General features: G+C 36.1%; 4 protein-coding genes and 1 long non-coding RNA gene across 5 annotated transcripts; 4 read left to right on the plus strand and 1 right to left on the minus strand.

Moving 5' to 3' along the window:
• Positions 1 to 13321: 13321 nt before the first annotated feature.
• On the minus strand, positions 13322 to 14619 carry LOC149202454 (protein CfxQ homolog). Its single transcript, XM_089401593.1, has 4 exons — positions 14345 to 14619; positions 13840 to 14244; positions 13541 to 13632; positions 13322 to 13436 (listed from the first exon to the last, which is right to left on the minus strand). The coding sequence occupies exons 1-4, from the start codon at positions 14474 to 14476 to the stop codon at positions 13322 to 13324; spliced, it is 744 nt and encodes a 247-aa protein (XP_089257719.1). The 5' UTR covers positions 14477 to 14619.
• Positions 14620 to 14913: 294 nt separating this feature from the next.
• Positions 14914 to 17542, plus strand: LOC149202455 (uncharacterized). The gene is made up of 2 exons (XM_089403177.1): positions 14914 to 16785; positions 16875 to 17542. Exons 1-2 carry the CDS (start codon positions 16520 to 16522, stop codon positions 17521 to 17523), a joined length of 915 nt encoding a protein of 304 aa, XP_089259303.1. The 5' UTR covers positions 14914 to 16519; the 3' UTR covers positions 17524 to 17542.
• Positions 17543 to 17653: 111 nt separating this feature from the next.
• Positions 17654 to 18715, plus strand: LOC149202456 (uncharacterized). The gene is made up of 4 exons (XM_089401594.1): positions 17654 to 17800; positions 17881 to 18128; positions 18217 to 18598; positions 18709 to 18715. Exons 1-4 carry the CDS (start codon positions 17715 to 17717, stop codon positions 18713 to 18715), a joined length of 723 nt encoding a protein of 240 aa, XP_089257720.1. The 5' UTR covers positions 17654 to 17714.
• Positions 18715 to 20053, plus strand: LOC149202457 (uncharacterized). The gene is made up of 3 exons (XR_016253523.1): positions 18715 to 19348; positions 19436 to 19522; positions 19703 to 20053. It is a non-coding gene; the product is annotated as an uncharacterized LOC149202457 (long non-coding RNA).
• A 9127-nt stretch (positions 20054 to 29180) lies between these two features.
• LOC149202458 (ras-related protein RIC1-like) lies at positions 29181 to 30075 on the plus strand. Its single transcript, XM_089399992.1, has 3 exons — positions 29181 to 29360; positions 29670 to 29773; positions 29949 to 30075. The coding sequence occupies exons 1-3, from the start codon at positions 29226 to 29228 to the stop codon at positions 30040 to 30042; spliced, it is 333 nt and encodes a 110-aa protein (XP_089256118.1). The 5' UTR covers positions 29181 to 29225; the 3' UTR covers positions 30043 to 30075.
• Positions 30076 to 72089: the final 42014 nt, after the last annotated feature.

A 72089-nucleotide genomic window follows, 5' to 3' on the forward strand; every position in this document is an offset into this window, starting at 1 on the left:
CTGCAGCTCCTCTGCACTCCTGACAACACATTATTACAACCAAAAAAATTATAATATAACAATAGTAATAGTCTTTATATTTTGTGTGATTTTTTTTAATATAAACATTATACAATTAATTAAAAATAATATTTAATTATTAAAAATAAATAATTAATACCTTAAATAATATATTAATATTTATGTCCATGAAACATAATTATAAAATGACATAAATTTCAATCAAATAAAACTATAAAATACTAATATTAATACCCATGAAATATTGATATAAAATAATATAATATTATTTTTATTTTATAATATAAAATTTCAACCCATTTAAATTATATACAATTTTATTAAATTACACATTTATGTCCATGAATTACATAGTTTATATAATTTTATTGAGTTCTAGATTTATATCGAGCGATTACAAAATTAAATAATCTATATATAATAGAGATTTAGAAAATGAAAACTTTATCTATTTTTATTAATTTAAAAAATTAATTATATAATATTTTAAAAAATTATATTATTTTAAATATTAAATTTAACCATAAATAATAAAAATTAATTTAAATAACCAATTATCTTTCGGCCTGGAGTATGCCGTAAAACTGCTTCTGCTTGGCTAAGAGCTTGTCTTCCTCGGACGTAAGGAAACAGGTTAACGGCCCAAGACCCAGAGGCATCTGGCAGGAGTGAGAGCCTGCTCCCGATTACGGACCACCAGTAGGGTTATGCCAGGTGGCGTGGTTTTCCTATTTAACAGTGATGAGTCAAACCCAGCATTTGCGGATAGCAGCCAGAGTTGTCCTCACTGTTGGTTTGACCCCTGAGTTGATAGGTTTTACCACCTTCGGAAAAAAAAAAAAACCAATTATCTTAATTCTTAAAGTGAAGATGACATCCCGCCCCAAAAAAACAACTCTAGCATTGCATAGCCACTCTAAAACGGTTATAAATTGCCATCAATAGCTACATTTTTAATAAGAGGTTGGTATAGAGAGAACAGGTGGGCAAAGATACTTATAATTATATTAGAAGGGTTGATTTTATATATTTTTTCAAATTAATATTCTATATATTATTGTTATATTTCACGATTGTAAATTAAATCAATAAAATTTGTTTATTTAGTAATTTAGAATAAAATTTTAAAATTTACAGTAATTTTTTAAACTTTAATTTTTTTTGGGATATAAAACAATTGCAAATCATTTTTATTTAAAAAAAATGATAAAACAAAAAGAAATTGATTAATTCAAAATTTTATAAAGTTAAAAAGAAATTATTATATTTACAAAATTAAAAATAAATTATTATATTAAAATTATTTTTAGATTTTTTTAAATTTAAAAATTCTATTTTATTGATTAATACTTAGACTAATTTTATGGAATTTATTTCTAAATTATTTAAAATTAAAAATAAATATAATATATAAAAGTAAGACTTATACTTTAATCCTAATAATTTGTATAAATTGTTTTAAGATTGTAAGGCTTACTATTTCCCAATACTCATCTAGGCTGCAGGAGAAAGAAAATATAAAAGCAATTTACTGAATATAGAGCAGTTATGACAATTAATATAAATACAAATCTTAGAACTATATGTATAATATCCCTTCATCGACAGACTTTCACATGCAAATCTCATCACATGTTTTACACATAAAGTAATCCTTTTCGCTGCAAACAAAAATGCCTCTGATACTCCCAAAAACTATTTATCTGCTATTCAGGTAACTATTGTGTTTCCCCAGCAAAATCCCCCATCCATGCCACACAGGATAGAAATATTTCAATTAAGAACTACTGAATAATTCAGTAACGAACAAAGGTAGACAATTATGGATCTTATAGTCAGTTCCTGTTTGTCCCCAGTGTTGAGATTATGTTGCTAATCTTCTCAGCTTGAGGCCACATGCCAACCCACTGTTTGAGGTATTGAGGGCCTTAATGGGCCTAGTTTCTTGGATACCTACCCATTTGTTACACTTTATTGTATCTCGTCTATTTTTAGTAAGGCCAACCTGGATCTCCTTCATGAGGCTAGTGCATAAATCCTAGTGGAGGTGTGTAAAATACAATATTTGTAAATCATTGATTCAAGTTGTTTAATTGAAAATATCCTCAGGGCAGCTTACCTATAGCACTTTCTTCTTGAGTACTTGTATTTGGACAGTGATCTTTTCTCTCGTATTAGATTTCTTTTTCAAGCTCATTGCTATGGGTTCATCTGTAGTGTGATCATTATTAAAGTGCTATTTTTTTTGGCTGCATTAGGCTTTGTTGAAGTGTTCACTGTAAATCTAAGAAATCTTTGTGATCTTCTTAACTACTTGTGTTTGGACAGTGAACTTTTCTCTCTTATGTCGAATGTCGAATTTTTTTTTTCAAGCTCATGTGATCATTATTAAATCGTTGTTAAGTTTTTTGTTTGGCTGGATTAGGGTTTGTTGAAGCATTCACAATAGATCTAAAAACACTTTGAGATCACAACAGCCAGAGTCATTTATTAATCAGTTGAATGTTATTAAATTGGCACTATTTCCACACAGAAATGATAAATAAGCCCTAATGCCACAAGTAACCGCAGAAGTAGAACCAAAACATCCAAAAACTGGATTACCTGTGTCTAGTATGTAAATGTCGTTGTAATATATCTCTTCATATTCATCTTGAGCTTTTCCACAGCCTCCAAATATAAATAGGCGGTGATCAATGAGTGCAGCACTGTGCCCCTCACGAGCTGTTGGTCCTTAAGCACTTACTTTGGGTTGCACCCATGTATTTGTAACTGCAAATTCAACATATTTCTCAAAATCTTAACTAAAATGGTACAAAGTAACTGAGGAAATAAGACCAAAACAAACAAGAAGATTTGTCACTGATAGGAAGAAGTTAGAAAAAGAGGAACTTTCTTAAACAAAAAGGTACCCTTGATCTACACCAAAATGATGTTTCTAACATAGTGAATATATCTATTAACTCAATGAAGATTCAAAAGAAAACTAGCAACTGAAAAAAAGCAAGGTTAACTGAATATGAAACTGATGTGACGTATCAGAATGAGGGGAATTAAGTGCTGTTTAACAAAGAATTGTATTATTAAACTTTCACATCAATTTGATCTGTTCCAGACTAAAACAATAATCATCAATTGATATAATGAGAGAACATGGAGTTCTTCATCCCAATCCTTACCAAGATGGAGAAGTGGATCGCTGGAGCAAACTGAAAGATCACAACTCTGCACATTGACTAGCCTTCATCATATGGGTATAAGTTCAAACATTCAAAAACATAACATGTCACTGGAAAACAAGAATGGCTACATGGCCTTACCCGAATCCAAGACATGAACATCATTTGTCTGGCAATTGTCCTTGCCATATCCACCAAAAACATAGTCATTCTTGACCGAGTTGCAAGTGTGGCCCCATCACTTGCCCGTACCCATTATACCAGCTTTTTCTTCCAGGGGATTTTGTACCCTCTAGAATCTTTATCTTCAGCTTCACTCTTTCCATTTATCGCAAAATCACAGCAACCTGCTGTATGTAAGGACAAAAAGAAAATAACCCAAAGCCTTCTCCAACTGCAGCTCCTCTGCATTCCTGAAAACACATCATTACAACCGGACAAACCACACTCAAATCACCAGCTGCAGCTCCTCTGCACTCCTGAAAACACATTATTACAACCAAAAACATAGAGAAAGCGGTCATTCTTGATTGAGTTGCAAGTGTGACCCCATCTCTTGCCCGTACCCATTATACCACCTTTTTCTTCTATGGGATTTTTTACCCTCTATAGCCTTTATCTTCAACTTCACTCTTTCCATTAATCTTCAAGCCAAGCAAAATCACAGCAACCTGCTGTATGTACAGTATGTGAGGACAAAAAAAACCCAAAGGCTTCTCCAGCTGCAGCTCCTCTGCACTCCTGAAAACACACGGCCACCCTTATCCCGATTGCAGGTTCAATAAACCCGCTGACATGGAAGTGTGGACCCATCCTTTTATCTCGGTGTAGTCTAAAAAAATAATTTGTTTATCGAAAAAATGATATATAATATTTGAACTAACAAATTAAAAAAAATAAATAATAATAACCAAAAAAAATTGATATATAATATTTAAACTAAAAAATAAAAAAAATAATAATAACTAAAAAATTATATTACTTATAAATAATCGAAAAAATGATATATAATATTTAAACTAACAAATTAAAAAAAATAATAATAACTAAAAAACATATTATTTATAAATAATAATAAATTAAAAATATATTATTTATAAATAATAATAAATTAAAAATATATTATTTATAAATAATAAAATTGTAATGTGAACCATAAATAAAATTTCAATTTTTATGTTAGTGTGAGCCATCAATAAAATTTTAATTTTTATATTAAATAACATTAACATAATTTCAATTTTTATATTAAATAACATAATTGTTGTGTTATTCTCTAAAATAGAAATATGTAAATGTCTGTAAATATTAAATATTATAGATGTTTTAGTGGGAATATTTCTTTCCTACAATCACTTTAACTCAACCTAACAAAAATATATACTGTTCTAGTTTTGAAAAATTTTCATTTGTACTGTAATGTATTTACTAATATGAAAGTACTACAAAAATTTCATAGTAATTTAAAATTATTTCATAGTACGGTAATGTATTACTAATATGAAAGTACTATGAAAATTTCACAGTAATTTAAAATTATTTCAAGTAGCATCTTTTATCATGAACACATAGGAAATGATAATTATGGTAGTTTATTTAATTGTAATTATGTTGATAATTAGTTATAAACAGTTAAGTTATTTATTTTAATAATTAATTTTATGGGAAAATGGTTATAACGATATTTTCAATTTTCATTACACTTTTATAAAAATATATACTATTTTCTTATTTATTATTTAATTAGTTTTATTAATTAATATTAATATAATTTTTTATGATTTAAATATAAATATTAAAATAATTATTTTAAATATTTATTAATTATGATAATAGTTTTATAGGTAGATAAATTATTATAATATTTATATTTATAGTTTAATAATGACATAGGAATTCTTTTTCCTTGTGATGCTTTGCAGAAAATTTGTATAGTTAAATTCTAAAATATTTTTATATTTTGATTATTTATTTTTTATATGAGAAGAGATAGATAGAGTAATTGAAAATTTGAAAAAAAATTCTAAATAGATGGTAAGTGATAACAACATCATATGGCAAAGGAGGTACAATTTTTTCGATGCTTAACATATTATTCCATGTAAAAGAGGTGTAATTTTTCTCATATTCAACTTTAAGTTGATGCATGACAATAAAAATTAAAATATTTCTTATACTTAAAAAACATTTAGAAATGTGTAAATCTTTTCATATTTAATATAAAATATCTAAAAACAAATTAATAAAAAACAAGTATACATAGTGATAATACATATAATGCATATTAAAAAACTTCACTTAAAAAAATCAACAAACATTAAATCTATTATTTTATCACCCTTCCCAAATCTATTATCTTATGATACCCTCACCCCACTCAAATAATCTTTTCCCTCAACTTAAAGCAATAATTTTATCACCCTTCCCAAATCTATTATCTTATGATACCCTCACCCCACTCAAATAAGCTTTTCCCTCAACTTAAAGCAAGCTTTACCCTCAACTTAAAGCAATAATGGAATATATAAAGAAAACAATCAAAGCAATTATAAAACTAGTAAGCTTTTTAACCTCACCCCACTCAAATAAGCTTTTCCCTCAACTTAAAGCAATAATGGAATATATAAAGAAAACAATTAAAGCAATTATAAAACTAGGAAGCTTTTCCCTCAACTTAAAGCAATAATGAAATATATAAAGAAAACAATTAAAACAATTATAAAACTGGTAAACCCACGTCATTCATCCCATAAAACTTATAGGTAAAAATGACAAAATATGATAATACACAATGCATATTAAAAAATCCATTCAAAATAAATAAATCCCCATAAAACTTATAGGTAAAAATGACAAAATATGATAATACACAATGCATATTAAAAAATCCATTCAAAATAAATAAATCGAGAAACATTAAATCTATTACTTTATCACCTCCCAAAATTTATTATCAAATCTATTATCTTATGATACCCTGACCCCACTCAAATAAGCTTTTCCCTCATCATAAAGCAATAATGGAATATATATAAAAAATAATTATAAAAATTATAAAACTAGTAAACCCACATAATTCATCCCATCAAACTTCAATTAAGTAAAAATCAGAAAATATTATATCCATTATGCTTTTATAAATGGTAACCCTACTAAATAAACAATAAAGGAGACTAACAACAGACTGGATTACCTGTGTCTAGTATGTAAAGGTCGTTGTAATATATCTCTTCAGATTCATCTTGAGCTTTTCCACAACCTCCAAATATAAATAGATGGTGATAAATGAGTGCAGCACTGCGCCCCTCACGAGCTGCTGGTCCTTAATCACTTACGTTAGGTTGCACCCATGTATTTGTAGCTGCAAATTCAACATATTTCTCAAAATCTTAGCTAAAATAGTACAAAGTAACTGAGGAAATAAGACCAAAACAAACAACAAGATTTGTGACGGATAGGAAGAAGTTAGAAAAAGAGGAACTTTCTTAAACAAAAAAAGGTAACCTTGGGCATTGATCTACACCAAAATGATGTTTCTAACATAGTGAATATATATGTTAACTCAATGAAGATTCAAAAGAAAACTAGCAACTGAAAAAACGCAAGGTTAACTGAATATGAAACTGATGCGACGTATCATAATGAGGGGAATTAAGTGAGGTTAACAAAGAATTGTATTATTAAACTTTCCATAGTAAAACAATAATCATCAATTGATATAATGAGAGAACATGGAGTTCTTCATCCCAATCCCTACCAAGATGGAGAAGTGGATTGCTGGAGCAAACTGAAAGATCACAACTCTGCACATTGACCAGTGTTCATCAATGATGGGTATAAGTTCAAACATTCAAAAACATAACATGTCACTTCAAAACAAGAATGGCTACATGGCCTTACCCGAATCCAAGACATGAACATCGTTTGTCTGGCAATTGTCCTTGCCATATCCACCAAAAACATAGTCATTCTTGACCGAGTTGCAAGTGTGGCCCCATCACTTGCCCGTACCCATTATACCGCCTTTTTCTTCCAGGTGATTTTGTACCCTCTTGAATCTTTATCTTCAGCTTCACTCTTTCCATTTATCGCAAAATCACAGCAACCTGCTGTATGTAAGGACAAAAAGAAAATAACCCAAAGCCTTCTCCAGCTGCAGCTCCTCTGCATTCCTGAAAACACATCATTACAACCGAACAAACCACACTCAAATCACCAGCTGCAGCTCCTCTGCACTCCCGAAAACACATTATTACAACCAAAAACATAGAGAAAGCGGTCATTCTTGATTGAGTTGTAAGTGTGACCCCATCTCTTGCCCGTACCCATTATACCACCTTTTTCTTCTGTGGGATTTTTTACCCTCTATAGCCTTTATCTTCAACTTTACTCTTTCCATTAATCTTCAAGCCAAGCAAAATCACGGCAACCTGCTGTATGTACAGTATGTGAGGACAAAAAAAAAAAGCCCAGAGCCTTCTCCAGCTGCAGCTCATCTGCACTCCTGAAAACACACGGCCACCCTTATCCCGATTGCAGGTTCAATAAACCCGCTGACATGGAAGTGTGGACCCATCCTTTTATCTCGGTGTAGTCTACCCAGGCGGCAAAGTTGCCCGGATGCTGTCGCCGGCCGGAAAAAAATTATGTTTACGATGACGGAGAACGGCGAGGCAATGCTGGGTCGGAGAATGTGTTTCTGGCCGGCTGGGGATGAGCACTGACGCGCATAATGAATTACGTACCTTTCTCCGGAGTCCGTCGTCTGACTCGCTACTCCCAGCACAAATCATGAAGCCGCGCGATTCACCGATTTGAATTTGAATGGATTTATCGCGCCAGTTTCATTTTCATTTGCAGTCAATTTCCGGGGATTGAATTGTGGAGTTTGGGTTGTTTTGTTAGTGTCGTAGAATCAGTGGAATCAGGTCTGTTTGACGTTAAGGAATGCGCTGGCATGGACAAAACCTCTATGGGGGCGTCGGGCCTCTTCTTCCTCAATCACTTTGGACTGGTAAGAAGGGTAATTCACATGTTAGAAGTTGCTTGAGATGGTTGGATCGCCAAGCTCACTATTGCAGGTGCCTCAGGTTGTTGTGATGAAGGGTTTGCTCTTATATAATAATGGAAGAGTTTGCATCAACAAATGTGGGTAGGATATTGCAGAGGCGTACTCTTCTGGTGTATGACACTTGGCCAGACACTTCGCCTCCCGCAGAACAAGTCTTTGTGGGAGGAGAATTTTGTGGCCAGGACTTTGAAGATGCATGGGATGAGTTGGTGACACAGGCAAAAAAAAAAGTCTTAAATTCTTATCAAATCATTTATAGTTAACAGTGTGGATATGAGAATGCAGATATTAATGGTATTAATCTTTTGGTGTTGTGATATCGATTGCACGGATTATCGGAAGAGATTTGAGAGACTTTTAAAATCTTCCATGGCATTTTTCGAATGCAGATGAGATTAGAAAAGCAGTAAAAAAGTGTGGAGCTTTTGAGATTGGGAGGCTGCAAGTGTGCGAGAGGATGCCGATTATGGGTGGGGAAGATTTTGGAGTAAATTAAGAACCCAAAAATGTTGGGTTGTGTGAAATCCAATCTGTTGAAGAGCTTTGTGGGTGGTTTGGATGAAGCCTGCATTGGCAAGGAATCTACAGAGATTTTTTCAGGTTTTTGTTCGTGAGAAGGTCTTAGCGCTTCTCCTGTGCAATCCACTTTCTAGACTGTCACCTATACGGTCGCTTAACTTATAAGAAAGTAGTGGACAATGTCTACATAATCATTTCAATTTTTATATGAGAAGGAATAAATTTACGTGAGAGGTAATCCTTTTGATCAACATATGTATGTGGAGTTGTAATACTATTTAGTCTTGTTATTAATAAACAACAGGGCCAATCAGGACATGGTTACAGGGAGGAGGAAGCGCCTAGTCTTTTGAATTTTGATAATAAAATCAAAATTGGGATTTTTTTTTTAATTATAGTTTTTAAAATGCAAATCAGATAGTCCAATCCCAATTCCTTTCTTGTCGATTCAAATTTATGAAATATTTTGAAATTTATAATTGAGTGACCCTCAAGTCAAAGTTAGTAAAATCGGGCTTAAAGGGAAGCCAATAATTAAACCTGCCGATTGTGTAAACCTTGCTAATTTTGTAAGCCTGCCCATGAATTGTTTTTTATTTTAAAATTGGTGGTTTATTAGGTACATTTTTTTTTTAATTATTTGAGATATAAAAACTAACCATCAGTTGTTCTTTATTTTAAAATGGGTGGTTTATTGGGGATAATTTATTTAAAAAAAATATATTTCGGAGATATTTAATTTTTAATTATGTTCTGTGGAGATGATGAAATGGATTCATAGTAAATTATAAAATTATTTTAAGTGAACAATATTATTTTAATTATAAAAATAAAATTAATAAAAAATTTTATTATTATTATTATGATTTAATAGTTTTGTTTTTTAAGTGGTACATAAATATTTTTAGTTAATTTATTTATTTTTTCAATTTTTTTAAAATAGTAATTGACGAATGTTGTATTAATAAATAGTTTATAGCAAAAATGAACTATACTTTTATAAGTGATGTTATAAGGAATTTTATTTATAAGTAAGTTTATTAGGAATTTTTAATTATAAGTGAGTTTATAAGGAATTTTTAATTAAAATTTAAATACCTAATCTAAATTTAATGTGATAAATGTGATTGATAAGGACCCTTTTAAGTGATGTGATTGAGAGGATTGGAAGGTTGAATGTTGATGCAACCCCGTCTCAATCAGTGAAGAAACCTAAACCATCTCAAAAAGGTCCCCCAAAATGGCTCACCAAAACACTTGAAAGTATTCATTTTGATGAGGTAGAAAAGAGAGGAACAAGATTAGGTATTTAAATTTTAATTAGAAATTAGTTATCATATTATATATTGATTGAACATGCTTAGATTTTATTAGCAAATTTTGATATGAGTAAGGTTTCATTATCTTAAATATATATTGGCTTCATTGGCTTGTTATATTTGGTTTGATTTTCATAGATATCATAGTTACTACGTGATAATTCCAGTACATCATTGAATTTGTATTTTTGCATAGCCATAGATTTAAGTGTCATTTCTGATTTTTTATTATTATATGTCCGTTGTTGTTTGAAAATTAGCCTAATCGATCAAATTAATCAAGGTAGTGGGAGTGCCATTCACAAATTTTCTAAGAGAAGAAGGCCCCAACCTCTTGAAAACTTTGTCTTTTTATCTTAAACCTTTCAAACACCATAGTTCTTTGCTTTCATTTACTTCTTCTAGAATACAATGATGATTCAAGTACATGCTAGTTAAAGATATGAGTAGAAGACTATGAGCACTCATCTTCACTCTCATAGATGGGGAAGGTTGTAGCGCATTCTCATCCCTATAACTAGTTTGGCTCTATATTGACTAAGTTGAGTAAAATATTGATGGAATGTCCACTTGCCTCCACCAACAAGGAAGGCCCTAGTGCATTAGTTAGCCTTTTTTATTGAAAACCCCTTTGATCATTTTCCCATATTTGAGTGAAAACTTGGAATTTTGGATATGATTTCATAGAGAAGTTGGATTTGTGTGAGAGATCCTAGTATATGCCTAGTCTGAAGTATTCTTAAGTCAAGTAAGAGTGATTTCATTACAAGCTTGTGTGAATATGTTAAGAGTTATGTTTCATGATTCTTGAATTGAGTTGCTAGTTTTGATTTAGAAGTAACAAATAATCTAACTTAACACATATTACATACTATAGTGTGCTTCAAAGTTTACAAACTAAATTGATATAAAATCATGTCGACTCACAAACACCCCTTCAAATTAAGGGGGGAATGTTATACACCTAATCCTTGGGGTTTGGTTAAATAACTTGTAAATATGTAAATAAAAAGAAATATGAGTAGTCAGAAAAGGAACCGAACTTCGAAGATGAAAGAAAGGATCACTCTTGCATGTTATATAAGTCTATTTTCATCAATGCAATATCAATATGATTCATGACTCTTATTCCTTGGCTCGACAAATTGAAACAAGAAAAACCATATAATTCTTCTCTTTAATTAGAAATAGTTGATCTTAGATGATTCATTAGTGATTTGGTTAAGCAAAGGCATAATGACGTTCATTCCATGGCTCCACCCTCATCTTCTATGTTAGGTTATCTAATTGTGTCAATTTAAGCTTGTAAAATTATCGACATAATAGCCCCAGTAAATATGTTGGAGTCTAGATGATATTGATGGTAGAAAACACAAGTTTCTTGGCCTTATTAATCAACTTTTGTTATAAATTTTGAAGTCTTAAATTTCCTCCCCTGCAACAGGTGCACAATGGCAGAACCTCCCCTCCCGCTTTGTTGGTGTGGTAATACATCAAATTTAAAGCATCGACATGAAAAACATCTAACAAACGATCAACTGGTTGGTCACCTCATAGGTGTGACTAGATATGCAATCTAAGTTATAGAAGACACTGTTGAACAAATTAAATTTATGTCGGATGGTGGAAGCGTAGATATGATTGTAATGCCCCACTTAAATCTTATCCTGCAAATTTTATTAATATTTACATTATCTGAAAATATTGAGAAATATTGGTCTAATATAAAATTCATGATTTCTATTATTCAAATTCCCAACTTACCTTCTCAAATTGAATCTTAGCTAGGATATGGTCTCTTCCATTATTTCAAATAATATATATATTCATCTCACATTTCCCAATGTACCCTCACATTTACTAGATAGAAGACATGGTCCTCTCCATTTAATTACATCTCACGTTCCCCAATGTACCCTCACATTTACTTGGGAGAAGACATGGTCCTCTCCAACTAATTATCAATATATATATATATATATATATATATATATATATATATATATATATATATATATATATATATATATATATATATATATATATATATATATATATATATATATATCTATATATATATATATTCATCTCACATTCCCCAATGTACGCTCACATTTACTTGGGAGAAGACATAATCCTCTCCATTTAATTATCAATATATATATATATATATATATAGGAGTAGTCTACGGAGGCTGTAGAATGGCCCCTTTTCCGGCACCGGCCGGAAAATCGTCCGGCTCCGGCGATCGGTAAACTCTCCATCCTCCACCACCATCTCCCCGCTCCGCCACCCTCTTTCTCCGCCACCCTCCCCTGACAGCCCTGACATTCCCTGCATTCTTCCCTGCATTCGCTGACAAAAAAATCAGAATGCAGTTAAACCGCCTGACATCCCTGACCCATCAGCGATGAGCTGGAATTCATGGCGCGCGGGTGACCATTTCGAACCGGCGCGATTATGCTCTGCAGCTCACTTCCCGCTCTGAATTGCGATTCCGCTGTGCTGAGGTACCGCTCTGCAGCTCGGAGGCCAGGAACTCTTCAGTGCGCAGGTACCCTTCGCTATCAGAGCCGTGAATTCACTGTCAACCTCAGCTGCTAGCTGCATATTGCTATTTGCTGCATCCTCTGTCTATGACATTCCCTGCATTCTTCCCTGCATTCCCTGACAAAAAAATCAGAATGCAGTTAAACCGCCTGACATCCCTGACCCATCAGCGACGAGCTGGAATTCATGGCGCGCGGGTGACCATTTCGAACCGGCGCGATTACGCTCTGCAGCTCACTTCCCGCTCTGAATTGCGATTCCGCTGTGCTGAGGTACCGCTCTGCAGCTCGGAGGCCAGGAACTCTTCAGCGCGCAGGTACCCTTCGCTATCAGAGCCGTGAAATTCACTGTCAACCTCAGCTGCTAGCTGCATATTGCTATTTGCTGCATCCTCTGTCTATGTCTTCTTTTAATCGTTTACTCGATGTCCTCCCTTTCCCTGTGGTGGTTGTTTTTATGTTTATACTCTCGGTTCATTTTGCAAGGAGAATCGAGCGATGTGGGTGCGAATGGCATGGGTTAATTGTGATATGCATGGGTTAATCCATTACACTATATTAAGCACTCAATTACTGCCAAATGACTTAAGTTCGTCAACAAACCTACATCCTCGATCTGCTTGCATGTATACCATATAGAGAATGGCTTCAGGTGCTTGTAGCTATTCCCCATATTGTTCATGCGTAACGAATTGTTTTCCCGCAGTTCGATCTGCAGCCCAACTACCACTCATTTTAATTTCGTTCTCATTCTCTTTGTTCAACTGCCCATTGGACCTGTAATGGGCTAGTGATTCCTTAAATCGTTTTATATTGGTTTCAAATTTCTTAACAATGAACAAACAACATGCTCTGCTGCGAGTGAGGAACAATCTTCTTACCCATACATGAACTCGGTGTGTAGTCCATTAATACGTTGCAGAAGCTCCTTCAAGTACTCAACAGCATCTCCCAATATTGAGGTCCTGTCCGTCTGCTAAAAGGAAATGCCAAGCAAGAGGAGCTTTAGTGTTAGTTACCATTAATTAGCAACATCTCAACAAGCATTCAAATGAAAAAACTCTTAAAGTAGGCAAGTTTCCCCAAATTATATGTTCAAACTGTGAACAATAAACCAGAATCTATCATATCTAAATCATTTGTTGAACCAAGAATTCCACTGAAACTACGAAAATCTAACTAAACCTCCATTTAACTCCTTCCTTTGCTTTTCTGTTGTATTTTTAATAATTAGATCGGCAATTGCTTCAACAGAGCATGTCTCATGCAGCTTAAAACCATAAAGCAAACTGCTTTCCATCTGTTCATTCATCTTCAGCTGCACAATTTCAGCAAGTTCTGTTGGACTGAAGTCATCAAAAATGAAATATCTAGTCACTCTTCTACAAAATCCCTCATTGGAGGCAATTACACGCTTCATCGGCTCAGCATATCCTGCAAAGATTACCACCACCTTTCCACTATCCATGACTGACATTATCTCCTCCAATGCTTCCAAACCATAGTCTTTGTCATCTGCTTTCTGCATGGGTATCAACCTGTATGCTTCGTCAACAAAAAGTATTCCACCCTCTGCTTCCTTGATCTGCAAAATACATGACTTTGGTTAATGTTTTGATATGCAGACTCTTATAGAGTATGTTGATATTTATTCATCTGAACACTTCAGAAAATTATGACCATACCTTTTTCCTAGTCTTGGGGCCAGTATGACCAACAAATTCTCCAACTAGATCTGTTCTTTGAACTTCAGTTACCTTGTCTGAAGGTAAAACACCAACAATATGCAAAAGTTTTCCAAGAATTCGGGCCACCATTGTTTTCCCTGCAAATATGTAACTAAACTTAGCTCAAATTCATAAACAGAAATAGAAAACAAATCTTCCAACCATTATTTTTTATAAGGAAACAGTCTATTACAGATCACCATGAAATGATCATTCTACGTGGTGATTTTCAATGGGGCTCAAAAGGAGATGATTAGATGACAGAAGATGAGTTTACGTGATTTACATCTCTCCTTTCTGATACCTTTAAATTATTTTTCATGTTGGCTGAGGCAATATTACGATGAATGTAGAGCACATTTTATTAAAACAGACAAGAGATGAAAAAACAAATTCAGGAAAATATATATTGTATAATAAATATGAAGAAAATATGATCAATGCAACGCTAATAAAAACTAAAGAAGAAATTCATAGTGATTTGACAAAATCCACAATCCTCACAAGGACAAGTCTACAACAAAATTGTGGTATTTTTCGTATTAATATACCTTTGTAGTCTGAGCATTTGAACCCTGTATTTTAGTTTCCTTTGATTAAGTTTCGAGTTATGTCAAATGAATTGTCCATTTACCAAATGAGTAATACAATCTTTCAAGTTTCAATATCTTATATGTTTTAACAGTAAGCTCGAAACAAGGAAGAAAGGATATTATTTTTATGAATACGGAAATATTTTGCAAGGTTTGACACAGGGTGTACCTGAATAAAATAAAGGTGCAACATTTCTCAATAATTCTTGCTAGAGAGATTTGAAAAAATATGGATTTGAAGAAAAATACTAAAGCCCTAAATGGCTTGAAATCATACTTAGAAATGTCAAAAGATGGAAAGTTGCAATTAGTAGATTGAACATTGGAAACTTATGTCTATTTTCTTCCTGATATGATTTAAATTCATAATGCCAGATCAATTAGACATTGCCTGAAGAAAATGAATAACTTATATCAGCTTCATTTTAATTGCCAGGTAGAAAAATGGAAACTTCAAAAAAATAGAGTGATCTTCAAATACAAAATATTTTTCAGACCTTTGCACAAAGCATTGGTGCAAAATATGTAAGGGTACACCCCTTGAGATTTGTCAATAAGGAAACTTGGAAATGCTATGCATTCAAAAATATATGAACCCACAAGTTAAACAAGTACAAATCAGACAATGCAATTTCAAAGTGGGAAGCAATCTGGAGAAAACTATTGAAATTTGAATAGACTGCTTCCCCTCCCACTGTGCCACCCCCATCCCAAGCACAGTTTAAAGAAATACAATTGACAAAAGAAATACTGTAGAGAAAAAATATTGCCAGTACTAATTTTTTAAAGCAGACCAGCACATAAATATTCATAATTAATTGACAAAATATGTCCACCAGGCTGTGGTCTAGTCACAAGTTGGAGCACTTGCTGTAATGATGGCCCAGGTTCAAATATCAAGTTTGAAGGGCATGCCCCTGTCTGGTTTTATTTCAAGACTAGTTGGAGGAAGAAATTGACAGACCATCAACACCACATAGTCACAGTAAACATTTCAGTCAAAAAAATTGACATAATATTTTGGCATCTTCATGGGAAAATGAAGCTTATTAAACAAGGTGTCTGGCATGCAGTAATCCAAATATATTATCAAAATCTGGTTGAGTTGAGCAATGGAATCTTATGTGTACCTTTATTTTGACACACTGGGATACCCCAGTTGTTACTAAGTATATGATGTGTCTTCTCTTTATAATACTTAATAATTTCTGCGGGATGCTTCAGAGTTAGGTAAGCAGAAAACACGGTTTTGTAACTAAATCTTTGCATCTGTTCATGTTGTCAAAGGAATCTTTCCTTTAAGGAATGCCTTGTTGAAAATGAATGAGGCAAAAAGCAACATCTTAAAGGAAATGCTTGCATCCCAAATTTTTTGCATCCTTTTGTGCTATTTATTTTTGTCATCATTGAGTGATTGATATTTTAGACCTCAAAAAAAGCATAAAAGAGGTTTTATATTTATATATATGTTGAATAACTTGCTAAGATCGAAATTTTGGTTTTGATGTCCTTGCATATTGTTTGACCAGATTAGTTCAAAATGGGCAAGCGAAAGAAATGGCAATATATCATGGATCTTGAGGTGCAAGACCTCAAAGGAAAAATGACTTTCTCTAATAAAGACTTGGTTTGGACAGAAATAAATACAAAAAACAATGGTATTGATCGTGTTGCTGTAATCCCGTTACGACGAGTTGCTGACTTTATAAAAGGAGAGGAAGAAAATCCTATTGCTCCATGTAAATTCGTACGAAAAACAAAGGGTAAACCAAAAGAAAGATCTACTGCTGCATTGCAATATGATATGTGAGTATTTAAAATATATATTGTTTAGATCTTTTGAAACCACGGTTATCTTTCTTTGTATGTACTAACAATTTAAATTTTTGGTTTAGCTATTATTGTTCATTTGGCCCAGAGGACAAAAGAGGAAATCTTTCAGCTAAACGAAGGACTTCATTTGTGCAGAAGAGGGGTTGCCAATGCCACTTTATTGTGAAAGTTATGCATGAAATTCCTGATAGAGCAATATTAACTTTCAATATGTATGAACATGTAGATGGGGAAGGTTGGGCTTGTCATGGTCAATGTGACACTTCAGGTGAGACCAGGGCCTTGCTTAGGCCAAGGCTTTCGAGGGACATTGTTGCATATGTAGAGAGTTGTTTCTTTTTGGGAGTGCCTATTGATGTAGTGTATAGAACCCACGTTAAGAGACATGTTGACATCGATGTGGCAACTCGAGATAGAGATTTCTTCTTATGCAGGAAAGATATTGTAAACATTTATAATAGGTTGGCGAAGGGAAATTATCAACTTCACAAAAAGGATGAAATGAGTGTAAACCTTTGGTATCAAAAGCATCGGGAAGATTTTTTCTTTTACCAAAAGCCCAATGGTGTGGAGGTCCCTTTTATAATAGGGATTCAAACAAAGTGGATGTTGGAGACAATGGTCAAGCTATCGCACAATAGCTTAATAGCCATGGATTCAACATTTAACACAAACAAATATGGGGTAAGTCAGATGCCAATGATTTATTGAATATATTTATTTAAGTTGTATCCATTCAAAATGATTAATAAATTGTATTTGAATTTATGTAATGTTGAAAATGACAGTATCAGTTGTATACACTCGTGGCATTTGATGAACAACAAATCGAGGTGCCTGTTGCATGGGTCGTGGCATCACGAAACACATCAGATGATATTGCAATATGGCTGGAGCAGCTCATGCGCAAGTGTTTCCAAACCCGTCCTGATTGGAAAGTCAATGCTTTCATGGTTGATGATGCACTGGCTGAAATCAGTGCCTTGAGGTAACTTTAACATTGTCATGATATAACCAAACTTGCATTTTTTCTAAAAATATCACACTAAAATGCATTGAATATGGCAGGAGGATCACAGGTTGTGATGTGATCTTATGCGTTTGGCATGTACGGAGGGCTTGGTTGAAAAATGTCAATCGATTGGCCACTAGTTCCATAAAAGCCAAAGAGATGTTCAGTGAGTTAGGTTTCATCATGAAACACACTCTCAATTATGAAGTGGAAGATGCAATCAATCAATTTTTTATCAAGTTTGCAGATGAAGAGAAGTTCTTAGACTATTTCAACAAGAATTGGGTCACTGGAGATAAGATTCGTAAGTAAACATTTTTTTCATATTATATGTATTTTTTTCTTTTATAAAGGTGATAGAGTGAGACTCACATCGTTCTATTTGCAATTAGGTATGTGGGTGAAAGGTTGTCGGGAGTTTCCTCATGCAAATCAGGAGACCAATAATGCTGTTGAGTCATACCATTGTTACCTAAAAACAACATTTCTATCTGATAGAAGGAAAAAATGTGCCCGGAGGATGGATTGGTTATTGCATATGCTACTAACAACAGTTGAACCTTGTTATCGGTTCAAGGAAATCTTAAAAGAAGAAGGATTCCTAAACAACTACAAGAGAGAAAAGCAGCTAGAATCATCAGTGGAACGAGCAAGAAAAATTATGGATACTGATTGTTGTCCTCATGAGAACATAACACGTGCTTATTGGGTGAGAAGTCAGACAGATCAAGATAAAAAATACCTTGTCACCTGGTATTGTAAGGATTTTATAACGTGTGAATGTCCATGGTCTATCCGTGGAAACATTTACAAGCATACCATAAAGGTTAATTGGTTGTATTTCCAATCGGATAATTCAAATCCATTGCTTCATCAATACGCAGAGGATAACATATGCAATGACCCACCTGAGATCAATATAGAGCCTCAAAACCATGATGAAGATGTCGATGCTACTCTTATGGCCACAAATGTTGTTGACGCAGATGCCGAGGCACTTCATTTGGCAAGGGAGGAGTTGTTTAGCTATACCCATCTCATTTTAGATAACCCTCCTACTACTTTGGCGAAGACAATCCAATTGACTGATATGCTTAAAAAAATGTTGGATGAAGCCAATAATTTGCACGTTACTGATTTTGACTTCACACCTGGATTGGAATCTCTTGATCCATCTTTGAAGAGGAAGAAGAGTTTCCTTAGCCCCACAAAGAAAAGAAGAAGCAGCAGAAAAAACAATGGTTTGGAAATTGATTTAAATGTTGATCCATCAGAATATGAACCATTTGAGTTTCGATACCTCAATAAGCGAGGACATCATCGATCAAATAATGCCATCTCTATGGTTCCAGGTTAGTTTCATGTGTTGAATAGAGTCATGATTTTAGATTTAAGTATTTAATCATCACTATTCTTTAACATGTGGTATGTTTATTTTTACAGCAATGCAACAATCCCCAACCATGGCGATAACCCAAGACCAAAGGGAGATGCAAGACCATCCAACCTTACTTGCCATGCCAGGTACATTTGACACTCTTTCATTGTGTGTGCACATATACCTTGATGCTCTAGAAAATTTCTTTGCGATAACGTTTGACATTTTTCTAGGTAACTATAGAATAAGTGGAGAAGCATCATCTTCAACCATGACTGATCATCTACAGAAGGACTTCAACTCTAGTGGGAATCAATGAGGTATGCACAAATAATAGATAAGCTAGGTTATTATGGCGTCGTCAGGTGGCCCTTTATCATATGATAAGTATATTTATGTTTTTCCATTGTTATGTTGTTATAAAAATACCTTTTTCATAATCTGTTCTCTTAAAGTTCATGAAACTTTGTGTTTTGACATGGAATGTTGTGTTGTTTCAGAAGGCTCTAGGTACATTGAGAACATGGGTGCCTGCAAAATTTGAGGAAAGTTTGAGCCTTCATCAGTGCAATATTAAAAATATGGGTGCCTGATGAGCACCGAGGAATGTTTGAGCTCTCATCAATGCAAAAGTAAAAGTTCAATTATATGCCACTACTCTCCTGAAGTTTCATGAAATTTTGAACTTTGACATGGAATGTCAAGTTAATTCACATGGCTCTGTAATTGTTCAACAAATTCAATTGTCGGTTCTTTTTATTGCAATGTTTCTGTATTTTCTCACGTAATTGGTCTAATACTGCAGACTAAGCTGTAACAATGCTGTATACACACCACAATTTGGGAATGAATTAGTGTTTTAGACATCAATCTAAATTGTTCTTCAAATATATTCTCAAATGTTAGATCTGTTATATGATCAAAACAAATCTGATTTTATTTATGGTGTTCATATTTAAGAAAGAAGCTCTTGGGTTTATAGCATCTTGATGTGCAGTTTTCTGAACCTGTTGCTTTTGAACCAAGTCAACATGAAACTTGCATTCTTAGTTATTCTAATGCTTCAATTATGAGCTCTGTTACCAACTGCACAACGAACCACTGGGATTGAACACATACAAGGAATCCAGGGGCATTGACTAGGTTGTAGATTTGTTGCTAGTGGACATCACCTACAGAGGCTGGTTGTAGCCATTCATGTACATAGCATTGTCTTGGCATCTCAAAGCCAACAAATTGAACCACTAGAAACAGAACTGGATATGCTTAGAACTGTTTTGATGAGTGGGGTGCTCCATTGTCGAGAACTGGCCTTGGTTTTCATAGCACTCAAATCAGTGAAGTCTTGAAACTAGACCAAAACATAGAAAAGAGTTGCTGGCCACCATAAGCAAGTAACCAGAAGGGTAATGCATCACACAAGCACAACCAACCTCATATGCCTTCAGAAAAATAGTGAGTAGAGGTTACATCCTGTCCATACTCTATAACGTTCAATGCTTACATAAATACAAGTTTGTAGTTTTATAAAGTACACAAATAAAAAATATGTCCATACCAAGCAACACATTTGTCTCCTTTACATAAGAAATCATGGTGCTGTCCATGCTTTTGATGCCTTCCTCATTCATTTGTGCTGTAGATGATCCCTCCTCTTGTCAATTAATGAGCTAAACCACTAACTTGACACTGCTTCATTGTGCACTATGACATTTTTATCTAACTTATTCGGAAAATGAGGAACTGATGTGATTCATCTTAATGCAAAAACTTATAAGATTCGACAAACCCCTGTTCAGCATTGAAATTGATGATAGCATTACAGCGATATCAAAGTCCTTCAATATTCTGAGAGTGGTCAAATTACAGTCCACTCAGTAAGCTTATTTAGCACTTACATAAGCATTAATCCAGTATATCTACAGAGATTTGATGATTATACAAGTTGGCATACTTGCTTAAGGGTGATGTACCCTAAATGAAGTAAGAAAATTCTATCCGACTGTAAAATTTGTGTGAATTCTGCAAGTGATTGGCAAGGTGGTTGGAAATGACTGAGAAGCAGTGCCCAGGATTTACCATGCCAAGTTGTTTCTTTTCCTATTAACCTTGTAACCCAAACTGCTCATGAGTTTATCCAAACACTTGATTTTTAGCATGCATATTGTATTGAAGAACATGTTATATATGATGGTCACTTCATACTAGTTCTGTCTCAGCCATTGCAGGGAATATTGGCCCTACCTGCTGTCGAGGAACAACCCACAATCCAATCATTGGATCAACTCCCAAAGATGATTACATTACCAGTAGAGGATGGAAATGTATTGCAGCCATTGCAAGGAATATTGGCCCTACCTGCTGTCGAGGGACAACCCAGTATCAAATCATTGGATGAACTCCCAGAGATGATTACATTACCAGTAGAGGATGGAACTGTATTACAGATTAACAAAGCTATGTATGCAGAAATTTATCACAAGAAATCTATGCCTTGTGAAGTGCTGTAGCTAGGAAATTGATATTTTTGACATATTTGTTTATATACCCATGGTAGCCTACATGTTTTATAGTAGAGATTGCTATCCAATGGTACTTTTACATATTCACTGCAATGGTCATCATTTGACATTTAAAACTCCATATGTATATGCGTATATATATAATGGATGCTTGGTTTTTTCAATTATGTTTACAGTTTCAAGTGATGTAAAGAGGCCAATAATCACTGAATCAAATAATATTATTTAAAATATAAACCTGAGGGAAAAGTGCACACTTGTGAGTCGAGACCTTAGTCAGCCCAGGGACCCCAAATTTGGCCTTATGTGTTCTCAAGTATTTGCTTTAAAAATATTAAAATTAAAATATTCTACAAATTAAGTCTTGAAACTAGACCAGAACATAGAAAAGAGTTGCTGGCCACCATAAGCAAGTAACCAGAAGGGTAATGCATCACACAAGCACAACAAACCTCTAAGCAATCAACTAGATACTCATTACAATGAAAAATAAATCAGTATGTTGATGTAAGGTTTAGTTTCATTAAGTTATTGATTCAAATCTTATGAAAAGAAGTAGAGCCTTAAGTATGTAAATTGTTTATTTGTGGAGATGTTAATTGACAGAGAATTGGCTTTAAAGTGTCTTTCTAGCCAAGATAGTAAGATGCATGTTGGGCTGTTGTGGGAGAGGTTTTGATGAGTGGGGTGCTCCATTGTCGAGAACTGGCCTTGGTTTTCATAGCACTCAAATCAGTGAAGTCTTGAAACTAGACCAGAACATAGAAAAGAGTTGCTGGCCACCATAAGCAAGTAACCAGAAGGGTAATGCATCACACAAGCACAACCAACCTCATATGCCTTCAGAAAAATAGTGAGCAGAGGTTACATCCTGTCCATACTCTATAACGTTCAATGCTTACATAAATACAAGTTTGTAGTTTTATAAAGTACACAAATAAAAAATATGTCCATACCAAGCAACACATTTGTCTCCTTTACATAAGAAATCATGGTGTTGTCCATGCTTTTGATGCCTTCCTCATTCATTTGTGCTGTAGATGATCCCTCCTCTTGTCAATTAATGAGCTAAACCACTAACTTGACACTGCTTCATTGTGCACTATGACATTTTTATCTAACTTATTCGGAAAATGAGGAACTGATGTGATTCATCTTAATGCAAAAACTTATAAGATTCGACAAACCCCTGTTCAACATTGAAATTGATGATAGCATTATAGCGATATCAAAGTCCTTCAATATTCTGAGAGTGGTCAAATTACAGTCCACTCAGTAAGCTTATTTAGCACTTACATAAGCATTAATCCAATATATCTACAGAGATTTGATGATTATACAAGTTGGCATACTTGCTTAAGGGTGATGTACCCTAAATGAAGTAAGAAAATTCTATCCGACTGTAAAATTTGTGTGAATTCTGCAAGTGATTGGCAAGGTGGTTGGAGATGACTGAGAAGCAGTGCCCAGGATTTACCATGCCAATTTGTTTCTTTTCCTATTAACCTTGTAACCCAAACTGCTCATGAGTTTATCCAAACACTTGATTTTTAGCATGCATATTGTATTGAAGAACATGTTATATATGATGGTCACTTCATACTAGTTCTGTCTCAGCCATTGCAGGGAATATTGGCCCTACCTGCTGTCGAGGAACAACCCACAATCCAATCATTGGATCAACTCCCAAAGATGATTACATTACCAGTAGAGGATGGAAATGTATTGCAGCCATTGCAAGGAATATTGGCCCTACCTGCTGTCAGGGGACAACCCAGTATCAAATCATTGGATGAACTCCCAGAGATGATTACATTACCAGTAGAGGATGGAACTGTATTACAGATTAACAAAGCTATGTATGCAGAAATTTATCACAAGAAATCTATGCCTTGTGAAGTGCTGTAGCTAGGAAATTGATATTTTTGACATATTTGTTTATATACCCATGGTAGCCTACATGTTTTATAGTAGAGATTGCTATCCAATGGTACTTTTACATATTCACTGCAATGGTCATCATTTGACATTTAAAACTCCATATGTATATGCGTATATATATAATGGATGCTTGGTTTTTTCAATTATGTTTACAGTTTCAAGTGATGTAAAGAGGCCAATAATCACTGAATCAAATAATATTATTTAAAATATAAACCTGAGGGAAAAGTGCACACTTGTGAGTCGAGACCTTAGTCAGCCCAGGGACCCCAAATTTGGCCTTATGTGTTCTCAAGTATTTGCTTTAAAAATATTAAAATTAAAATATTCTACAAATTAAGTCTTGAAACTAGACCAGAACATAGAAAAGAGTTGCTGGCCACCATAAGCAAGTAACCAGAAGGGTAATGCATCACACAAGCACAACAAACCTCTAAGCAATCAACTAGATACTCATTACAGTGAAAAATAAATCAGTATGTTGATGTAAGGTTTAGTTTCATTAAGTTATTGATTCAAATCTTATGAAAAGAAGTAGAGCCTTAAGTATGTAAATTGTTTATTTGTGGAGATGTTAATTGGGGTATCTCTGCTAAATCTGAGCTAGTGACATCATAATGAACTATAATATCTTGCTAAATATTCTTGTATTAGCTTCTAGCTTTGACATAACTTGATCCTGCAACTTCACTCTAATCTTTCCAGTGGTAGCCTACATGTTTTATATTTGCCATAATGGTTTCCTTTCTTATGGTGTGTTTCCTCCGAGTAACAAGGATCAATCCATTAACACACTCTTCCTATGAAATTCTCTTATCATATTCTTATTTTTTCTTATATATTCAATGGATCTTCATATTGTCGAAGATAATTGCAGATCAAATTTCTGAAGACCGTGTTAAAAATTTAAATACAGTGTGTTTCTAGACTTAAATTGCATATAAACACATCATAATTCTTGAAATTAAGCATTGTATGTTCTGATGAAATGAATAGTCAGTGCAAAATAATCGGGTTGGAAGACTTTGGAAATCTTGTTTTCTATCACAATAAGGAGTAATACTAATTGGGGTATCTCTAGCTGTTGGATGGAATGACCACTGTCTTTCTAACTCAGGATTTATTTTCCCTACCCAAGTTCAAATCTGAGCTAGTGACATCATAATGAACTATAATATCTTGCTAAATATTCTTGTATTAGCTTCTAGCTTTGACATAACTTGATCCTGCAACTTCACTCTAATCTTTCCAGTGAAAAAAACTGATCTTCCCCCCTCATTCAAGCAAATTGGAAGTAAATCCCTTTTATGCAATTGGCTTAGTAAATCCCTAATTCACTTCTAGAAAAGTGCGCCCAAGGTGCTTTCAGAAGTTTCCTAGAATAGAGAGCCTCACTCCTAGACTAATGCACACTAGTCTAAAACTGGTTACCTCATCTACCATGCACTTTTCCTATAAATTGATAACAACAATTAAAGGATAGAAACAGTGCCTAAAACAAGGATGTCTATATTTTCACTATAAGAGATGAGACAAATTGAAGAGGGAGCATGCATAAACCTCATTGACATACCATTCAAGATTTCCCACCCCAAGTAGACAACTATCTATTATCTATTGGATGAGGAGGACACATACGTAAAGAAACCTTTCATCACTGATCAACAACCAACTAACAAATCACATAGCATATCAATATCTCTCCAGAAACAAAGATCTGAGAAGGTGTTTGGGAGGATCAGACAACATCATAATTTATTGATGATAATCAGAAAATCATGAACCAGTTACTTTTGTCAAAATACATTTGTCCATGTACATGGAATATATTACATTTGTCCATAAATTTGTCTCCCATACAAAAAACTGTAATGATTGCATGTTGGGGAAAAATAAAATATTAATAGGTTCTTCTTTAGTGAAAGAACCATGCTATGATAGACCCCAGAAAAATGATAACAACAACCCATTCACACAATGGGGATTTATATTGATGGTGATCAATGATTTCTGTTGCAGTGGATGGTGATCCTATGTCATATTTGGCATCTACATATGTTCTTAAAAATGCTCTGGACATTATATCAGTGGACATCTTTTCAATATCTGCAGAGTGATTGATGGTAAAATGTTGAAATTGACAACTCCAATTTATTGCTTCCTTATGAAGAGGTTTTAAATTGTCCTTCCGAACCCGATAGATGCCTTTCATCTGATTACATATCAACTCCGAGTTGGTGAAGACTTCAATATCATTGACATCATGTTGTTTTGCCTCTTTTAACCCTTCAACAAGGGCAATGTAATATGCCTCATTGTTTGTCGTCATTCCAGGCACTTCTCTCTTTCCATGAAATAAATGATTTGTTGCCATATTGTAAAGGACGAATTTAATAACTGCTCGACCTGGATTTGGAAAGCAAGACACTTCAATGCATAAATGCCACTTTTGCACCATTTTTTACACTTCAAAAACCTGAAAAACAAATAACAATAAATTCATGTTAAACAAGTAGACAATTATCTATTTCCTAATACTCAACATGTTTTTCAATCATATATAATTAAAAAAAGCAGATAATTTGTGTTCATTTACACTGCATCACTTTTAATACTGGCAACTATTCTGCAAAAAACACATTTAGCAATCACCACTTTATATAGATGAAATGCTCATTATAGGACCCAAATACATCTATGAGTTTTAAAATAAATGATACTCAAGGAAGTGAATATTGTATGCAGTTCCCTTATTTTTGGATGTGTGAATAGGAATAATTCTGATCATAGACTAATTCACATCATTCTTTGGTGTGTCTGTTGATAGTAAGAACAGATTCCCTTATTTTGGGATGTGTGAATAGATTAATTCAGATCACAGTGAACATATTGCTTCATTATTCTCAAACATTTCTGTATATTAGTCCCCTCACAAAGGTACCATTACACTAAGGTTGGAGAATTATAGTGTATTATGGTGTGTCATAAATACCATCCTGTACAGCATCATCATTTCCCAACATTCTTATTTTTGAACCCTTGAGGCTTCTTATAAAATTGTTTTGCCCATTACCCTGTTTCAATGGTTGGAAGCTTTATTGATTCAGTTTCTTTGTGCCCAGTATTTGATAGCAGAGAGTTTCAATTTCTATGTGTTTCTATGAATTTCATGGAGAAGGATTGTTAGACCAGATTAGTTAGGTTGAGTGGCCTGTATAGAGGTGATCGTAGAGAAGTTGCACTCAGAATTGCATTGAACACAAAAACTAAAACTCAAAGCCCTGATTGGCATACTGAACAACAAAGGTACATCTTGTTATTCCATTGCACACTAACTGTTGTGCAAGCTACACTGAAGACAGAGATCATATTTTCACCTAACGATTGAAAGTGCACTAACATGCCTGCAAGTTTCAAAAGATTTGGAAGGAATTACTATTTCGCTGATGCTGCAGATGCTACCTCATCCTCTCTATGGCATCAGGGATAGAAAAACACTGACAGTCCAAGTCTGCAAGGGGATAAGGGCTCTAAGGTGGAATTCCTATATTTAGAGACTACAACAGAGTTCCATTAGGTTAAGAGATAAAGAGGATACGTTAATCTTGTCCAAAACAATGTTCAGGGTGATACACGGATGTTGGAACACTTGGGACAGAAATCTATGTTTCCTATGGGAGGTCTGGGTGGGTATTTATGATGGTGGAAATGTATTAAATTTCCATGGAAGAATCATCTTTTCATGTGACTAGCCCTTGTGAATAAGAACCTGACTTGGGGGGTCTTGAAAAAACGAACTTGGCATGGCCCTAATAGACGCACTCTGAGTAAAACTGAAGATGAAAGTTGAGTCTGAAACCATCAGCCATTTGCTTATTCACTGTCCCTTCTCAAGAGAAGTACAGGCCGATTCTTTGACTCTGAACAGAGGTCTAGGTCACTGGCAAGGGAAGGACTGAATTCATGATAACTGGTCTGGGCACTGTGGCACTCGCCATTATAAGGAGACAAAATTTTCTTATGGCATAATGATGACCTGGTTGTATATAGGAGTATTAATGCAGCAGAGCAAATTTAGGATCAACAAATATAGTCTACTTGTCTGTTTCTGAGTTGAGTAATATATATAACAGCATATTGCTAATGTTTGACAAAGCAACATACCAAGTTGGTGAGATTGGAACTAGGTTCCACACATGCACATGCATTGGCCCACAAGTAAACTAACCAGAAAGAAGAGTGACCCCTTCAACATGTACAAGGCAAACCTACACATGCACATGGAAACCAGTAAAAAGAAAAAAAACAGTCCACTAAACATGCATAAGACATATGTAGTAATTTGGACATATGTAGTCCACTATAAATGTGAAGAGGAACCCAAGAGTTGCCATGTCCACAACTCTGCAGCTGAGAGGGAGAGGGATTATCAGAGTGAATGCTCAACAGAGACCCCAAGACTGCAAGTTGGAATACAATATAAACACCCAACAGCACATAAGTTTCAGTGGTGTTCTTCAATTTCCTGCGGCTCATCTTTTTAATTGATGGGCTGCAGAATGGCATCTTCATTTGCTCCATCATCAATTTCCCTATTTGAATACCACTCAAACATATGAATGAACTCATGTGCCTGCTGAGGGTAATTATAAGGGAAGGCAACATGGAAAAGTGGTGGGCTATTTCCATGAGGCTCTGCAACAGCTACCAAGAAAAAGATGTGAACGTTCCCTCTACAGGGGAGGCAGGGGAGCCAGAGAGACAAACTTGATTTTAGAGGTAGCGTTGTTGTGGCCAAAAAAATTCTTTATAAGTGGGTCCCACCTATTAGGTCTTTAGTGGATAACCAAATATAATAAATAATGTTAAAGAGAGTTTTAACTATTGTCAACAATATGGAAAAGTGCTCATTAGTTGAGGATAAGACGGTGTTGGAACGATGGGAAAAATGGCCCTGCAGTCTCTTGTAAATACAACCCCTTGTGTTATTGTATGGGCTGGCCCTTAGTTGCTGTTGTAAAGCCTTGATGTGTAGGGTGGGCAGTATCATGTGGGCCCAATACATCTAATCTTTAGTTTCCTACTAATATCAGTTTCCTCTGTAATAGGGCTGCTTGTATCTTCACAGCGATCTTCTTATGGCTGCAACATTTGTAATAGGGCTGCTTTTATCTTCACAGCGATCTTCTTATGGCTGCAACATTTGGAATTTAAATTTCTCTCACGGAATCCCATTGTTTCTTGTTATCCATACAAGTTCGTTAGCCTTTTGTTTGCTCGTAGATAAATAGGAGAAATTTTTATTAAATAATATCTTGGTTGACTGTTCCTGCGCGGATCAAAGTATTTCTGTTATAAGTACTTTCTATTTTGGTGTTTATTAGTCTCTATTCAACCCAATGCCAATCAATCTCTTTTCCTGTTGATACAGTTGCAAAGGTTTACTTAATGCATCATTACATTTTTACAGAAAGAGGTAGCTATTGTGATTAACAGCGTTTGGAATCGAGCTATAATTTGTAAGCTTCTTTTGTTGCAGATTGTCTATGATATTACAGATATGGATAGTTTCGATCATGTCAAACACTGGTTGACTGAGATTGAAAGATATACGAGTGATAATGTAAACAAGATCCTCGTTGGAAACAAATGTGATTTGGCGGAGAAGAGAGCGGTGGAGCAACAAATGGCTAAGGTATATAGTAAATTGTATTATTGCACTCTCACAATCATGGAAATGCATCTAGATCTGTCTGCAAGTTTTTAGCTGGTGAATGGAACTGGATCTCTTTGTGCAAGACATGTACCATTTACCTCGCACTTTACTTTCCCACTTTTGACATAAATCTTTATTTATAATATATCTTATCACTTTCTGGTCATCCAGAATTTAACATCAACCTTTATGGTGTGATATTGTGCAAGTCGGGATCCAAGAATCCTATCCATTTTCTCTTTACTCTTCCATTCTAGGCCTCTTCTCTTATATATTTAGAGACTGCAGGCCTTCGCCAATGATGTGGGAATCCCATTTTTGGAGACAAGCGCTAAAGATGCAACCAACGTTGAGCAAGCATTCCTCACAATGGCCAGGGAAATAAAGAAGAGGTAGTAAGAGTATTGTATGTGTTTTCTCATCTATGAGTCTACCACCGATTGCTACAAGCTTCATTGGAATGAACTGTTTGTATTTGCTTCAAGACTTTTATTTTGACAATAAATACATTCATCTTGTTAAAGATGGGTTAACAATTTTTATAATTTCTTGGCTGAGTTTTCACAGGGTGGGTGGCCAAACTACCTCGAACAACAGCCAAATAGGTACTGTTGAAATGAAAGGAAAACCACTTCAACAGAAAAGCAACTGCTGCGGCTAAGATACTTTTGATCACATCTTTAAGTTAGTTCCCTAAAAGAAAGCAAGGACAAACTGTCTTTTGCATGTGCTAAATGATGACTTCAAAAGCAGTTCATATTGTGCTGTCTGTGCCTTTGCCTTGATGACAATGTAATATTTGTTGTATCTTGTAATTGGGAGATGGTGATTGCCTTTTATCTACATATGGAGAGATTTATAAACGCGGTTTCAACAAATTAGGAATTTGAAAATTAATTTAAGATTATACAACGTGATTATTCTTTTCTTTTTTCCAATTATATTGGGAAATGCAGATGTTGATGTGAAATAGATCATTTGCTTTAGTTTTGGTTAGCCTTTTAAGATTTGCTATTTTTATGCTTACTCATAGGGACACTGCATATAATGGTGGATAGATTCCTCTATAAGTGAATGAAACCTACATTTGATGGATGGGAATATTAGCTGATTATGGTTCATGTAAAAACGTATCGTTATTGTGGACCGATGCTTGATGTTTGTTGTCAAATATATGTCACCGAATTCTTGTGATTAATTAAGTCAAGGCCTTTTAGTACTCTCCTGAAGGTAGAATTGAAAATTATAAATATTTAAATGCCTCAACGTCGAGGTACAGATTGAATTACCTAAAGAATGGTGGATGGGTTCATCTGTTAGTAAATGGAACGTTCAGTCGGCGAGACACTGGCTGATTATGATTCATGTGAAAATATTGTTATTCTGAAATGGGGCAAGACTTCACGGAATTCTTGTTATTGATGAAATAAATGCCTCATATTACCCTCCTATACGTAAAAGCGAAATTTTTAAATATTTAAATGTCTCAACTTAGCTATGCCTAGATAGAATTCACATTTTTAAAACCTGAATGCCTCACTTCACTATACCCAGATTGAATGACTCTTCCATTGCACACTTGCAATTTTAATTTATCTGCAACGCCAAAAATATGATACATTGAAAGACAGCAATTGATTTCCACCTGGCCACTGTGGCCATGGGTTGTAGAGTATTATAATTTATAATGGGCGTAGTCTACCTAGGCATTACAAACCCCGATTACAAACCCCCCTGAATTACAAACCCCGATCGAAATTTCGAAGGATGAACACTGCGAACTGATAGCAAAGCAAAGCGAAGAGTACCTGGCCTCCGAGCTGCAGTGCGGAAGGAGTTCGCAGAGGGGTGCGCGCAGAGCATCAGAGCTTGAATGGGCGCGGGTGAGTTCGCAGAGGCGGAAGCGCAGAGCATCAGAGCTTGAATGGGCGCGGGTGAAAAGTAGGTGGCATGTTTGCGCTGCCAATTCCTGTCCTTCACTTTCTGGAATGCTTCGTATGGGAAACGAGATTTCAAATTTGTCTAAGTATATGACGCCACGGGTCTCTTCCTAATACCAAGAATGGGAAACAAAATTGAATTACTGTGATTTGTCGGACAGAGGCGGTGAGAAGATCAGTACGAACATCGTCGACTTATTGAAGAGAGTGGTTTCGGTTTCCAGTTTCCAGCAGTTTTACAGCGGTAAAGGTATAAGTCATCGATCACTGTAATTAACAGCAGGGAGTTAGTTACAACACCTGAAGAGTTTGAATTCAATTATCGTTCACCAAATAACAGAAAGAACCGCCCTGAATTACAAACCCCGATTACAAACCCCCCTGAATTACAAACCCCGATTGAAATTTCGAAGGATGAACACTGCGAACTGATAGCAAAGAAAAGGGTACCTGCGAGGAGTACCTGGCCTCCGAGCTGCAGTGCGGAAGGAGTTCGCAGAGGGGTAAGCGCAGAGCATCAGAGCTTGAATGGGCGCGGGTGACCATTTCGAATGGAGGGAATTACTCCCCGCATGAATTCCAGCTCATTACTCCCCGCAGGAATTACTCCCCGATCGGTCAGGGATGTCAGGCGATCGGTCAGGGATGTCAGGGCGGTCAGGGAGGGTGGCGGAGAAAGGTGGTGGTGGAGCTGAGAGATGGTGGCGGAAGAGGGAGAGATTTCCGGTAGTCGGAGCCGGACGATTTTCCGGCCGGTGCCGGAAAAAGGGCCATTCTACAGCCTAGGTAGACTACTCCTATATATATATATATATATATATATATATATATATATATATTCATCTCACATTCCCAAATGTACTTTCAGATTTACTTGGGAAAAGACATGGTTCTCTCCCATTAATTTCCCAATTTTATATTCATGTCACATTTCCAAATGTACTCCCAACTTTACTTGGGAGAAGATAAGTCAACTGTAAGGATGGATGAGAAGTTAATGACGTTAATGAGAGGTGGTTGAGATGGAGAAGAGAGGGAGGGTATAAAAAGGGAAGAGAGAAGGGAGAAAAGGGGGGAATGTTGGGTCTTGCTTATGATTTTGGGGGTTGGTTGTGATTTTAGGATTTGTTGTGATTTTTGGAGACCTTAGGAATTTGTGGAGGTTTCTTGGGTTGTTGAGAGGAGGGAAATATTGTTCATATTATCTGGATCATTCATCTTGGATACACACACTACATCTGGTTGGACTTGGGCTCGGACGGCTAGGGAACCTGTGGAGGTTTCCTGGGCTAGGGATTTATTTCCTAGTTGGCTGGGAGGTAAATCTAGTTGGGTTGGTCAAGAGGAGCATTCAGCAAGGGCAGTAGCTCAAAGGCATCTCCACCAGCCACCAGTATAGGTATTCCTCTATAGATTACTCATGTAAATTTATTAAAATGAAATGTTCACCATAAGTTACAAGGATTAGAATGTAGATGGTAAAATTTTCATTGTTTAAAAGTCTTGTAAGAAAGTAAATTATCTCTTCTTATTGCATTTAAATTCTAGAGAAATAGATCTGTTAGAAGACTCTAGGATAGGGTTCTTACACATGGTATCAGAGCTAGGTTCAAAATCTGGACCCAAAACCCACTAAACCCAAATTCCACTATAGGGAGCTTGTAACCCTCATAAAGAACAAAAATGTTAATTAAGAGGACACGGAGTCGCACTTCTGACCTAGGAACTAAAGTAATTATTTAGCAGTCGAACATTTCTTTGCAGATGTTCAACTTGAAGAACTTCAGTTAACATCCCAGCGCCCAAGCTCTCCTATTCAGTCAGCCATGGCCTGTCCAAACCAGAAAAGCAAATCTCCTAATGACTCCAGCTGTAAAACCAGAAAAGCAATCCTCATAAAATAATTATTTACTTATAGCTGAAGTTTCTTTTAAAACAATAAGTAAGACATTTTATAGGACATGCAAAACAGAAATTCGAACATATTCATAATGACATTTGTTGTAAACGAATGAGCAATTAGAAGGTCGGGAGAACAACCTTACAACCCTGTTGAGAAGTTTGTAATCTGTACACATTCTTCCAACTCTTATGATATGTTGATCTTCCAAACCATGCATATAAGTATCTTAGCTACTATATAGATCATATCCAATTTTATAGAGAAGATACACACTCCTAGGGGCAGACTTCACCTCTGTAACTGCCTAATATAGCAGGTACCTTGAATCTCGCTCATATGCAAGTTCAGATTGATACTCGCGGAAACTTCAGTAAGAAAATATGGACAACTCTTCATTTATTTTAAGAATTTCTCAATTTATTCAAGCATCAAAATCAAGATTTAACATCCGCCTCAGATTCTTCATTGCAGAGGCCACATCCAAAGAGAATCCTTCCATCTTTGCTCGAGGAGGGCTATATTATGGTGCATCCCTAGTGGGAGAAGGGGGCGCTGAGTGAGAACCTACTATGGTAGCGGCAGTTCCAGCTCCACCAAATTAATCATTATTCGAAGGCAGCAACTCCAGGGAAACACTTCTCAGTTGTCGCATGGAAAATTTTGGCAATGGTAATGAGCTCGGTGGAGGGGAATTTTTGTATGCGGGTCCTGCCCAGTTCTCTGTCGTGTGGAGACATTGAGAGACTGCACATACCTTTTTTCCTATATCATCAAGACTGAGAGCACCCATGGCTTCAAGAAACAGTCCTTTTGAACTATCTTTGGGATTCAAAGGAATCTCGACAGCCCCGGGCTCGTTTGATTTAACTTCGCACCCAACTCGCAAAGCCTCATTACTGCCTTTGGAAAGATGATTGCGATCATTCAAATCCGGAAGGGTAGAAGCCAACTCCAGTCCTGATTCCTTCTTCTTCCAGCCTCCATAATCTGGTGTGAATAGTATTCTCTCTCCCATGTCATAGTCACTGCGCATTCCATTTATGTGATCTCTTGCCTTACTTTCGAGATATGCGTTGTTGTGTCCCTTGCCTATGCAGTTGTTGAAATCCCCAAAATTGGTGCCTTCAGCACATGGGAGGCTTGAGGCACCATCATGACGAGAAATAGTGGTACTCTTTCCATAGGATATATCAAGAGAATCAGACTCAAAATTGTCTAAGTCCACTTCATCTACATCCTTTGGACAATCATAAGCATCTGTGTTACTTGCAATTGGTGACTCGCCAGATACTTTTGAAGGATTCTTGGCAGCAACTTCTGCCTTTGGGGTCCTCTTGAGAAGCGTAATGCCCTTTGCTTCTGATGAATTATCAATTCTGGCAATATTGTTTCTTTTTCCTCCATCTTTCATTACAAAGACTACTTTCTTGAAAATGTTTTTCTTTTCCTTGGTCTTTCTATGAGAGGTTGCAAATTTCTGCTTCCCCGATCCAAGCCCAGTACCATGTTGTGCCTTTTGTGACCCACTATCAACCCTAACGCCTAATCTCAATAGCCCACACAGCCAGATGGGTGGTAGTGGTACCTCCAATCTGAGCCCCAGAATGATGCCCGCGAGCAACCTGAATCTCTCGGACACCGGATTGTTTGCTAGCAATAATCACAACACCACCAACAACAATAATAATCTGAGCAATCTTCTAGGCTTTAGTAGCCTTGTTAGCCCTTGACTCCCCGCGCCATTAAATTTTAGTAGCCCGAAGATGCTTAGACACCTTAAGATTTGTGCCCCGGTGGGTGCTCAACCTACTGATATTAGGCTTGTTGCAGTTGCTGTCTGTGTAGGCGACCATGGAGGCTTGGGCAAACTTCTAGTTTGTGGTTCCATCTTGTGTCGAGGGATTACCAATATAAGCCTCTGTGCTATTGGCCTTGGCTACCCAACTCTAAGAGTTTTGAGTCTTTGGAACTGCCCATCAGTTGGTGATGCAGGGCTAGCTGCAATAGCGAAGGGCTATAAGTTATTGGAGAAACTTGATTTGTGCAAGTGCCCATGAATAGGAGACAAAGGTTCAGAATCTGTTTCTATGAACTGTCCAAACTTATTGACCCTTAATCTAGAATCATGCCCCCAGGTAGGAAATAAGTCCCTAAAAGAAATTGGACAGAACTGTGTCCGACTTCAATCATTGAGTATCAATGACTACTTCCTTGTCAGTGATGAAGGGGTTATTACAATTCTATCCAATACCAAAACGTGATGAAGTTAAAGCTGCAGGCTTTAAGATTGACTAATATTACTCTTGCTACAGTTGGGCATTATGGTAAATTTTTAACTGATCTGTCGCTTGAGAACCTATTTAATGTCACAGAGAATGGTTTGTCCTATTCTGTTTCTACACCTTATAATTGCAAGAATGCCAATGTCTGTTTAGTTTCTAGTAACATAGGATTTTGGGCACTAAAATGATACAGGTTATCATATAACTTCATTTCATCACTATCTGAAAATAAAACCTTATATGGAAGAAATCAATTTCACCATCTCGTTTGTTTCAAGGAAGGCATGTTGTGCATGACTTCCACATGCAACAACATTGTCTATATCTTATTCAAAGTAAGACCTTTAATGATTCAAGTGACTTGTTAATTTCGGGATATGTTCATGCATTGGAGACTACTTTTGGAGATTTTGACTCTATTTGAATTGTGTGGTTGAGATGCAAAGACCATGTCATACTTATTGAGCTTAAATTTTTGATGCACAATACAAAAAAAATCACTGTTAAATAACTAATTTTCTTAGGATTTGATGCATTTGTATCCTTTTTTATGGTAGTCAGTTTTGTTCGCAAATGTTATAAACCATCTCCTCACAATCTTCCTCTCCCTTTCATATTCATATTTACATGCATTCTTATATCTGTTCAGATTGGTAGTGGTGACTTTATTCCCTACAATCTTGTTCTCTCCATGGGTCACAATTGTTGATTGATTATGGCTGAGGAGAAAAAAAATGATGTTATAGTAATTGATTACCTAGAGAATTTGCTATTTTTCCTACCACTCAGCTTAAGGATGAAAGTCTTCTTTTGTTTGCACCTCCTTCACCCATATGTTAGGCATGAGGTTGCACATATCATTGGGTATGTGGATCACTACCAATATTTTGGATAGTTGATATTGAACATGGTTTGATACAACATATTTTATAAATATTTCATCTTGGCATACGATGCGCAAGTTATGGTTGCACATATGTTACCATACTTCATGATATTTTGTGCCTCCTCATGTTCTATTCATTATTTTAATCAAGACACATGTTTAATTTTTTTGTAAGTGTAGGATTAGCTATTCAAATTTCATATGAACAATAAAATTCACATTCAAACTAGAATTTGGCTAGGTAAACCCCAACCGATTTTCTTATTTAGCACTTGTGCTAACGTGAAAGATTGTGCATAACATGACAAAAAATATCATGAATAGTTGATTGTTTGCTAAATCTGTGAACGTCCCAACCAAAATAAACATGAATAGTTTTATTGTTTGCTAAACCTTGCCTTCTAGCATCTAGACAGTGGTAGATATGGGCTAGACCCTACCTTCCATAACCTAAGCTAACATAATAGAAAGTAGAAAGCATAAAAACGAGAATCTTAGAGAGTGATATGAGCCAAAGGACTGTTGTGCTAGTTATCCATTTTGCTAGGAAGATTGGGTACTAGTTGTTGGCTCCTGCCTTGATCTTTGGGTTTGCATTTGTAGCATTAGAATCTTCCTACACACCTAGTTTCTTAATCTCTTCTAGTCCCTTTTTGGAACCCTGAATGGTCATGAGGATGTGATGGCCCTTATCATTGGGTTGGTGTAATTCATCAAGAATGATGTTTAGACTAGAATTGTCTTTCATTGAGGTTGTGTCCATGTGGCATGCAATTGACTCCTTGGTATGCCAATATAAATCAAATGTTGGGCAGTAGTTGGTGGTTAAGCTCCTTGAGAACCAAGTGTCCAAAACAATGTTATCCAATTCCTTGTCGATGTGTTTGCTATTGTTGCTTCCCTTTTCGCCCTGACCTTATTGTTTAGACTGTCCAACATTTGAATGTATTGGCCTTGTGCCTATTGGAAAATCCACTTGCAATGTAGAAAGCTTTCGAACTCTAACGAGTGGAGTAGGTCCTCTTCCCTTCCATGTTGGCCTTTAAATCCCCATGAACTCTGTTCTTGGGGGGTTTTCCTCTATTATGAGGTTTAAGTAGAGTTTCTTCCATTGTCTCCCTTTCCTTCTTTAGTTTATCTGCCATGTAAGAATTTGTTTTATTGCAGGTATTCCATGTTTCTTGCACAGGTTCTGAAACTCTCTCCTGGAGAGACTATGATAATCTACAACTTCCGTTTGTGCTACCATTCTACTTAGTCTTACACCGTAAGAATCTTACAGGTTTCTTGTTTTTTTTATTTCCTTCGTTTTCTCTTGGGCACAACAGATAACAAACATATCCTTAACATCTCCGAGAAACTCTTTCCAACCTATTTTAGGGAGGATATTGCAACTATATCAAATTGTCCCTCCTCTTTCAAAGGCTTCAGGATATGCCTCTTATCTTCTTGATGCACTTATAAGTGTTTTCTTTTCCGTCACAGACGATATTGCTATCTTATTGCATACCAAATAACAAATGATAGCATTCTTAGGCACTGCATAAGACACTTCAATTTCAACATATCTTAATATAGCCCTATATAACACTTGAGAGGCAATCCTATAGGTGGCATCTACAGTTTCTCATCATAAACCCTTAACTACACTTGGATTTTGCATAGTGACTCCATAGTCCCTTAAGGCATTGGTACATCAAACATATTCAACCAAAAAGCCCCCAAAAATTCTTCACCTTTACTTTTTGTTTGTTTTTACATCCTAGGGTTTGCTTGTTAAATTTTTGTCCAAGTTGATTAAATCCAAGGGTGTTTCATTTCTCATATCTTTTGAATGCTTGGATCTCACATGCTGAACAATAGTTTCATGGTTTATCTTTAGCATTGCCAGGATTAAGGATTAACCTATGTTTATCATTAATTGTCACATCTAAAGATCTACCCTAAATATTTAAAGTCTCATCTTTCTGATTGGGTTGCTTTCAAAACAGGCCTCAAAATGTATGTTAAATGGTTTCTCTTGCTCCCGTAAGTTCACATACTAAGGATTTAGGGTAAGTGTTGCACCATTTTCTTGATCTACACATTACAGAAGCATCGACCCTAAATCAAGGTAAATGACTTGCTTGGCAAGTTGAATAAATTCTGCCCTAATTGCTTGACGTTCAGGGCTACAAATCTAATTCTTTTCAGATATGAATCTGTTTATGAGAAATAAAGCACACTAATGGCATAATAATCATTTATTTCTCATCATAACATTCAAATGCATGAGATTCACGCCTTCCAAGTCACTTTCATGATGGAACAATTGACTGCATAAACGGTTTAATTTTTAATCTGTTTCCATTGCTTTCTTGCAATCATTCTGATAAATCTAGCAACAGAAAACATCTCCAAGGATAGAGTCATGCCAAAACAAGATGAACAATCTGACTAATATAATTGGAATGATCTGTGTTCTTGAAGTTCGATGTCTGGAGTTTGAGATCACATTATTTTGATCTGCAAGTATTCATGATGGGTTTGGTATTTTATAGCTTGATACATCTTCTAAAGACTCACATTAACGCATGAACAAGCCTATCTCTCAGCCCTTTGGAATTTACGAACAAGGTTTGCTAATCTGCAATCAGATCACACTCTGCTCTGTCAAAACATTTCCTTTTTGACAATTTTTGCGTGACTGATATCTCAGGTATATCCAAAACTAAATCAGTGCTGATAACAGCCCAAATATCTACTCAATAATACTAGCATCACACTGGTTCTATCTTCTATTGCTAGGGGTTCAAGTACTGGGTTTTACTGCAGAATTCCTGAGTTCATGCTAACGTCCTGAATGATCAAACTTTGGGGTGTATTTGCATCATTGTTATGTCAACTTTCTTGTTCTAGAACTAGTATATATCTTCTATTTTTTATTATTGTGGATGCATTGTTTTACATACATAGTCTTGTGCTTTGGTGCTGATGTCTTTCTGTCATATCTGAACATCATTAATGTGTTTATTTGGCACTAGTTTGACCATTGTATGTTGGAATCTAAACTTTGATTTCATTTACAACACTACCCTCTTGAATTTTGGAAAAACCTTGACATTGTTTCAAATTTGATTCATATTTGAAATAACACTTGAATGCTCATTAATTGGTATACATCTGGAAGCACTAAGGGAGCATTTCTCCGATGTTTCATCATTTACACAGTAACATATGTATGACATTCATTGTTTTTTTCTTGCAATCACTTCACTGGATATGCTATACTTGGGTTCTTCATAATGATGATTTTGTGGTGAACATTCTTTTAAGCACTGGAAATATCTCCTCGATACATTTTGAATTGATGATTATAAAGCATACCCTTTAATCCATATGCTGCTGTTTTAGAACTCATCTAATGGTCATACTCAATGTTGATGTTGGCATACCTTTTGTGGTGATGATTGCTTAGCCTAAAGGCTAATACATAGGAGGGGATAACATCGAATATTGGGAAATATGGTCACTGTCCATGTGCCATAACTGTCATATTTCACTTGTAAATTTGCAGTTGCCATCATATACAGTTGGCATATTAAGTGCACAATGTTTACATGACATATAATTGGGATATATAATTTGTACAAACCAGTGGTGGATGTTCCCTGAATGCTGGTGAATTTCCTTGATCCCTTAAAGTAATATTGATACATGGATTTCTCACTATTTACTAAATATGAAGTTTATTGTCTGGAATACCATCACACATAATTGGATTATTTTCCATGGATACGCAACTGGTGGAATTTTCTAGTGACAACATAGATTGAATACCATGGACTTGTGTAAGGCTACTACGATAGTTGTTTTAATGATCTTAAATTAAATAAGAAGATCAAATCGTAGAGAATTTGGGATTTTAAAATGGAAGCTTATTTAGTCAATAAAAGACTAGTGGAAATATTAGAATACACTCTTACCCTTATTCTAGTGTTGAATAAAAATATCATGAAAAATAATGTGTCTCTAGTTTTGGATAAAAGGACCCTCAACTTTCTTCGCAACTTATGTGGTCACTGGACCCTTGTGAAAGGAGTAGGCATCCTTAGAAATGCGGTGCCATTTAGAAGGGAAATACTAATAGCAATAGGTCAAAGGCAATTATTCCATTCGTTTAATTATTTCTCATTTGACTGGTCATATTGTGAGCTGCATTATATATCATGAAATTGTCTTAGTACTAGTAAACAATGATTAAATATATAATAAATTTGAACCTTTGACATTTAGAGGACATTTCTCTCAAATTACAATATATATATATATATATATATATATATATATATATATATATATATATATATATATCTATATATATATATATATATATATATATATATATATATATATATATATATATATATATATATATATATGAAAATCATGCTGGAAACAGTTTCTGAAGTTTGAGTCTTTTATTTTCAAGATTAACTAATTGGTTTGGAAGATGAAAAACCAACAAATTGGAAGAGTGGGACTTTTATATTCACTAAGGTATTAAAGAAATTACATGCATGAAACTTATACTAGCACCTTCTAGTGGAATTGATAGTGCACTAATTCGTTGCTTACCACCTTACAACATATCTGGGTTCAAATGCTATTTTCCATGATGGACAGTTGAATCTGTTTCAACTCTAATTGTTATCGAGGGGTTCCACAAGGATGTCACGTGAGTGTTTATGATGCCCATTTTGACGTAGATAGCTACCTATGTTAAGGTTCTATTTTGCAGCTCCATGTTGTTATTTATGAACATTATATACATTTGGTTGGACACGTGAAAATTAATTGATGGATTTGGTATTGATGATGGAAATGTTGGATGTATGACCAAATGTATGACTTGTCAGGGTTATTGTTGCATCGTATAGGGCTTAAGTAGATATGATTTATCTAATAAATGACTTAGTGAAATTATGATTTAACTAATGTAAGATTTAGTTCCAGTATGAACAAAAAAAATTGACACGTGGATACTAGACTTAATAAACATGATGTTTAAGATCATGTATCTATATCTATTTTGTGGTTATATATATGCATGGATGAGAACTAAACTACAGATTGGAAAGAACCGTATGATAACCAAGATCTACTATTCCATTAGGGAAGGTCAAGATGACCAATGAGGAAAGGTACGATGTACATTGTTCTATTACATTTGGTATCTACTTGATATGCACTCTTATGACATGAGTAAAATGCAAATGACAGGTGGCAAGACTACTTGACTGGATTATTCGATGACAAGCCCAACCAGCTCTATAGTGTGGTCCGTGTTAGGGCGTTGACCCTAGTTGTGAAGGAGGGGTGGAGGCATTTCCCACCGTGTATCCTCCGAAACCTAGAATCATGGGAGTTCAGTGGTGGACACGCTCCCCTAGACGTGTGATGACGATTGCCAATTGCCTGCTGGGGAAGTTAGGTCGATGTATTTGACACTTCCACCATGTCGATTTTATTTGTGGTTAGTATGGCTGTTGCCAGTGATAAAGCAACAAAGGACGAATAGGGTGGGAACGGAAGTAGTTCAGGATGGATAGGAGGATATAGATCAATTGGAGACTCTTGATGGGAAGTAATGTCATTGTTTGACTTATCAAATTTTATTGCTATAACTCTCTCTGATTTGCTATGCTTTCAAACTCCTTGTATCTTTTCATTCTAACTTCGGGACGAAGTTTTCTGAAGGAGGGGTGTATGTAATGCCCCACTTAAATCTTATCCTGCAAATTTTATTAATGTTTACATTATCTGAAAATATTGAGAAATATTGGTTTAATATAAAATTCGTGATTTCTATTATTCAAATTCCCAACTTACCTTCTCAAATTGAATCTTAGGTAGGATATGGTCTCCTTCCATTATTTCAAATAATATATATATTCATCTCACATTTCCCAATGTACCCTCACATTTACTAGAGAGAAGACATGGTCCTCTCCATTTAATTACATCTCACATTCCCCAATGTACCCTCACATTTACTTGGGAGAAGACATGGTCCTCTCCAACTAATTATCAATATATATATATATTCATCTCACATTCCCCAATGTACCCTCACATTTACTTGGGAGAAGATATAGTCCTCTCCATTTAATTATCAATATATATATATATATATATATATATATATATATATATATATATATATATATATATATTCATCTCACATTCCCAAATGTACTTTCAGATTTACCTGGGAAAAGACATGGTCCTCTCCCATTAATTTCCCAATTTTATATTCATGTTACATTTCCAAATGTGATCCCAGCTTTACTTGCGAGAAGATAAGTCAACTATAAGGATGTATGAGAAGTTAATGGCATTAATGAGAGGTGGTTGAGATGGAGAAGAGAGGGAGGGTATGAAAGGGGAAGAGGGAAGGGAGGAAAGGGGGGATGTTGAGTCTTGCTTATGATTTTGGGGGTTGGTTGTGATTTTAGGATTTGTTGTGATTTTTGGAGACCTTAGGAACCTGTGGAGGTTTCTTGGGTTGTTGAGAGGAAGGAAATATTGTTCATCTTGGTTTGGATCATTCATCTTGGACACACACACCACATCTGGTTGGACTTGGGTTCGGAGGGCTAAGGAACCTGTGGAGGTTTCCCGAGCTAGGGATTTATTTCCTAATTGGCTGGGAGGTAAATCCAGTTGGGTTGGTCAAAAGGAGTGTTCAGCAGGGACAACAACTCAAAGGCATCTCCACCAGCCACCAGTACAGGTATTCCTCTATAGATTACTCATGTAAATTTATTAAAATGAAATGTTCACCATAAGTTATAAGGATTAAAATGTAGATGGTAAAATTTTCATTGTTTAAAAGTCTTGTAAAAAAGTAAATTATTTCCTCTTATTGCATTTAAATTCTAGAAAAATAGATCTGTTAGAAGACTCTAGGATAGGGTTCTTACAATGATAAATTCCAATATGATGGAACCCAATAATTATTTGAAGATGGTGATTCATTTCTTATGGGGAGAAAAAATTATGAGAATTCTTGGCTACATGTTTGATGAAACACTAAAAAATCATAATACCACCTCCAAGCACAACGTAACATCCCCATTTAATGCTTTGCATGCTCAAACAACTCGTAGGATGGAGGCCCTTGGAAATAGCAAAATTGTGCAACCCAAGATCTTTCAACCCCTATATTACAACTATGCGGAGCCTCGTGGGAGTTATCGCACTCCTAGATGGAGAAATCTATCTAATTCACTCATATGCACTCGTGGTAGACCTCGTCACCAACTCTTCAAAGCATCGGGTAAGCCTTTTCTCATTGCAATTCAACAACTCCAGTCTTGTCTTGTGCTCTATTGGTTCGTTCTTTGGTTTTTTGGCACTATGGGTCTCTATCTTTCTCAACTAAACCTCAATCTTGTTTGGCGTCCTAGTCTTCCCTGACCTCTTGTAACCTCCCTCTACCAACTTATGCCCTGCACTTAGTTAATCCTCTTCACTCAATTCTACCTCAACCACTTATACCAGAATCAACTTCAATTTGTATCCTTTGTCCTACATTCTCTCACCCGCTGAACTAACTTTATTTTCCTTTGTCCTACATTCTCTCACCCGCTGAACTAACTTTATTTTCCTATTCTCATTGTCCCCAACCCTTGTTTGCTAACCCTATTGACCCTTGTCATACTCAGCTCTATACTCGAAGCACCTGCATGAATATGACTCGAGGTCATGATGCTTCCCTTCGCAGAGGGAGGGGAAGAGGCTATCATTTTGTCCCTCCTCCAATGCTCAAGAAAATGGCCTCAAGTTCTCAGTTGCAAGCCCAAGCTTAGGCTAGAGAATTAATGGCTTGGTATGAGAAATTTATTCTAGATCTTGTTAGACAAGAAATTGGAAGATACAAAGCCATGATACATCGAGAAATCCATTGCATTCCAAATGACCACGTCTAAGCCTAAACAAGGGAATGGATTCTCAATTTGGGCACATCAACTAGCTCTAGATATTCAGGGTACATGAAAGCTATCAATGTACATTAGCACACCAAATTTTTTCTTGGGCGCATCCTCACCAACAATAATCAGCCTCAGCAGGATCAAGCCTAAAAACTTGTAGATTTGGAGCAAAAGTGGCACAATCTCGATAACAAGATCAATGTTCTCCTTAGCAAATACAACAACACCTTTCTAGGAACTGAGGACACTCAACAATAGCTCCCCAAACAAGACAGCTTTGAATAATGACCATCCACTCCCATAGTCCATATCCCCACCAATGATTCGGATGACGATACCCTCATCACTTTCCTTAAGAGGAAAGAGCAACAGAAAGCTGCAACCCCACTAAAAAGAAGAACCAGGGCCTCAGTTAAGGAAGCCACCATTTCTGATAATTCCCCTACCCCGAGGAAAAGTGCTCGTAAGAGAAAAACTATTGTTTCTCCTGATTCCCGACCACGGCAACAAACAAGGTCGTCTGTAGCAATTGAGGCCATTATCCCAAATGCCCCACCTATCATTCTAAATCCCCGTATCCCACATAGCCCTGAACCTTCACCTTCCTCACCCTCAGGTGCCGAAATGCAGAGCGTTCACGATTTTGTGACATCATTTTTCTCAACAGAGGCAGCTGCTCCACAAGAACCAGCTGCCGATACATCTAAAGTAGACACCCAAGACGATATAGGGCATGTGGTTGTTACACAAGAACCAGCCACTGACCCAACATGTGCCACACAAGAACCACCTGTTGGCGAACAAAGATAAGATGACCTAGATGTGGCTGATATGCAAGAACCAGCCACTGACCCAACAGGTGCCACACAAGAACCACCTGTTGGGGAACAAAAAGAATATGCCCTAGATGTGGCTGATACACAAGAACCAGCCACTGGCCCAACAGGTGATACACAAGAACCACCTGTTGGAGATCAAAAAGAAGATGCCCTAGATGTGGCTGATACACAAGAACCAGCCACTGACCCAACAAGTGATACACAAGAACCACCTGTTGTGGACGCAAATGATGAAGTTGATGTCGAACAACAATTCTCTCCTCCATTGGAACCTGCAACTACAGAAGCCCCGGTTACTTTAGCCTCCCTGCAGGAAGAAAATGAGTTTTTGAAATCAGAAATTAAGGCTTATCAGCAAGAGTTAACAATGGCTAGGGAAACCTATAAAAAGGAACTCAATCTGTACATGTTAGCTCAGGTAGCATCTGCAGCTGAAAAGAGTGCAGAAAAGGATCAATACAGTGAATACATGTGCAGTGAATGTGGTGATATCTATACTCGAGCAGGATATAAGATAGTTGCAGTTTCGTTGGCTGGAGCCAGTCCTATTATAGTAAAAAAGGAACACCCTGCTGTTACACAAGAACCAGCAGGGTCTTCGAGAATTTTAGAGGAAGAAACAGAACCACCCCGGCCTACCCAAGTTGTTACAAAACAGAAACCAGTACCAAAGTCTTTTACAACTATGTATACACAGACTGAACCTTCCTGTGTTAGCAATGCTCACGCACAGACTTCCAATTTTCAAGAACTAAGTGACACATGGAAGACAGAATATGAGCTCTCACAAGGAAAGGCATTTTAGCAACAGAAGTCATTATGGCTCAACTATGCATACAGAAATTGGGAAGTGCTTGAACAGTCTCATGCACAAAATAAGGAGAATAAGAAATTAAAAGCCAGACTGTCCCTCATCTTTGACTTGGTCCAGTGGTTACTCGCTACAAGGAAGCCCTCTTTTAACTATTCTGTATTTTTGAGAGAACGCTTAGCGTTCCTCCAATTAAAAGCAATCAAGGATGGAAGACCCCACCAGGTCTCTACACCGCAGCAATTTATTGAGACTTTTGCAGAAGCACCAAATAGTGACCAAAACTTGCTATGTGAACTCTATCTTCACAATGAGGCTATGCCTGAAGATAGAAATATTAGTTTACTTCCTCTTTGTGGTGATATCCAAATAAGAGCCTTTATTTCCTTCTTGGCCAATCAGCTTACTTGGCAGAATGCTTTTATGTCTACAACACACAATGAGGAGAACTGTCTTCTCTGGATTCGTTCTGAACCACAGAATGCAGCTATCTTCATTGCAGAACATCAACGAATCCTACGAGAACCAGGGATGGCTGATCATATCAGGAAACTGCAAGCAACAGTCTTGGAAGACTGCCAACATTATGTGAAAACTAAAGGAGCTCTGGCTATAAAAGCAAATAATCTATTCTGGGAACATTGTCCTAAAGAAAGACGGGAATATCATCCTTACAATCCCCTCAATCTTCAGGCGGTAATTTCACGCATACCTGATTATGTTAAATGCATTAGACAGTGTGCTGAACGATGGATTGGTTACCACTTTCATTTCCCTCTCTTATTGCTTCCTGGAGAACAATATAAGGCTCAATTTAAATTGACCAAACAGGAAGAGTTGGCAGCATGGAAGAAACTTCAGGGTGTCCATGGGTTTAGAGACATGGTTGACAGCACCTTCTACAGTTACTGCATAAGCAATTTACACTGTTCATCCTAGTATTCTGACTCAGATTCAGAGTAGACGTTGCATGCGGACATGCAACATTTTTAGTTGGGGGGGATGTTAGGATCCCATATTGTCTATTTTTGACCTTATATTTTATCATAATATTACCCTCTTCAACCCTTAGTTGAAAGCCTTTGCTAGTGTTTTGACTTAATCATTCCAAAGGTATACAGTAACTCTCCTCATTGCTATATGTTTAATTATTCGACACATAATCATGCTATCTTTATAATTGATCCTTGAAGTTGACTAAGTTGTTGAACAATTGTTGAAACTGCCTAAATTTGGCAGGACCATATTTTGCAGTTGCTGAAATAGTGGAAACAGCGCGAACCGCGAAGCTGAAACAACAAGAACAACACGAACCTCAAAGCTGAAACAGCAAGTACAACATGCAAACCTCGAGGAGACAGTTGAGATTTGCGTATCAAATCTGCAACAGCAAAGGAATCCGATCGATTACTACATTGGTCGTAACGATCATGATCCACATTACTGTAACAACATTCTGTTAACAGGAACTGATTTCCCTATTTTTGGTACAAAGGGTCGAACTAGAATGTATAATGAAAATATTTTGTAATAGATGTCTCCTCTATAAAGAGGAGACATCTACATTAGAGGGGGGACATATATAGATGTATGGAGAGAGGATGAACAAGCTGTGACACAGGAATTGTAGTAGAAGGACGAGACTGAATCTTTCTTGTAATATGGTATATTGACAGATGAATAAAGTTTTGTTCTGAGTATTTCATCTTAGCTTCCGTGTCCTGGGGAATCTTGTGAGAAGGACAGGGCCCACCTTCATCACAAGATTCACCCATCTTCTTTCTGTTGTGTGTTGTGTGTGATTTCTGTTGCTTCTGATGATATTTTATTTTTGCTGATACTTTGTTTTTCTTTTAAACGATTGATGTTGTATATGAGTGCCTCACCGGTGACTAGGATTTACAGAGTGTATTGGTGAACTGGATAACAGAGGCAGGTGCTGAATGTCCTTACTCTGGGGATAAGGTCCTGATCCTTTGTTACAGGACAACCATCATTTCTTTTGCAGATTTGTTTTTTTCAATTAATTATTTGTTCTTATTCCATTCCTGCAATAGACTATAACTGCTGTAACACAGAGTAGGGGTTTAACAGAGAATGAACTATTTATACTACAACTTTTAATACTATTAAAATCGAGTACATACAGTACGTAGTCACCTTTGGAATAATCAGACTTTCCCGGGTTGATAATTTATGTGGCACTCGACTGTTTAATTAATAAACAATTAAAGTGACCAACAATAGCGTTTGGAAGAAGAAAGTTGTCTAAGGCTGAAAAGAATTATTCGACAACAAAGTGCGAAGGTTTGGCCATGGTGTATGTGCTCTAGATGTTCAGACATTACTTGCTAGGCAGACACTTTAAGATGTATACAGACCATTCTACATTAAAGTACCTATTCAACAAGCTTGTGCTGGGGGGGGGATATGCAGATGGTTGTTGTTGTTTCAAGAGAGTGATTTAAAAGTAATTGTGAAGCCAGGGCGATTGAATGTCAGGCGAGATCATCTATCATGCAGTGAAACTGGAGAGGAAGCTACTAATTTAGAGGAGGGGTTGCCTGATGCGCAACTCTTTACGGTGCGCGTAGAAGATAATCATTTTGCAGACATTATCCACTTCCTAACTACATGAATGGCTCCAGAAGGATACACCAGTGAACAGAAGAAGGAATTAGTGGTGCACACGACATAATTTTCTATTATTAGAAGCCATTTCTATAAAATGGGATCAGATGAGATATTGCGACATTATGCGCCTGATTTTGAACGGAACAATGTCCTCACTGAAGCTCACAAAGGAGCTATGGGAGGTCATTATGCAGGAAAAGAAACAACACAGAAGATGTTGGAAATAATATTGAGAGGGGGGTGAATCACTATTATTAGATCAATAATTTTATTTCCCAAACAGATTTATATGTGCTACTTCAGTGAAGTGAACTAACTTGTACACATAACTGTGATTAAAGAAACTAGCGTATAGAGAACTTGTGATTTAGACAATTTATCATGTGTTGATCCTACTTCAGTACATTAGTAACTTATTAGACAGTGTAGTAAAAGCAGAATAAATCATCGCACATAAGTAACACACATGAACACAAAGATTTAAGGTGGAAAAACAATGTGGGTGAAAATCACCTGCTGCTGTCATCTCTGTATTCTTTTAATAATAAGAAAATATTTTTACAATATTGTATTGGTGTAGACTCATAGCAGTATGCAAGCACCCACCTGCAGAAGGCTACAACCTTCTCTCATTTTCCAGCTTCTACTAGAAGGGAGCTGCAACCCCCTAGCTCTTGTACTAGCCAATATGATTACTAGTACGTGGGTGCAGACCTATAAAAGGAAATGACCTTGTTTCTTCCTCCAGGGACCACATTTCATGAATTTTTAGACTGGATACTCTTGGAACACAACACAACAAACTGAAGGCCATGTTTCATCCAATTTTTCATATTGGACCCATCAAAAACATTTTAAACTTAAACTGCATCAACCAACATTTATTTAATCTGAACAATTAGATCACTCACACCAGAACACTGTGCTGAACCCAGAACCCTGCATCATCATTCAGAACCAATTATAACCTAAAAAATCATGCATTATAGTGTATACGCTACTTGGATGAACCTAAACTGCGTGTATACGCTACTTCCATTAATCAAACTTGTGTATACCTTCAAAACTACTGCAAACATAAATTTTTAATCAAGTCTATACCAACCAGTAATATACTGAATATCTACTGTCAACTTACATGAGATTTACACACACAGGGATAGAGATCACTTCTTCTCACTTATAAAATCAATCAATCAAATGCCAACCTCCTTATGCAATCAATTTTACATTCATCTAAGAGGACTTCATTGATAGACAACAGCAAAACAATAGAATTTGATCAGATAGATCAGTCAGATCTGAACAATAAGATTTTCTTATGTATACGCTACTTGAAAGAACAAAACCTGTGTGTATACACTCTTTGGCCAAGATGAACCTGCGTACAGATCTGCAAAAATTGACTCAGAACTTTGCTGCAATTCCAGACTTTAGACAAACCCAGATCATGATAGATAATGAATAAAATAGGCGCAGAACATCAAATCTAGTCTCAACCAATATTAGATCATTCAAGAATAAGTCATTTCAGGTCTCATGATCCTGATCCAATATTGAACTCAGGGTGGACATAAATATTTCAGATCTAGTCCCAAACATAACCCTGCAAAATACAATATACTTCAGATAGAAGTATTCCTTAGAATATTATTTCTTGCTCCCATGGCCTTATGATCTTATCCTCCTTATATAGTTTTAGGCCCTTTGTCAATACCTTGGACCAAAAACACTTAGGACCAATCCCTTGGACCAAAACCACTTAGGACCAATACCTTGGACCAAATACCTAGGGTTAATACCACAGACCAAATACCTTGTACCAAAACCTTGATTTTCCATCCCATACACGCTTTTTCTTCTATGAAAGTGCATGTTTACATATACGCTCTTTTTATTCTGTGTTCCTGCGTGTATACACCACTTTGAAAAAGTGAACCAACGTCTCTTTCTTCAATCTCTAGAGTCTGATCTGTGTGAGTTTCCTTCAAGGACAATACCTATATCATAATGCCAATAATCTCCCCCTTTGGACTTGATGGCAACAACAACACTAGGGCACTCTCCCCCTTTAACATCAAGGGCAAAGGGCGGACCAAGATATTCTCCCCTTTTGATATACATTATGCTGTGCATGCTCCCTCTGAGTACATGCTAAATTCTCTGATTAAGCTCCCCCTTTGTACATGCGAGGTCCATGCTCCTCTTGAGCACATGCAGAGTCTGCAAAAGAAATATTTTTTAAAAGAATAACATGACTTTATAACTCAACTAATTGAGTATGACCTTCCTATCACCAATGACTCATACATGCATCAATCTCCCAACCAAGTGGGGATACACTAGATTTGACTCATCCACCCAACCAAGTGGGGATATACCAATTGTTTATACATGACATAGATACAATAAATATTACATCATCCATCCCATGCAAAGTGGGGATACAAATTACATCATTTGTCGAAAATGACTCATTCAAATGTATGAGAAGACATATCACACCCTAGACTTTTACATGACTTAAGAAACAAATGGTATAAATATCTGAAACCATAGCTGGACTCAGCAACCATAATGCCAACAATGCAGAATCCGTGTGAATGCTAATGCTCCCCCTGAACCTGTGATACCTGTGCATTGTTAGTAAGTCATTAACCAAGGCATCTTTGTCAGTCAGATAAAAATTAATGAACAAAGCATATCGTTAGACTGTAATCATCAATATCAAACAAAGCACCCATATCAGAGTCTAACCCATTGTTTTTCCTGTCAGAAAAACATATACGCTTCTTCACCCACAGAAACCCGCATTTATATGCGACTATACTTCATGAAATGTGCATATAATAACCTTCCTCTGAAAAAATGGATTTAACAGTATGATGATGCAACAACTACTCCCAAATTTTGTCTGAGATATTCAAATGTTTCTGTGGGTAGTGGTTTAGTGAATATATCAGCAACCTGTTCTTTGAAGGGAGCATACTCCAATTTGACTTTTTTTTCAAGCACTTGTTCACGTAGAAAATGGTACTTGATGGGTATGTACTTCATCTTGGAGTTCATGACTGGATTCTTTGAAATACTGATGGTACTTGTATTATCACATAGAATCGATATGGGTGGAGTATATGTGATCTGAGTGTCTTGCAAAGTTTACATCATCCAAGGTAGTTGTGTGCAGCAAGATGTAGTAGCCACATATTATGCTTCAGCTGTAAATAAAGCAATTGAACTTTGTTTCTTGCTGAACCATGACACTAACCTGGAACCCATATAGAATGCACCACCACTAGTGATTTTTCTATCATCAACACTTCTTGCCCAATTTGCATCTGTATATGCATGAAGAGTAATATCTGCATCTCTAGGATACCATAGTCCAAATTCCTGAGTTCCTCGAAGATAATTGAAAATTCTTTTGACTGCCTGAAGGTGTGATTCTTTTGGATTTGCTTGGAATCTTCCAACTATTCCTACTGCATGCATGATGTCAGGTCGGGTACCTGTTAGATAAAGTAGACCGCCAATCATGGAATTGTAAGTTGGTTGATGTACTGCTGCTAATTCATCATTTGAGCTGAGACTGCATCCTATCACCATTGGGGTACATACAGGTTTAGAATCTTCCATTCCGTACCTTTTCAAGATCTATTTGAGATATTTGGTTTGTGAAAGAAAAATACCATCTTTAGTTTGTTGAACTTGTAGACCAAGAAAATAGGTAAGTTCACCAAGCAAGGACATTTCAAATTCTTACTGCATTTCTGACCAATGGATTCTTCATTGATACCATAAATGATATCATCAACATAAACAATAATAATTAGCAATTTATCAGTTTCAATCTTTGTATATAGATTTCTATCTGCAGAACCTTTTGTAAAACCTTATTAGTGTAGATATTTCTCAAGGTGGTAATACTAGGCCCTTGGAGCTTGTTTCAGACCATAGAGAGCCTTTTTGAGTCTGGATACAAGTTTTGCATTATTTCCAAGAATGAATCCTTCTGGATGTTCAATATAAACTTCTTCTTCTAAATCTCCATTAAGGAAGAATTATTTTACATCCATTTGGTATACTTTGAATTTCTGAAAGCTGGAAAGAGCAAGAAACATCCTTATGGCTTCAAGGATGGCAACAGGTGCAAAAATTTCTTCAAAATCTATACCTTCTTGTTGAGCATACCCTTTACAAAAAAGTCTGGCCTTGTTTCTAATGACTTCTCCATTTTAATTCAACTTGTTCTTGAATATCCATTTAGTTCCTATAATATTTTTATCATGAGGTCTACGAACTAATTACCAAGTATCATTCTTTTCAATTTGCTCAAGTTCTTCATCCATGGCCTTGACCCAACATTCATCCTTGCATGCTTCATTTACATTTTGAGGTTCGGTGGAGGATAGTAATGCTAGATAGCTTGAGGTCCCTGTAATAGTTCTTCTTCTCTGTACACCTGCCTCCTTTTCCCCTAAAATTTGAGTTTCTGGATGATTGAACATACTTATATGGAGTCTTTTCTTCTACCATTATATCTTCTTCTGGTGCTTTATTGGTTTCTTCTTCAAAATAATCCTGATTTGATGTGGGAAAGTAATCCCCATCTTCCTCATTGTCATAATCTTCTATTGATTTTATCTGTTTTGGATTTTTGCATGCTTCGTCAACTACAACATCAATTCTTTCAACAATTTTCCCAAGTCTTTTATTATAACATTTATATCCTTTACTTCTAAAAGAATAACCAAGAAGAATACCTTCATCTGCTCTGGGTTCAAACTTACCAAATTTTTTATTAGTCCTTTTGATAAAACATTTTCTTCCAAAAACTTTAAAGTATTTTACAGTAGGAGTATTACCATACCAAAGTTCATGTGGATTTTGAGTGCTATTTACCTGAACATTTGTTTTGTTGAGAATAGTCAAGGCAACAAATGTAGCTTCACCCTAGAATGTTGCAGGAGTTCCATATTCATCTAGCATAGCTCGATCCATTTGTTGAACTGTTCGGTTCATTATTTCTACTACACTAATTTGCTGAGGAGTTATTGCGGTGGAGAATTGCCTTTTTATTCCATGTTGTTCACAAAAGTAAAAGAATTCATCCGATATAAATTCCCCTCCTCGATCATATTTGAGGCATTTGATTTTTTGATCTGATTCATTTTCAACCAAAGCTTTGAAGGCTTGGAACTTTTCAAATGCTTCATCTTTATGCTTTAGAAGACCTATCCAACACATTCTATAAAAATCATCAATGAAAAAAATAAAGTATTCTTCTCCACGAGGTGACTTTTTCATTGTTGGTCCACATAAATCAATACGGACAAGTTCATGAGGCTTATTAGATGACCCTTCTTTTTCCATGAAGTGAACTCTAGTTTACTTACTGATTTGACATGGTTTTCATATTGTATTTTTTGGGATGCTGATATCTGGAAGATCACGAACAACCTTAAGTCTGCATGCTTTTATTATTTGAGAAAAGCTTAGATGTCCCAATCTTCTATGCCACAATGAGTTTTCATCATTTTTTCTTAGATAACACTGTTGTTGTCCTCCTTTGAGTATGTATAAGTTGTTTGGAGTTCTTGTACCTTTGATCATGGTCTCTCTCGTATCAAGCTCATGAACAACACATTCGTTTGATCGAAACACCACTTCATTTCCTTGATCACACATTTGACTGACACTCAACAGGTTATGCTTTAAACCATCTACATACATAACATTTCTAGCTTTAACCTTTTCTTTCAAGAAAACATAACCTTTACCTTTTATGATAGCTGGAGTGTCATTTCCAAATGAGACATTCTTTTCCTTTTCTAAGGCATTATATGAGTGAAGTTTCTCTTTGTCACCTATCATGTGTTTGGAACATCCACTGTCGATGTACCACTGATTTTCTTGTGCTTCTGCATACAAGGCTATACCACATCTTTCTGTTTGATATTCTTTCCTTCTCCATCTCTTGGGATTTAATGGTGTTTGTTCCTTTTGAGGTGTTTGCCGAAATTTTCTCCTGCATTCAGATTCTTCATGACCAAAGTTGTTACAGATTGAGCATTCTATTTCATTTTCAAGAGGAGAAAAGTTATTATAGGAACTTCTCTTGATCCCTGTTACATTCCTTTGATTTCATGCTTCTCTAGTCATGATGGTTTTGTAAGCAACGCATTGAGCAGCTTTGTGCCCAAAATTATGACATGAAAACATTTCCCATTAAAGAAGTTTTTGTAACTATCGAATTTATTTACCTGTTGATTGTGGCTTCTATTGATATTCATCTTTGGAGAAAAATGAGTATGATTTGCCTGAGGTTGGTTGTGGCTTCTATTGATATTCATCCTTGGAGAAAATTAAGTATGATTTACCTGTTGATCAACTTTATGCCTTTGTTGACAATTTTCATATTGTTCACTGGTCTTTGCTGCATCAAGATAACTTTTGGTGGAGGTTGACAGCTTCTGTGATTGAGATGCTTCTTCAGTATACCCAAGACATGTCTTTATTAGAGGAGAATGCTGAACTTTGATAATTTCATTTAAAGTTTCTGATCCTTTAACAAATCTAAGATTGAGAGATTTTGTTTTCTCAAGATCTTTTCTTAGACCCACAATTTCACATTCTAGTTTTTCATTATGTTTTTCTTGTTTAACAAGTTGGTATGTCAAGGTATCTATGATCATATTCTTTTCTTCTAAACAGATTTTGAGTTTATATATTTATTCATGAAAGTTTTCCTCTTCTAAAGCATCCCAAAAATTATCATCGTCATAAGCCATGAGAAGTCTATAATCATCACTATTAGATAAACCATCACTATCCTCTTCTAAACTATCCCAAAAATCATTGTTATCATAAGCCATGAGAAGTCTATAATCTTGTCCAGTTTCATCTTCATCACTATTAGATAAACCATCACTATCTTCATGAGTATAGTAACTCCTTTTCTTCACAACTTGTTTCCTATTCCCTTTTTCATATTTATCTTTATGAGGACATCTGGCAGCATAATGAAAAACTCTGCCACAAGCAAAGCATTTGAAAGGTAGCTTACCTCTAAACCTTCCAGAACCCCGTTGAAGCTTCTTGACAAAATTTACCTCATCTTCTTCTTCTGAAATGTGTCCTGATTCATTGTGTTCTTCCTTTTCTTTTCCCTTTTCTGAATATTTAAATGTGACTTCTCTCATATCTGATGGACCTCCTTTTCTCATCTCAAAAGCAGTTAGGATTCCATGAAGCTGTGTCATAGTGATATTCTGCAGATCCTGTTTTTCTTCTATGGAAGACACTTTTGATTCAAATTTAGCAGACAAGGATCTCAAAATTTTCTCAACTAAGGTAACGTCCTTTATTTCTTCACCCAGATTATTCATACAATTAATAACCTCATCTATATGTAAGAAGTAACATACTATACTCTCATCACTATGCATCTTAAGAGTTTCATACTGAATTCTGAGAGTTTGAATCTTATCACATTTTACCTGAGAGTCTCCTTTGTAGCTCTAAATGATTTTGTCCCATATCTCTTTGGCTGAATTAGTTTCATGACTTTGATAAACTGTGATTGTGACAAACTTCCCAATAAAGTATTGACAACTTTGGCATTGGTTTCATATTGCTTTTTACCTGTCGCGTCTGTAGGAATTGCTGTTGGAAATGTATATCCTCCTTCCACAATTTCCCATACATCTGTTCCAAGAGATTATAGATAGGTTGTGGTTCTTATTTTCCAATAAACAAAGTTTCTCCCATCAAAGATTGGCAGTTTGATGGATCCCATGCTTTCGTTATTATTCATCTTGATGGATCTCCCTTCAAGCGATCAAGCTTCTTCTGAAGGACTTGCTCTGATACCAATTGTTGGAAATAATACTGAGAGGGGGGTGAATCAGTATTATTAGATCAATAATTTTATTTACCAAACAGATTTATATATGCTACTTTAGTGAAGTGAACTAGCGTGTAGATGCAATTGTGATTAAAGAAACCGATGTATATCCATAGAACTTGTGATTTAGACAATTTATCATCCATTGATCCTAAATCAGTACATTAGTAACTTATTAAATAGTGTAGTAAAATCAAAATAAAGCATCACACATAAGCAACACACATGAACACCAAGATTTAAGGTGGAAACCCAATGTGGGTGAAAACCACCTGCTGTTGTCATCTCTGTCTTCTTTTAATAATAAGAAAATTTGTTTACAATCTTGTACTGGTGCAGACTTATACCAGTATGCAAGCACCCACATGCAGAAGCCTACAACCTTCTCTTGTTTTCCAGCTTCTACTGGAAGGGAGATGCAACCGCCTAGCTCTTGTACTAGCCAATATGATTACTATGAAATCCTCTTCATAATACAAAATCATCTAAGGAGTATTCATGAACCAAAACATTATCAAATTTGATGGATTTGAGCTTCTTGACAATGGAATAACATTATAGACCTGTGAGATAAAGCACTTTATAGAAAACTAATGTAATATGTGTGTTGAGACTAAAGAACATTCCTATTTACTATTGAAAATAAGGACTAAACCAATTCAAGGATATGATATCTGAGTTTTCTGAAGCCTCTAATTCTAGGAAGAGAGTTCTATATACAAGTATACATAAAAATTCTCAAATATTTACAACGACAAAAGTCAAGAAGTATGCTTGAAAAATTTGAACCTGTGTCAAATCCAAATTCTCTGAGGTAACATCTGAATCTTTTGTCACACAACAAAATCCTTTGTGATAGTGTGCCATTTTTCTCTGTGGCACACAAACTTTTATGTCAGATCCTGAATGAAGTGCTATATGGATTCAGTTGCATCTATATATATATGTATATAAGAACTTTGATTTATATTTATTATGTGGTGAGACCTACTTCAAGGGTTCGAATTTCACTCCTTATCCAAGTCTTATAGCTTTGTAAAAATATTTACATCTCTCAACCAGGACATAAAAGGACAATATAAGACATATATTTATCATAGGTCCTAAAGATGATTCAAATGAATTCAAGTTCCCAGAAATAGTGGAAGGCATCAAGTTTATAGAAATGGTAATTTTGTGAACTCCATGGAAGAATCAAAGCCTGTGTGAAGACCTAAAGGATGTTACACTCATTGCTTTTGTGAAATAAAGTATTTGTAGCTAAAGGACAAGTGCTATCACCTAAAAAGTGATCACTTAGCCAATTTCTACTAGGGTGATCAAAATACACCTTGTAGTATGGGCTTTTACACATTAAAACCCACTTTCACCTTAGGAAATAATTTAGAGAAACATTTTCCTAAATTATTTCTGATTATAACCCAAAAAAAACCATAAGAATAATTAAATAAATCAATATTTATTTATTATTCTTTCGAAATAATTATTAAATCATTATTCAATGATTATTTCTAAACCATTTTCATTAAATAATACAGTAATAATGAAATAAATCATTATTTATTTATTATTCCTTATTTCTCTCATGAGATAATCATTAAATCACTATTTAGTAATTATCTCTAACTCACTTTGAACATATCCCCTTAAAGCAATTAACAAATCATTTTTTATTTGTTAATTACTATATCTATTATCTAACTTAACTCAATATTTTTGAGTTAGTTTACTAAATAAGGATATTGGAACATTTCAAATAATCTGTCCCTATCTAAAATATAATAAAATATTCCTAATAGCTAGATCTTGATTTAGCCTAATAAATTTTATTATTTTTCTATATATAGATATATCCTAAAATTCTATTATAAATAGAGAGGTTTTCTTCTCACTCTTTACACATCACTATCATTCTAGAGGTTATGAGCTTCCATTATTGAGTTCAATCCACCGTTTTTTCTTTTTGTCCATTGCATTTATTGAGAGAGAGATAGTTGTAGTTGAAACTCAAGGTCAAAAAGAACCCATTCCACGGAGGGCGACATTGTAGATCCAATTATTCTTTTTCTCCTCACCAGGTGTAATAAATTTCATTTTAACAAAATCAAGTTCACATTTCCATTGGGTTTTTTATTGCATTATTCATTGTTATATGTCTCTTTTATGTTTTGCATGTTTTATTTTGCAGTGTTTCTAACAATTGTTTTGCACATCTAAAGAACATTAACAAGTTATCCACATCGGTTGTTAGGGCTATCTATCACCAATAACTAAAGTGAGGATTTTTGATACACCTTATAAAAAAATTCACACTAACATATGGCAACTCCACTGGGTCTTTATTCGTCAACAAATAGCAACTTCAATGGTTTATATCTTCAGAACCATGGTGACTATTGTTTCAACATCATTTCTCTTTATTTTCCTTTTTATTTATATTTTTATATTTTCTGTCTTTTTTGGAAAAATAATTGTGCTTTTGGTTTTCACTTCCTTTTTGCATGTCCCAGGTATGAGTCGCACAGGAGATGGCACTCTCTGCTATAGATCTATGAAGTAGGAATCTCAAAGATCCAATGAACTTTTTTGGGATTTTTTTGTGTCGGTTGTGAAACTTTTGGGCCAAAACCTACACTGGCAATTTAGGAAACATGTTAGAACCCTCCCTCCCCTTTTTTTCTAGTATTTTGTCTGCTTTTTTTTTTTTTTTTGTCTGAGAGTTTTATCTGTGTGTTGGGAAGGTTTTCTCCTCTGTTCATGTCCATCCCTAGGCTTAAATTTTCTTAGTGTTGTCTCTATTTAGTAGGAAGGAAACAATCCCCTTAGGGTTTTGAAGTACACCTCCACTAATTACTAGAGGATTTGTAGTTGAGGAATCTAGTAGTCAGAACTTTCAGCAAATATTTTCCATTATTGTTTCCTTTTATTGTTCAGTTTATTTAGGCCTTATTTTCTTCATACTGTTTCCCTTTGAAGCATGTGTTGCATTTCTCCTTTAGGATCCTTTTAGGTGTCCTTTTTGTAGTTTGTTTTATGTTATTTTCTAGCACTTAGCCACTTGTATTTATTGGTTTTTGTTGCACCATTTTAGTAGCTTTGGTCTTAGATCCCAGCCACACTTTGCATTAGGTCTTTTGAACTTTTGGTTTCTCTGGTTTGCTTGTTTTTCCATAAATTTTTATGTTGTATTCATAACCTTTTTGCATGGGAAATAGCATGTTTAATCTTATTATTCAATTATTTTTCATTTTCAGTATAATTTGCATATTTACACTTTAGTTTTCAACATCATATGACATCTCAATTTTTTTTTTAATTAACCCATTGGAACACGCATTTACACATGCATTCACACCTAAAGTGAATGAGATCTTGGTTAGCACCACTAAGTCAATATTTTTAAATTCTCCACATTAATAACTTAACAACATGCATAGATTTAAGCCCACTTAGGCATTGGGGGAAAACAATATGTTAGTTCAGTTAAGATTAGTGGGATAGGCTTCCAATAACACCCATCGATCATTTACATTGAGACATGGAATTTGTCCTTCTAGGGAGCTTGAAAATCCTCCACCATCCCATGGTTAAAACCAGAGTGCATAAGAAACCCATTTGAGAGGGGGTTAGACTTAGGTCATGGTGTGAGTGGTTCTCCTCAAGGATACCTAACTCGTGGCAGGGAATCCTGTGTTGACATCTGCCTAACCAAAATCCAAAGATTCATGCACCCCTATGGGACAGAGGTAACTTAGTGGCCATTCTTAGGTAAAACACCTTATAGGGGTGGTTGTGGGAAACAATCATCCCTCTACCCTACCTTCCCTTCAACTTATCTGCTTGTGGTTATGAGATTTTATAAGTAAGAAGTTGTTGGAAGGCCATATAAAATATAGAAATAAGACTTATTTGAGGAGAAGAAAACCTTTTGGATAGAGGTCATTTTTCTTTTGTAGGAAATATTTTCCTGAATTAGAATAGCATTACATTGTAATTAATTTTCATGTTGCACCACTACACTAGGTGTTTTCTTGCTCTTTATTTCTCTCTTTCTTCATCATTATCCTTTAGCCTTCAATTTTTTATTTTTTCCTGAAACCATTGTACCCCCTTGGCATTTTTCATGGAGACTTCATGGCCTTCACCCCCAGTTTCCACTAGGACATACTTTAACTCATGCTCGATGAGTCAGGGTCACTCCACCTAGTGCACATACGAACTCCAATATCTCTAATTCCTCTATTTCATCCTCAAATTTTAAATCCTCTCAACCCCAAGTCACTACCATGATAGGCGCTAATGCGGTCGGTGGAAACCTAGGTGGTAACACTAGTCCTAAATAGGGTAACCCTCAAGGAGGCAATATCAAAACCTCTCCAGCTATGACCATTGGTTAACCCTTGCTCCCCTACATGGGTGGTATCCTTGATGTGAACTAGCTTATTAATGATCCTTTTCTCCAAGACCAGAGTTGCCCACCTATGCCAACCAAAATTCCCTCAGATATCCCAAAATTTTAAGGGAATACCAAAGAGGATCCCACCAACCATGTTCATTGATTCCATATGTGGTGCTATTCCAATTCTATCACAATGGACTCCATTCATCTACACCTTTTCCAATGCACTCTAACCAGATCTATTGAAAAATGGTATGTAGGCTAGCCGGATGCTTCTCATTCCAGCTTTGTGACTCTAGCTAACACATTTTTATCATATTTCCAATTACCTCTTTGTTATGATAGAACTCTTGACTTCATTCTGTCAAACTTCTGCCACTCACCTCTCTAATCATGTAAAAGAATGACGTAGAAGGTGGAGTGTATGTAAAGCTCTAGAATTTAACTATCATGTCTATATGGATTGGTTCTTGCGAACTTTATTGGCCCCCATTGGTAAATATGATGCTTCACATTTTCCTCAAACTAAGGAAGACGTTATCTAGTTAGTTTTGAATTATGATCTGATATATACCCAGTCAGGTTATGCATATACCATCATCCCTAACCTTCCTAAGCCCAGTGCTTCATCTACACCAAGGTTATCTCATGTCATCAACGTATCATTGGTTTAATATCTTATCCTCAAGCACTTGCATATCCTCAAAATCCTATGGGTTATGGTCAACATTAGGAAGGGACCGGTTCCACTTATGATTATCCTCCTCCTAATCCTTCGTGCATTTACTCATACCAAGGAATGAGTGCTTCCTACACATTTTTCCATCCACATTATTAAATTCCAAGGATATCTAGTACTCAACCTTGTTACCAGAACATTATCATGAATCTTGATTACCCATATGCACTGCCTTGTGCTCTAACCCCACTGGCACTAACACCTCAACCTCCCATGCCTCAACCAAATCTACTATAGAAACAACTGCCTCGCTAAGGCCAATTCTATGTGAAGAAAAATGTTTCCCCTAGTCCCAATCCCAAGAGAAGGAATAAAGGGAAGGGAAACTAGAATCAACCATCTCAAGGAAACCAAGGGAACCAAGGTCATCAACCTAATCCCAATAAGGGTGATCAGTCCAATCCCACAACCATGCAATAGGGAAGAAAACCCAATGTTATGTCCCTATAATACTAGTGTATCCCCCTTAATGTTATTTTTGTGCCCCATAGAATACCACTATTGTTATTGTTTTTCACTTACATTATTGTTATGTAGAATTTATTTATATTGTGATCCCTTACACTACTATATATACAAAGGCAGTTTTTTCATTTTTTTCATCCAAGAATTGTTCATTTTTGTAATGTAAAGGAGGATTCCCCCTCGAATATGATAATTTTTAAGTAGTTGATCCAATATCTATTTGTGATCTAGTTGCATAACATTTGGTATTAGAGCTTTGGATTTTAGGGTTTCTCTTCTTCAAACAGGCCATCTTGGAATTTTCGCTATATCATTCTTTTTACAAAGGCTTTAGAAGCTAAAATTTTTACCACGTGGAGCCTAAATCCTAGAGAACATCATATAAAAATTTCAAATCTTGGTTCACTATATTTTTGGAGATATGTTCTGAGGAAGTTAGGATTTTTTTCGGGATCTAGAATTCTGTATCAAACATGTGACCTAGGGGAAATCATCATAACTTTCATTTCAGGCATCAGATTTGAATTCTATAAAAATTAGCTAAAAGTGCACAGATTGTAATTTTTCATGTAGAAATTTTAGGGCCAAAGGTTGGAACACTGACACATGGCATCCAATACAATTTTACTGTACTAGACCAGTCTATAATGAGGCCATCGTGGGAAATTTAGCATAACTCTCTCTTTGAAGAATCCAATCTTGATCAGACTTATGGGGTTGGAAAAAGGACTCATAGAGATACCACAAGAAGAAATTTTATAACTTTTAGATCCGAAATTACATAGTTACAATTGTTTCAAGGTTGGGCTCCTGAAAGCAGGAAAAATGTGAGTTTTTTCTTAAAAAATTGCATATTGTTTGTTTGAAAAATTAGTTGAAGTGATTCCAAGGGAATATTGAAGCATAGATATCAATTGTTGGTTATAAAATTTCTCCAAAACAAAACAATCTTACACCCATTCAGCCCTCAGAAAGCTCTACTATGACGCATGAAGATGAAGAATTGCAACATGATATATCAAAATTACGGGACCAAGTGCAACAAATTTTGTTGTTACAAAGAGAAACCAAAGACAACATGGATGGTTTAAAATAAGGCATGGAAGGTTTGAAGGATGGCATGGAAGATAATATGGATGGTTTGAAAGCAAACATGGAAGGTTTGACAAAGTTGTTGCAAGAAAGGCTTCCTAGTGGTGACAATGTAATCCATGAAAATCATGATGAGGAAAAAAGGAATAAGAATTACGATTTTAGAGACTCCAATGTGGGTTTTAAGAACCACCACATTCCAAAGATAGATATGAGAAATTTTGACTGCAAGGATTCAATAACATGGATACTACAGATGGAGCAATATTTTGATCTACAGGATGTGCAACCCTCATAAAAGGTATGTATTGCATCTTTATATTTAGAACCCAATCAATTTGTATGGTATAGATGGATTTGTTCTCTTAAACCACTTTTCACCTGGTCAATGTTTATGGAGTAAATGATAAAGCATTATGAAGATACAAAGAGAAACACCTTCTTTATCCAATTGATAAATCTCAAACAAAAGGGTTCAATGGTGGAGCACATTGAAGACTTCCAGAAATTGAATATTAGGGTAACCGACATTCCAAAGGAGAATAGGATTGATGTATTCATAGGGACTTTAAAATATAACATCCAAGATGAGGTTCACCTTTGGGAACCTGATTCATTGGACAAGGCATTCAAGGTGGGAAGGAAAGTTGAAAGAAAAATTATGGAAACAAGGAATTCTAACACTCACAACTATAGAAGATGGAAGTGTTGTTTCTCCTAGTCTTCAACAACCTACAATGTTGACACCACAAAAATTGGAGGAAAAAATAGAAAAAGGGCTTTGTTACAGTTGTGATAGAAAATACACTAAAGGTCATAACTGTGCTGAGAAGAAATTATTCTAAATAGATTGTGAAGAGGAGGAAGAAAAGGAACAAGAAACATCAAGAGAGGAGAATATACACTAGGAACCAACCCCAAAGAAAGAAGAAATGAATCTGACCATATCTTATAATGCATTGGTGGGAATTACCACTCCTCAAACTCTCAATATAGAAGGATATATCAAGAAGAAAAAGGTAATAGTGATGATTGATTTGGGTATTCCCCATAATTTTATTAATTGTAAGATGACAAAGGAATTGAATTGCGTCCTATATCCAACACTAGAGTGTCAAGTGATGGTTGCAAATGGAGGAACTATAAATTGCTTTGGAAGTTGCCTTAATATCAAGCTAACCATGGGAGAATATGTATTGAATATTCCAATACTTTCCATACCAATGGGTGGTGCTGATGTTGTACTAGGAGTCCAATGGTTGCAATATTTAGGGACGATAGCTTTCAATTTTCAAGAACTTTTCTTGAATTTTGTTTGGGAAGGAAAGGAAGTTGAGTTAAGGGGTACCGCAGGGAAACCAGGAAAGATAATAATCTTTAATGGCATGACAAAGCTTCTGAAGAAATAACAATGGGTCATAATTTCACAATTATGCTCACTAGGGGTTCAAACATCAAAATCACTTATTTCTCCAGATCTCCAAAAATTCTTAGACAATTAATCCTTCTCAACCAAACATGAGAACACCATCACACCATGGCCATCTAGAAATGGCAAGGCTAGGCTGAAAACACTGTCACACTTGGCAAAACCCATGCCATAACAACAAAAGAACCACATTCAATACCATGCATGCAAAATCTAGCAAGAAAAATGCACATGCAAATCGATACCTGCAAATAATCTTGTTGTAGCTACTTAATCCTTCTCTTCCTTGCTTGGTCCTTCCTTCCTCTTGTCTTCTTTTCCTTTCTTGATTCAATGCAAAAGTGATCCAAGAAAACTCTAAGTGTCCAAGAGTGAGAGAGAGAGAATAATGAGAGAGCTCCAAAACTGAATTGATAAAAGGTTACAAACTGAACCTCAGAATCCTTTTTATCAATTAGGCCTCTACTTTCTTCATTTTCCATTGGTTTCCTTCACTTTTCTCCTCACATGTAGCCTGTGACCTTTCACCTTCCTTTTCTCCTAATTTCCATTATTTTCATAAATAAATGTGCCAAAAATGCCATTTTTCCTTTCCAAAGCCTTAGCAATTGCAGTTTCCAATTTCCTTAGCCATAATAAACCAAATGAACACCCACTAGGATGTTTTTCACAACATTCATCTTGGAATAAGTGTCCCATCAACCGTGGTTATTATTTTTCCTTTATTAACTTTTATTACATGGAATTTTTACCAAGGTTGTTACAGAACCCTCCCCCTTGGGGGACAGTGCCCTCGGTGTCCAACCACACCTATAACTCATGAAAACCTCTAAAACTCAAACATACTTCCCATGGAAATTTATAACATATCTTGATGCAATATTTACAATGATCACCTTGATGAAAATAAAACCAATATGACAACACAACAACATAACAACTATAATGATAAGACACCCATACCTCTTATTGGAGCTTTATAGCATAACTCATTGTGGTATTTACATCCATATACATATGTACATATACAAAAACATCACGAAACATGTACCAGAACATATACCAATGTCTATATACCAAAACAACATACCATAACTGCTTTTCCTCAACTGACAAACAATGAAGTATACATAGTCTGCATATGATCTTCCATCTCCCATGTAGCTTCATCGGGCCCAAATTGCTTCCACTACACTTTAACCTACTCGATTACTTGGTTCTTGAGCATGAGCACCTTTTTCTGCAATATATAGAGAGGCTCCAAATGTAATTCTCCATCTGGTTCCACCTGCATTACAGACCAGTCAATCACATGATCAACATCCTTAACATACTTCTTAAGCAATGACACATGGTAAAAAACATGTACTTTCACTATCGGAGGTAGTGCAAGTTGATAGGCTACTAGCCCAATCCTCTCAATAACACTGAAAGGTCCACAAAACCATGGTGCTAGCTTGGCACATGATCCAATCTATAAGGAGCTCTTCTTAAATTGGTTTGATGCCCAAGTACACCTATTCCCCAACCTATAAATCCTTGAACAACCTCTTTCGATCTGCATAGCTCTTCTTCCTATCATTTGATGCCTTTATATTCTTCTTTATAACCTAGATTTCTTGTTCCATGTCTGCCAACATGCCCAGTCCAATCAACACCCTATTAACTGGATCACTGCAATTCATGGGAGTATTGCAACTCACCCCATACAATGCCTTGAATGGACTCATCCTCAAAGATTCCTAATACCTATTTTTGTAAGCGAACTCTACCAATGGAAGATACTTTTCCCACTTTCGTTGTTTATGCATCACATACGTCCCCAACATATCCTCCAATATCCAGTTGACCCTTTATGTCTGTCCATCTGTCTACAGATGATAAGTTTGTAGGTTTTAACCCCGTATAGAAATTACTTGCATACGAATTCTAAAAACACAGAAAATAAACAATGCGAGAGTAGAACACATAAAACACATATACACAGAGATTTTCCCCTAGATCCCAAAACCAGGACTACCAGCTTGATTTTTTCATTATTTTCCTTTCAATGTTATAATACATATTTATACATACTGAAGCATCCAATACCATGGACCGAAAACCATCACGTCCAAAACCATGGACGGAAAACCATCGCGTCCAAAACCATGTGCGAAAATCATGCACAAAACCATACGTATGTTTGCCGAACCTAACATAGGGTCCAAAAATACCTGCACCCCTCAAACCCCCTATGACCCCCGTGCTTTGCAATCGGTGCAATGGAGGGGAGGCGCTGCCCCCCTTTAACCCCCTGGTTAACTACGGTGGCTAGTCATGGAAAGAATATAACACAACCCAACATTTTCCCACTTGTTGTTTTCTTTCCACATGGGGCCACAAGAGAGCTTATTCATTTGTCCATCCCTGCAATGCACATTGTTCATCTACACCAAGAGAAATTTTTAGAGCTCACAGATTTTGTTAATGCATCTGCAGTATTCTTCAAAGTGTCCACCTTTACCAACAACACCTTTTTGTCTTCTATCATATCCCTCACAAAGTGATACTGAACATCAATGTGCTTTGTCTTTGAATGATATGTAGGGTTATTTGCCAAGAAAATTGCACTTTGGCTATCACAGTATATCCTTATAGCTCCCTGTACTAACCCCATACTTGAACACAATCTCTGCAAACAAAATTCTTCCTTGCTTGCATGAGTGGCTGCCATGTATTCTACCTCTGTAGTTGATAATTTCACTACAGATTGTTTCTTACTCATCCAACTGACTGCACCTCCAAATAGGTTAAACACATACCCACTTGTAGATCTTCTTTGATCCAGATCTCCAGCCCAGTCCGCATCAACAAAGCCACGGATATCCAAAACTCTATCCAATCCTTGTCTTCCTTGGTAACACAAACCATAATCACTAGTGCCACGCATATACCTGAAAACCCGCTTCACTGCTGTCCAATGCTCCTTCCCTAGTTTTGACATAAACCTGTTCAATACTCCCAGTGCATGTGCAATGTCTAGTCTAGTACATACCATTGCATATATCAAGGTACCGACCACACTCGGATATGGAACATGGGACATATCCTCTTCCTCTTCTTGTGTCTTGGGACACTGTTCAGCAGATAACTTTACACCTACAGGAATAGGAACCTTCACCAGTTTGCTATCCTGCATATTAAACATATGCAATATTGTCTTGACATACTTCCTCTGGTTTAACCAAAGCTTCCTCTTTGCCTGATCTCTTTGAATTTCCATGCCCAAAATATAGTTTGTAGCACCAAGATCTTTCATGTCGAATTTGGAGGACAAATGGGTCTTCAAATCCTGGATAATTTCTTTGTCATTTCCAAGCAGCAACATATCATGCACATACAAGACCAAATAAATAATATGGCCACCAATTAATTTAAAATACACACAGTGATCTACTTTGCTTCAGGTGAAGCCAAGTCCTTGTATAAATGTATCAAATTTCTGATACCACATCCTTGGTGACTATTTTAACCCATACAAAGACTTATTTAACTTGCATACCAGTTCCTTCTTACCCTTCACCGCAAAGCCTTCAGGTTGCTTCATGTAGATCTCATCTTTTAGATTTCCATGAAGAAATGTTGTCTTCATATCCATCTGTTCTACCTCAAAATCAAAAGCAGCAACAACAGATAAAAGTAATCTTATAGAAGCTACCTTGGCAACATGAGAAAAAAATATCACCAAAATCAATTCCCGGCACTTGGGAATAACCTTTTGCTACCAACCGAGCTTTGTATTTCTCCACCTTTCCTTTTGCATTTGTCTTCTTCTCGAACACCCATTTGCTGCCAATGGGTTTCCTTCCAGCTGGAAAATCCACCAGATCCCAAGCCTCATTTTTGTGCAAAGATGCCATTTCATCAACCATGGCCTCTTTCCAAAGTTTTCCATCCTCTGAATCTACTACTTCCTTCATAGTTCTGGGATCATCATCAATAATAGATAAAAAAAAATTGAACAGAAAGCAGATGGGCTATACCTTTCTAGCTGCCTTCTTTCTCGAATTGACATTCTCACACCTGGAGTTTTTCGCTCTTCATCTTTTGATTCCTCCTCTGCTGTAGAGTCTGATTCTTCCTCCTTTAGCTCAAACTCTATCTTCTCAGGTTCCTTTGGTTGGACTTCATGTTTAATAACATCTTTCACCTCTCCAAATACCACATCTCAATTGTACACAACCTTCCTTGTTACTGGGTTCCAAAGCTTATAACCCTTTAAACCATCTTTATACTCAATAAAGATGCACTTTCCAGATTTACTATCCAACTTGGTTCATTTCTCCTTTGGAACATATACATATGCATCAAATCCAAATACCCTCAGATGTGAAAGAGAGGGTTTCTTACAAGTCCATACCTCTTGTGGAGTCTTATCCTCCAACACTGATGAAGGTGATCTGTTGACCATGTAACATGATGTCTCCATCACCTCTACCTAGAATTCTTGTCCTAACCTGGCACCACTGAGCATGCTTCTTGCCCTTTCCATCAACGTCTTGTTCATTCTTTTTGCAACTGCATTTTGCTGAGGTGTATATGGAGTAGTCTTCTGCCATGCTATACCACACTTCTTACAGAATTCTTCAAATTCCTTACTACCAAACTCCACCGTTATTTGTCCTCAGCACCTTTATCTTCTTCTCTGTCTACTTTTACACCAGAGCCTTAAATTCTTTAAGCCTGTCAAAGACTTCAGATTTATTCTTAAGGAAATATATCCTTGTATTCCTTGAGAAGTCATCTATAAATGATACATAGTACACAGACTTACCCAGTGATGGAACCTTCACAGGTCCAAACACATCACTGTGCAGAAGCTCTAATATTTGTTTCGCCCTCTTACCACCAAAGGGGAAACTCACTCAATTCTGCTTCCCATATACACAATTTTCAGAGAAATCAAAATCTAGAGAGCTACTACTCATACCTTCTTCCATACCTTTACCATGAAGTATTCGAAGGCCCTTCTCTCCAATATTTTGAAGCCTTTGATGCCACAACACGGTCTTCTCTCCAGAGACCACTAGATTTTCTGCTCCACTTTCAGGAACCACAGAACTGTTGCACCCATCAACAACAGTGCTACCTTGTAGCTTGTATAGAGTTCCAATCCGAACTCCTCTCATCAACACCAGTGCTTCCTGAACCATCTTGCAGGTATCCTTCTCAAACACTATTTTTACACCTGCATCATCTAGCTTGCTTACAGAAACTAGATTTCTGGCCAATGCAGGAATATGTAGAACACCCGGAAGTGTTCTAACCCTTCCACCTTGCAACTTCAACTTTACTTTTCCGCGACCAATGATTCTAACCTTCCTATCATCCCCTAATAAGACATCACCACCATCGCATTTCTCATACTCGCAGAACCACTCTTTATGGGGAGTGAAGTGAAAGGATGCACCAGAGTCAATCAACCATGCCTCATGATCTACATGTGTACTTGAAGAAGCCAAGTACACATCACCACCTTCATATGAGGTGGTTTTCACCTCTGCAAAAGGAGGATCATCCGATCCCTTTCCTTTATCAAGAGCTTTAGATTTATAGTCCCTTTTGTAGTGCCCTTCCTTTCCACATTTCCAGCACACCACCTTTACAGGTTTTCCTAGAGATTTAGATCTCCCACTTGATGACTTATTTTTGCTTCTGTTCTGGGACCGTCCTCATACAGACAAAGCATCACCTTTCCGGCTCTCCATATTTTTCTGTCTCATCTCCTCCATCAGCAAGGATGAGACTATTTCATCAAACTACAAGGCAGTTGCATTGCTACCTATTGCAATAACCAGGCTATCCCACGACTATGGTAGATAACACAACAAACTAATGCACTTATCTTCATCTGAAATTTTGATATCAACAGACGATAACTGACTTACCACAGTATTAAACGCATTTACATGCTCTATCACCGAGTCTCCATCTTTCATCCTTAGGTTATACATCTTTTTCTGTAGGAACAGTTTATTCACCAGAGACTTAGATTAGTACAAAGTCCCTAACTTGTCCCACAAAGCCTTCGCAATAGCTTCCCCCGATACATTCAGCAATACTGAATCTGAGAGACACAATCATATTGTGCTCTTTGCCCTCTGATCCAACTTCTTCCATTCTTCATCAAAGACTCCCGTTGGTTTAGTACCTGGATCTACCGCGATCCACTGATCTTTATCCACCAACAAATCCTCCATCTTGAGTTTCCAAAACTCAAAACTTTGACCATTAAATTTCTCGATCTCTATCTTTCCACTGCTCACCATCTTCTTTCACCACCAGAATCGATCCCGCAGATCTCCCACTTAACGGGGTCTACCACAGGCCTGAGTGAAACACCTCAGCAACAAAGGCATTCCCTTGAAGCCAAGACAACTCTAATACCAAATGTAGGTTTTAACCTCGTATAGAAATTACCTGCATACGAATTCTAAAGACATAGAAAATAAACAATGCGAGAGCATACACATAAAACGAATATACACAGAGATTTTCCCCTAGATCCCAAAACCGGGACTACCAGCTTGATTTTTTCATTATTTTCCTTTCAATGTTACAATACATATTTATACATGCCGAAGCATCCAATACCATGGACCGAAAACCATTGCGTCCAAAACCATGTGTGAAAATCATGCACAAAACCATAGGTATGTCCGTTGAACCTAACATAGTGTCCAAAACTACCTGCACCCCTCAAACCCCCTATGACCCCCCCGCTACGCAATCAGTGCAACAAAGGGGGGCTCCGCCCCCCTCTAACCCCCCGGTTAACTACGTGGGCTAGTCGTGGAAAGAATATAACACAACCCAACAAAGTTTTACTGAAGGCCAATTTGGTGACCAAACCTATGAACAACTCCTTCCAGAACTTGGAAGTGAACTTTGCATCCCTATTTGACACAATATTCTTTGGAACACCATACAATCTGACCACATCTCTAATGAATACGAGTGCCACATCGCTAGTTGAGAATGTAGACTTCATTGGAATGAAGTGTGCAACCTTTGTCTACCTGTCCACAATAACCATAATGGAATCATGATTTCTTACTGTCCTTGAAAAATCTGTGATGAAGTCCATGGAAATGACCTCCCATTTCCACTTCGGAATCACAATCTGTTGTAGTAGTCAACCTTGATTCTTACACTCTGGCTTCACGCGCTGACAATCGAAACACCTAGAGAAAAACTCGGTTACATCCTTCATTAGGTTTGGCCAATAATAACATTTCTTCACTACTGTCAATGTCTTCTGGTAGCCTAGGTCAACTAAATATTATTTTGCATGAAATTCCCTCAAGATCACCTTCTTAATCTTGCTATTATTTGGCACATATATATTGTCTCTAAATCTGACCA

This window comes from Pinus tabuliformis, chromosome 2_1 (assembly GCF_031772625.1).
Source record: "Pinus tabuliformis cultivar Carrire ecotype Pingquan chromosome 2_1, CPIR1, whole genome shotgun sequence".
NCBI lineage: Eukaryota > Viridiplantae > Streptophyta > Pinopsida > Pinales > Pinaceae > Pinus > Pinus tabuliformis.

Bases quoted from the DNA above. Each gene is read 5' to 3' on its own strand.
- LOC149202454 (XM_089401593.1), bottom strand. From the start codon at position 14,476: ATGGTGGCCCGAATTCTTGGAAAACTTTTGCATATTGTTGGTGTTTTA. The intron at 13,633-13,839 runs GTTAGATTTTCG...TCCTTTTAGCAG, and splicing joins AGGAGTTAAATGGAGGTTTA to ACGGACAGGACCTCAATATT. The intron at 13,437-13,540 runs GTAAGAAGATTG...AGCCCATTACAG, and splicing joins CACACCGAGTTCATGTATGG to GTCCAATGGGCAGTTGAACA.
- LOC149202455 (XM_089403177.1), top strand. From the start codon at position 16,520: ATGGGCAAGCGAAAGAAATGGCAATATATCATGGATCTTGAGGTGCAA. The intron at 16,786-16,874 runs GTGAGTATTTAA...TTTTTGGTTTAG, and splicing joins GCTGCATTGCAATATGATAT to CTATTATTGTTCATTTGGCC.
- LOC149202456 (XM_089401594.1), top strand. From the start codon at position 17,715: ATGCGCAAGTGTTTCCAAACCCGTCCTGATTGGAAAGTCAATGCTTTC. The intron at 17,801-17,880 runs GTAACTTTAACA...TGAATATGGCAG, and splicing joins GCTGAAATCAGTGCCTTGAG to GAGGATCACAGGTTGTGATG. The intron at 18,129-18,216 runs GTAAGTAAACAT...ATTTGCAATTAG, and splicing joins GGTCACTGGAGATAAGATTC to GTATGTGGGTGAAAGGTTGT.
- LOC149202458 (XM_089399992.1), top strand. From the start codon at position 29,226: ATGGATAGTTTCGATCATGTCAAACACTGGTTGACTGAGATTGAAAGA. The intron at 29,361-29,669 runs GTATATAGTAAA...TAGAGACTGCAG, and splicing joins TGGAGCAACAAATGGCTAAG to GCCTTCGCCAATGATGTGGG. The intron at 29,774-29,948 runs GTAGTAAGAGTA...GAGTTTTCACAG, and splicing joins GCCAGGGAAATAAAGAAGAG to GGTGGGTGGCCAAACTACCT.